Source organism: Macaca fascicularis, chromosome 17 (genome assembly GCF_037993035.2).
Source record: "Macaca fascicularis isolate 582-1 chromosome 17, T2T-MFA8v1.1".
Classification (NCBI taxonomy): domain Eukaryota; kingdom Metazoa; phylum Chordata; class Mammalia; order Primates; family Cercopithecidae; genus Macaca; species Macaca fascicularis.
In genome coordinates, this window is record NC_088391.1 from 2,510,698 (window position 1) to 2,582,786 (window position 72,089).

At 42.3% G+C, this 72,089-nt stretch overlaps 1 protein-coding gene across 1 annotated transcript; it reads left to right on the forward strand.

Annotated features, from left to right (window-relative positions):
- Positions 1-23,979: 23,979 nt before the first annotated feature.
- On the forward strand, positions 23,980-56,486 carry FGF9 (fibroblast growth factor 9). The gene is made up of 3 exons (XM_005585470.3): positions 23,980-25,098; positions 33,927-34,030; positions 53,864-56,486. The coding sequence occupies exons 1-3, from the start codon at positions 24,822-24,824 to the stop codon at positions 54,107-54,109; spliced, it is 627 nt and encodes a 208-aa protein (XP_005585527.1). The 5' UTR covers positions 23,980-24,821; the 3' UTR covers positions 54,110-56,486.
- The last annotated feature ends 15,603 nt before the right edge of the window (positions 56,487-72,089 follow it).

Consider the following 72,089-nt stretch of genomic DNA (forward strand, 5'->3'; position numbering starts at 1 on the left):
AGATTGGGACTTGACACCTGGCTTTATGGCAGAGCTTCTTGAGGGCAGAGATCACGTCCCACATTCTGTTGGATCCCTAGCATCTAGCACGGGGCTGAGCACTTAGTAAGCACTCAGTCCAGGTTTATTGGTCTGAGCTGAATTCTACAAAGTGCCAAGGAAAGCCTCCTCGAGAAGAACTGTAAGACCAAGAACTATGCTAAAGGAGCCGTCATTTGGGGCAGGCCTTTCAGCTCAACTCCATGGCGTATCTTTTGTCTTCTCCAAGCCCCACTCCCTGCAGCTGTGCAAAGAGGGCTGTTCACTTCAGGAGGCAACTGTGCTCCGTTTTTAAGGATGTTCATCATGGCATTGCCTGGAAGACTGAAAAACTGTGGACAATCCAGAAATCCACCAGTAGGAGAAGTTCTTAAATCATGGTATGGTACCTGGATACTGTGGAGAATGAAGTGGCCATTAACGAAGAATGAGACAAGCCTGCAGGTTCTGACTGAGGAGGGTATCCAGGGCATAGTATTAATTTTTAAAAATCATGCTGAATATCAATATGTATGCTTTGTTCCTAGTTAAAGGAACAACCCTATGCATATATGTCGGTACTTCAAAAAAGTTCTGGGAGCATCTGCACCAAGTACTAGTGAGTGCCTTTGAGGGGATGGGAGAGGTTGTTTAATTTTACTTCCCATACTTCTGAGTTGAGTGTTTTAAAACAAGCTTGCATTACTTTTGCAATACCCTATATATTTTGTGTATGTGTGTGTGTGTGTGTGTGTATATACATACAAATATGTATATATTCCTAGATAAGGAGGGTCCCTCAGCCTTATGAAAACTTCCATTTTCGTAGCCAAGAATAAATATATAAATAAATATCTTAAGCATTTATTAAATGTCTAATAAATAAATATTTAGTCATATATATAATTTAAGAAATAAATACTTAAGTATTTATTATTTCTGTCTTTGCTTTTGGCTAGCTAAAGCAGAGCAGTTCTCATGAGGGAGCGGGACCCTCCTTTAGTAGTGGAAAAATCCTGTTTTCTCTGACTGAAAGCCTTCTTATTTGACTGGGCTTGCATTTCTTTTGGTGGAGAGTAAAGAGCAGTGTCCCCAAAGGGCCTCTCTGGGACTGTGTCCAGGGTGGGAGGCTTCAGTTCAGAAAGGCCACTCTCTGTTTAGCATGAAGGTCAGTGATCTCTGTGATTTTCGTTGTCCCCTGAAGTTAGGGTCTTGGCCCTGGGCACCCTAACAGTTGGCTCAGGTACTCACAACTTGGTGATGAGGCTGGCAGAGTGTGCCAGGGGGCCAGTTGCAGCTGGTTTGCAGACTACTGATGGCGTTCTCAAACTGGACTGACACCTGGGGAGCTTTACAAAAATTCATGGAGGTGGGGTCCCCCTGGACTGATTTACTCAATATCTTTGAGGGTGAGGTCTGGCTCTCACAGGATTCCAACACTCAGCCAAGTTTTTGAACCACTAGGTTAAGAAGGAAGCCAGGTCAGAGAATGCAAGTCAATCAGCAAAAATCACAACAGGTGAAACAAGTCCAAGGCTACACTGTGTAGCAGAGTCTCTCCAAATGTGCGTTTCCTGATCACCATTCGGAATCACTTAGGGTATGTATTAAAAATGCAGATGTTTGGCTCCCGCTACCCCCGACCCCGCATAGAGATGTTGAATTGGAATCTCTATGGGGTTGATCTTAGGAACATGCATTGAAACAAGGATCCCATGCGATTTCCAGGTAAAGCTCTGGAATGCTCTGTCCACAGAGAGTGGTTCAGTAGCAGCATCCTCATTTGGCAGTCAGTTAGTATAGGAGGCTGTTTACTGTGGGAAAGAGGGTGTTTGATAAATTATTGAATTAAGCTTAAGAACAATGAATTCATCAACTTTTTCAATAGAGGAAAAAAAAATTAATAACATAAACTATGTTTCTTGATAAACTAATTAATGGCAGGTTGGTAGACATGTTATACATGTGATTGTATTTAAAGTTTTAATAGTTTTACTATAGGCAGTAACAATAACTTTCACTAATTCAGGAAATTAGTATTTTCACCTGTTTTTAAAAAGGACACATTTTCTTCCTCTTACCCTTCCAAAATCATTCAAAACTTTGACACAAAGGCACTTTCAGCAAAGCCAGCAAACTAAAGAAAATTTAAGAAGTTTCTTTTCTTTTTTTTTATTTTTTAAGACGGAGTCTCGCTCTGTTGCCCAGGCTGGAGAGAGCGGCGCAATCTCAGCTCACTGCAAGCTCCGCCTCCCGGGTTCCCGCCATTCTCCTGCCTCAGCCTCCCGAGTAGCTGGGACCACAAGCGCCGCCACCACGCCCGGCTAGTTTTTTGTATTTTTAGTACAGACGGGATTTCACCGTGTTAGCCAGGATGGTCTCGATCTCCTGACCTCGTGATCCGCCCGCTTCGGCCTCCCAAAGTGCTGGGATTACAGGCTTGAGCCACTGGGCCCGGCCAACAAGTTTATTTTCTTTACAGACCTGTTTCTTGAGGAACGAAACTCAAATTTGTGGCAGAACTCCTACTAGGATGGTGCAGACGAGGGTGTCTCAACCTCAGAACTAATAATGTAAAGTCAACTGATTGTAGATGTTGATCGCATCTGCCCAGATAGAGATGAGTGTTCGTTTGACTTTAAGAGAGACGATCCTAGATAATCTGGGGGAGCTTCATCAAATCAGTTGAAAGACCTTAAAAACAGAACCAAGGTTTCCCTGAGGAAGGAGAAATTCCGCCTGTGGACTGCAGGGTTAGCTTCTGTCCCAGAACTGCCAGCCTGAGATTTCGGTAAGCCAATTAATTTCTTGTAAAAAATCTCCCTCCCTCTCCTCCTTTCTTCTCCTTTTCCCCTCTCTCTCTTCCTCCTCAGCCCCAGCCCCCTCCTTCTTCCTCTTTCTCTGTTTCCCTGTTGGCATCCTGACTGATACAGTGACCCTTCGTGCTCACGCTGATTTACAATGGGAGAACCACCACCATTGTTATTATCAAGGGACATAATGAGGACAGGACTTTATCTCATTTATTTTGTTTTCTCCTGGAGGCTGGCGTATGGCTCTCAATAAATGATGGATTGAATGAAATCATTGTTAGCAATAATTGCAAACAGCTCTGGAGCATATAAAACACTATCTTGAATGTTTCTGCTAGGAAGTAGGTAATTTGTTTTAAAAAGGCATTATTTAGCTTTATATATATGTATATACATACATATGTATAAAGTCCGGTGTTTCTGTTCTATTTTGCCCTGTTTTCCAGAGTTTCAGTAATGTGATTCTATTAAATGATTCTGTTACTTAAATAATGAAATACACACATATATACACATATATTTGTATTTCATATATGTGTATTTCATATATATGTATTGAATATATGTATATATGCATTGAATATGTGTGTAAATATATATGTGTATTTCGTTATTTAAGTAATAGAATCACACAGCTAAAAAAATAAAAAATATGAAAATAAAAATAATCACACAGCTGAAACTCTGGAAAACAAAGCAAAAACACCAGTAAATTCATGGTCCTGACATCACTAGTGCCAGTATTTTGGGGTATTTCCTTCAGGTTTCCCTCCTGAACCCCTACCTTATTATGCATTTATTTTTGTATAGTGGTAATCATACTGTACTTACACTTTTCCCCTGCTTTTCCCCCTCGTTATTAGTTGTCATATAATCACTCTTTTGTTTTTTCCTGTTGAGAATATCTTTACTGTTTAGAGAAAATTAGTTTATGCTCATTAATAAGATGTAGCTAGGCTGAGGGGGCAGATCATCTGAGGTCAGGAGTTCGAGACCAGCCTGGCTAATACAGTAAAAACCCCGTCTCTACTAAAAATACAAAAATTAGCCGAGCGTGATGGCGGGCGCCTGTAGTCCCAGCTACTCAGGAGGCTGAGGCAGGAGAATTGCTTGAACCCGGGAGGTGGGGGTTGCAGTGAGCCGAGATCGCAGCATTGCACTCCAGCCTGGGCGACAAGAGCGAAACTCTGCCCTTCCCCCCCCCCACACACACACATACACGACGTAGGCTTATTGAGCTGTTTGGATGCCATACACTGAACTATGCATTTCACATGGTCTATCTCTTTTTACCCTCAAAACAAGTATGTGGTGAGCGTTACTACCATCCCCAGTGTGCAGATGAGGAATTGGTCTTGGAATGATAAAAGAGCTCCCTCAATCTGCTGGATGGGAGAACTTCTGGAGAATACGCTCCTTCTGCCTTGCTGTACTATCTCTTTTTGCTAATTTTACATTGTTTTTTCTTTCTCTTTTTTTTTTTGAGACAGAGTCTCGCTGTGTCGCCCGTGGAGTGCAGCGGCGCCACCTCAGCTCACTGCAAGCTCCGCCTCCCGGGTTCCCGCCATTCTCCTGCCTCAGCCTCCCCAGCAGCTGGGACTAGAGGCGCCGCCACCGCGCCTGGATAATTTTTTTGTATTTTTAGTAGAGATGGGGTGTCACTGTGTTAGGCAGGATGGTCTCGATCTCCTGACCTCGTGATCCACCCGCCTTGGCCTCCCAAAGTGCTGGGATTATAAGCGTGAGCCACTGCGCGGCCCCAGTGTTTTCACATTTAGTTTGTATTTCAATAATTTTTACTGAGGATAAAGCCATGGAGTCTGTAGGCTTGCATTCAGTCACTGGTAATTATACCATTTGAAATCCACATAATCAGGTACATATTTGAAGCCAACATAAAAAGTACTTCAGGGTCATGTAATCCAAGTGGAAGGATGCAAAATAAAGTAAGTGAATGAATACATACATTTTGGCTATTGTTAAGGAAATGTTCAAAGATTAATATTCGGCACCATCGGGGGAGTTCTTATGTTTCAGGTGAGAAGTGATACAAAATACAGATTTATCTCCCTGTTTGGTTCTGCTTAGAAATACTAAGAAATTTTCATTGTCTTTTCACTGTGTGTTCAACATGTTGAAACAAACACGAAAGTCAACAATCCCAAATATGGGTGATAATTAAAATACGTACCTGATCAGATTATAGCACTGCAGAGAAGGAAGGATTACCATTATTGGCATTTTTAAACACAGTTTCACTTCCTTTGTCCTCAAGTAGCTCCTGTGTATTGCAAGAGCGGCCATATTTTCGTACTTTTCTTGGTATCCATGCTATTCAATTATTCTTAAGTAAAGGCTTATATACAACTTGAAATTAACTGTGTGTCTTCTGGTTCTGGCTAGTTCATCAACAAGATTCGCTCTCCTCTCCCCTCTGATTTTTAAAAAAATTGTGCTAGTGCTGGTGGAGAAGTTTTGAGCATTGAGACGTTCTGGCCCTCCTTCAGAGGACAATACCTAAGGGTTGCTAACCACTATGCCAAAGACTAGCTCAGCTGAGTAGCAACTACCCTGCACAATGAAAGGAGCTTTGCTGGATTACAAAAGCTATCTAGAAGATATATAAGGATGTTTTCCATTCCACTTCTTTGAAACATCAGCTTGGTAAGGCTCTCTAGAGAGGTAGTAAGCACAAACACATCCTCTCAGTTCTATGTAATATTGAGAAGCCAGGACAGATGTTAAGAGGTGAGTCTGCACACCAGGATAAGTCATAGAGTTAACATGCCAGAAGGTTCATATAGGGCACAATTTTAGCCTTAGAAAAATTTGGAATGCTATTTTTGATTTCCTGTTCTCTCCAGTCAGCAACCCAGTGGAAAATGCTGCCTGAGGTGATTGTTTCATAAATGTTATGAACTTGCCTTCACCAAGATCTAGGAAAATGATTTGGGAGTAAGTTTAAATCTCAGCTTGAATCTGCATTCATGCAGTCTTATAAACAAACACTAGTAAGTACAACTCTGGGCCGGGCACGGTGGCTCACGCCTGTAATCCCAGCACTTTGGGAGGCCAAGGCAGATGGATCACGAGGTCAGAAGACCGAGACCATCCTGTCTAACACGGTGAAATCCTGTCTCTAATAAAAACACGAAAAATTAGCCGGGCGTAGTGGCGGGCACCTGTTGTCCCAGGTACTCAGGAGGTTGAGGCAGGAGAATGGTGGGAACCCGGGAGGCAGAGCTTGCAGTGAGTGGAGATCGCGCCACTGCACTCCAGCCTGGGCGACAGTGCGAGACTCTGTCTCAAACAAACAAAAAAACAAAAAGCAACTCTGTTGAAGATTTTGGCCTGGTGAATTTCTTCTATTTATGTGTATGTCCTTAAATTAGAGAGAGTGTAGACAAGCTAGGCCTCAGAAGAACCTGGAAAAGCCCTCCTTGCCTTTCACATGGACAGTTGTGCTCAGGTGGTGTGACTTCAGAGACTCCCTGCTGACTCGGATACCCTGGTTTACCTACATCACAGACTTAGTAAAAGGTTTTATTGAGATAGTGAATGTGCAAGACCTTTGAAAACTATAAAACACTATGAAATATAGGGTAGAATACCTGATATAATAATTTTCTCATTTTCAGAAATAAAATATGAGACTACTACTTTTGGATAGATTATAGCTGGTCCTACTGCAGCAACTAGAAAAAACTGGAGAAATTACAAAAATCATATTTTTTAAAACCTCAGAGAGTTGTGGAAGAAACGAGTACTAGATGAGCTAAAATTACAGAGAGGGGTAAACCCTTCCAAGGTAAGCTGATGATTGACAGTTTTCTTTGGCCCGAGGGCCATTTGTTGATTCTGGACACAGGATGAGGATTGGACTTGGTTCAGGCAGAGGGTCCTTGTGAAGGAAAGACAAACCAGCAAAGCTTTAACCAACATGAGACTAGTGTGATGAATTGAAAACCTGGAGTGGTTCAAACTCAGAACTGATTTTCTTCACAAGATATTTGTTGAGTTCTTGGACTTTACAGGATACTGAGGAGTGAGTCTGAAAATGTCTAAAGTAAAATGAAACCTCCCACAGGCTTATGCTCTTAAGAAACAAGAAGCACCTAGAGGGTAGAGCCTGCTTTAAGCACATGACTGTTTTCCCCATTAAGACCTTTGCCAGATGTTGAAATTTTCTGGGGCCAGGAGACTGGTGAGCTTGTCTGAAAACCTCTGAAGGATAGAGATAGATTTCTCACAATCTTTCATGATTGAGGAAACTGATACCCCCCAGACTCTCCATCAAAGGTCTGAGAGGGGTATACCCAAGGGACAGGTTATGAACCAAAGATCTATGAAGTCTTACTAAAACTGTAACCACACCACACCTCAATTCAATTCCTTACTGGATTAAGGTGCACAGCCTCTACCCAGTCTGTCTAAAAGAAGGAAAAAACAAAACACATTCTCTGGTGGAATATAACACAGTTTGGCGGCTCCACTTTTATGCACAATGTCTGGCATACAATTAACAATAGATAGACATCCAAAAGGACAAGAAAATGTGAATGATAATAAAGAGACAAAAAAGACAGCAGAACCAGACCACGTGATAAAACTATTAGAATTAGTAGATAGGAACTTTTAAAATGACGTTCAAGAAAAGAAAGAGAGAGATGGAAACAACAGATGAAAATATGGAAAATTTCACCAGAGAATGAGAATCTATTAAAAATTCAAATGGACAGTTTAGAATTGAAAAAAGCCAATATCTGAAATTAAGAGCTATGTGAATTGGTTTAATAGCAGAAGGGACAGAGTAGAGACTAAGGTTAGTGAATTGGAAGACAGGTCAATAGAAAATACACAAACTGAAGTCCCAACTGAAGCACAGTGAGAAAAACTAATAGAAATAAAAAGGTCCCACATACACCTAATTATAGTCCCAGAAAAAGAGAAGAGAGAAAATAGGGAAGCAATATTAAAAAACATGATTAAAATTTTCCAAATTGAGAGGACATTAATTATAGATTTAAGAAGCTCAGAAAACTCCTAGGAGAGTAAATACAAAGAAATTTTATCTAGGGACAACACATTAAACCTGCTGAAAAATTAAATACTAAAAAAGAAAAATCTTAAAAGCATCCAGAGATAAAAGACACATCACCTGCAAAGTAACAACAATAAGACTTGCAGCTGACATCTCATCCAAAGATACAGAAGTTAAAGACAGTAAGATGACAACTTTAAAATGGTAAAGTAAAATAACTGTCAACCAAGAATTCTATTCCTGGTGAAAATGTCCTTAAAAGGTGAAATGAACACATTTCAGACTAACAAAACTGGAGGGAATTTGTGGCTGGTAGGTCTCACACTAAAAGAAAAACCACAAAGATTTTTTAAATAGAAAAAAAAAATGATTCCAGATGAAAATAGGGAAATTCAGGATGGAATAAAAGCAAGCACAAACATAAGTAAATACAAGCCATAACAAAAGTTGAGATTCAGAACCATGTTTTATATGTAGTATGCATGTCCCAAACAAACTCTATCACAATGTCTTATACAAAGTATATGCTCAGAAAATTTTTTCTGGATATTTTCTCCTATTGTAAAGAAATTCTGATCTAATTATAAAGGCAATTATTTAATGACATGAAATTTTTGTTGGCAGAGGGATAATAGGAGTTAGATGCTCTTCTTTAATAATTTTCTTTTTACCATTTTTCTTTTTTACTCATCCTTCATTATATTTGATATATGACTTCTTCACATTTAAGTCATATCTAATATTATTTTATTCTTAATATTGTATTAGTCCATCTTCATACTGCTATGAAGAAATACCTGAGATTGGATAATTTATAAAGAAAAGGAGGCTTAATGGAGTCACAGTTCCACATGGCTGGAGAGGTGGCCTCACAATCATGGTGGAAGGTGAAGGAGAAGTAAAGGCACATCTTACATGGTGGCAGGCAAGAGAGCATGTGCCAGGGAACTGCCCTTTATAAAACCATCACATCTCATGAGACTTATTCACTATTATGAGAATAGCATGGGAAAAACCTGCGCCCATGATTCAATTACCTCCTGCTGGGTCCCTCCCATAATAAATGAGGATTATGGGAGCTGCAATTCAAGATGAGACTTGGGTGGGGACACAGCCAAACCATATCAATATAATTTATACTTTTATAGTTTTTCAATGCTTCCTATGTCTTATGTGTTAAGGTCATACTTCCTATAAAAATGGTAACTTGGTAATTATTCATTGAATCACAAAAAGCATAGGACTATAAGAAGTAAAGCAGACCAATGCTCCATTAAACTTAGTATCCTCATTAATGAGGATAACAAAGGGAAGAGTTGGAAACAAATGGAGAAGAAGAGAATATAGACAGATAACTCAGTGAGAGTCGGAGTATAAATTAGGTTTAAGTTGGAGAGAAGTAGAAGCAGAGGAACCAGGTGTGTGTGGCAGGTGTTGGGAGGGAGATAGGGTTTTGGAAAAGGATAATTAGTGAGGAAAGGTAAAGACTGTGATTCTAATGAGAGTTACTCAAGTTCCAGGCAGAGGATTTCATAATTGTTATTCAACACTGCTTACTTAGCATTTGTTCTGTTTGAAAAGTGAAGAAACTGCATTGTATAGCCTGTGGATTCTTTCAAGGGAATCGTTATCCATCACAAGCGTTGCTCATCATGCTTAGAATAACACTCAACTCCCGAGCAAGGCTTATATGGCACTACGAGATAAGGTCCATGTCTATCTCCGACTCATTTCACACGACTGGGATCCTCACTTATTCTGCCACTGCTGTTTCTATGCTTCGATCATTTCAAGCTCATTCCTGCCTCATGGCCTTTGTGCTCAGTAATCCCTCCACTGGAATTCCCTTTACAAAGGTTCCCCCCGTTATCCATGGGACATACGTTTCAAGACCCCCAGTGGATGCCTGACCCTGTGGATAGTACCGGACCCTACATATACTACATGTTTTCTGATAACCAAGACGGCTACGAGTGACTAATGGGTGGGGAGTGTATACAGCGTGCATCTGCTGGGCAAAGGGATGACTCATGTCTTGGGCGGAATGGAGCAGGACAGCACAAGAGTTCATCGTGCTACTCAGAATGGTGTGTGCAATTTAAAACTCATGAATTGTTTATTTCTGGATTTTTCCATTTAATGTTTTCAGACTTCAGATGATAGTGGGTGATGGAAACTGCAGAAAGTGAAACCTGGGATAAGGGTGAACGACTGTACTCAAATCTTAGCAAGCCCAGATCCTTTTTGTCATTCAAGTCTCAAGTTAAGTGTCATCTTCTTGGAAAGCCCTAGAAAGCAGAGCTTCAGCCCCTTCCACAGCACTGTTTTCCTAATAGCACTCAGTACTCTGTAGAATTATCCTGTTGACTTGTTTATTGTCTCTTTCTCTCCACAGAATGTAAGCTCCACAACAGCGAGGTCCTTGCCTGTCTTATCATTGTAAATATGTCAGCCAGTAATAATTATTATAACTAATTAAATATATAATCATTATAATTAAATATAATAATAATATGAAGGAAAATAGTGATAGTGGGTGATAGGTGAAGGGTTATTTTACAGTGACCAAAGCAAACCTCTCTGAACAGTCACAATTCCATAGAGAGCTTACTGAAGCCAGGGAACGAGGCATGGACAGTCGAGGGAAAAGCAATCCCCCAGTAGGTCTGCCAGCAGATGGGAACGTGCCAGACCTTGAGAAAAAACGAGGAGACCCATCTTGCAGGAGTAGTGTGAACACGTGAGACGGCGGTAGGAGATGGAATGATGGCGGGAGGTGGAGTCAGCTAGCGAATGCTCTTGTAGGCAATCGGTATGAGGGTAACAGAGCGACGCGACTGGGCTTATGTCGTGTGGCATGTGGGTTTGACGCCTATCCAGGGAGACTGTGAGGAAGTCACTGCAGTAATCCAAAGGGGGAGATGCTGGTGGCTGGAGCCACCATGGGATCAGAGAAGATGGCAGAACATGGTTGGATTTTGGATCTTCTTTGAAAGCAGAACTGTTAGGGTTTGGATGGGTGGCTACGTGGATGCAGTGCTGTTTGCTGAGACAGGGAACACCTGCAGCCCAAGTTTCTGGGGAGACGCAAGTGCTCCAGGTGTGTATTGTTGGGTTTTGCAGGTCTCCTGGAATATGGAGTGGAGATGCCAGGGAAGCAGCTGGGTAAACACTGGAGTAGGGAAGGGCTGGAGAGGTAGTTTGGGAAGCCTCAGTGAGTGGATGGCATGTAAAGCTTCGGGAGTAGATGAAATCTGGGAAGTGAGTACAGGGAAAAGAAGAACTCTGAGAACAGAGCTGTTGGATACTCCAAATGCTGGATATTGAGAAGATGCAGCCAAGGAAACGGAAAAAACGATCTGTGATGGAGGAGGAAAACTTAGAATGTGTTCATCTGCCATAGATGAGAAATGAAACAAAAAGCATATGAAAGCCAAGAGAGTAATTAAGTCTGCCAAATTCTGCTGAGAGGTCAATTGAGTAGGTTGAGAACTGACCGTGGATGTACGTAGTTGGACATTAACTTCAGGAGATCATGGCAGTAACAGTGAAAAGCAATTTGTTTCTACTCATCCTTGGAGAATACTGGGAGCATCCCACCAACTTCAAGAAAGAAGCAAATATATATATATATATAAAATATATAAATATATAAAAATATATATAAATATAAAAATATTTATATATATTTTTGAGACGGAGTCTAGCTCTGTCGCCCAGGCTGGTGCGATCTCAGCTCACTGCAAGCTCTGCCTCCCAGGTTCATGCCATTCTCCTGCCTCAGCCTCCCAAGTAGCTAGGACTACAGGTGTCTGCCACCACGCCCGGCTAATTTTCTGTATTTTTTTAGTAGAGATGGCATTTCACTGCGTTAGCCAGGATGGTCTCGATCTCCTGACCTCATGATCCGCCTGCCTCAGCCTCCCAAAGTGCTGGGATTGCAGGCGTGAGCCACTGTACCTGGCCGAAAGACGCAAATATTAAAGATGTCTTTGCAAAACAGGGAGAAGGTCTTCTCCGCTCACACGTTCATTGGAAGGTAGCTATATAATAGATTAAAAAAACTGTTTTAGCTCATTCTTACGTTCCAGTGGACTAAGTAACAGAGAACCCACGCTGTGGTGTTGAAAGGTCTGGTCTGTGTTAGAATCCTGCCCATTACTTCCTAGCTGTGTGACTTTGGTCAAGCATCTTAACCTCGCAAAGCCCCAGTTTCCTCAACTTTAACTAATAGAGATAACACTGTTGAGCTTGTAGTGTAATGAAGTTAAATGAAATATGTGAAGTTCTTTTCCACAGTGTACGCTTGATAAATATAATTGCTGCTGTTAATATTATTTATGCCCCATATATATTATGAAGGTAGGAAAAGTTAAAATGGGTTATGCTCGAGTGAGACTAAAAGAAGAGTGAAGTGCAATGGAAATGAAGAGGCAGATGAAGAGGAGGTGGCCACATCAGGAAGCTGAGCAGCTTTACTGGCCATAAGGCTGGCCTCGGAGAGGGAGATGGGGCAGTTTGAACCAGCAATGTGATGTAATATGGGGACAGCGGTAAGTGAAGAAAATCCCAGGGCTTTGTCAGCCATCTTTTATGACAGGAGAAATAGAGAGAGGCTGGAAAGTAAAATGACCGGGAAAAAAGCCAGACATGGCTAAGGAAGGACAAGAGTTACAGTGGAAAGCTGGAAAGTAGCAGAACTTGCCAAGCTCCCCGAAGGCCTGATGAGTTTGTCTTTTCACATTTCTGGAGATGTATCCACGCGCACACACCTGGGGTATGTCGGGTGAAAGTGGCCCCTAATTATGACGTTTTCTGCAGTTGCTCACAAGATTTTGCATCAGGCACGGTACTTCCATGCCTTTCAGACAGTAATATGTAATTATAGTGAAAAGTTAAACTCTATTATTTTTTGTAAATAAATAACACATTCAACAAAGTGTATTAGTGAAAATTCCCCCCCCCACCCCTTGTCCCCCAGCTATGCAATTTTCTTTTCCAAAGGGAGCCAGTGCTGTTGTAATTATTTCTTGTATATATTTCTGGAGATATTACTGATATATGTAAATATAAAAGGTTTCTCCTTAGGACACAAATAAGGCATGCCATATACACTGTTCTGCATTGTATTTTTTTTCCTTAATATTCTTTGACAATTTGTGCCTACCAGTATCCAAAAAGCTTCCCTGTTTTTTCTTTTAACAAGCTACATTAGATTCTATTTTATAGGTTTACTGTCATTCACTTAATCAGTCATTCTGGATGGACACACAGCTGTTTGCAATCTTTCACCACTGCATAGTGTCACAGTGTGGAATCATCAGCACATGCATGCATAGACACATATAAGGTAAATTCTAGAAGAGAAATTGCTGAGTCCAAGGGTCCATGTACTTGGAATTTTAACAGAATTTACCAAAGTGCCCCTTCATAAAGACTGTGTCAATTTAATCTCCATTAGTAATATATGAGAATGCCTGATTTCCCAAACTCTAACACACATTGTTTTATATAACTTTTTAATATTTGCCAAATTTACAGGCTAAAAATGGTATACTGACATGATTTTATTTTGCATTTCTTTTATTATGAACAGAGTTAAGCATAGTTGTTAGTGTCTAAGAAACGTTTGCATTTCGTTTTCTATAAACTGATTATTCTATTCTATTGTTGATATATTTTTCTTTCAACACTTTAAATATTTCATTCCACTCTCTTCTTGCTTGCATGGCTTCTGAAGATAAGTCTGATGTAATTCTTACCCTTGTTCTTATATAGGGGTCCACTTTCTGTTGCTATAACAGAACACCTGAGACTGAGTGATTTATAAACAAAATAGGTTTATTTAGCTCATGATTCTGGAGGCTGGGAGGTCCAAGATTGGGCGTCTAGATCTGGTCAGTTTCTGATGAGGGCTTCATGCTGTATAATAACATGGCAGACCACAGGTGCATGCAAAGAGAAAGATGAAGCCAGCTGACCTGCTTTGTAACAAGCTGCTCTTGAATGAACTAATCCAGTCTTTTGAGAACTGCATTAATCCCTTCATGAGGGCAGAGCCCCCATGACTCAAACACCTCTTAACGGCTCCATTACCTCTCAGTACTGTTATGTTGGGAATTTAATTTCAGCATTAATTTTAGAGGGGAAAAACCACATCCATAGTATTCTGCCTCAGACCCCCAAAACTCACATACTTCTCACATGCAAAATACAGTCATTCCATCTCAGTAGTACCATAAATCTTAATGTGTTCCAGCATTAACTCAAAAGTCCAAAGTCTCATCTGAGACTAAGGCAAACTGCTTCCAGCTATGAGCCTGTAAAATCTAAAACAAATTATCTACTTCCAAACTATAATGGTGAGACAGGCATGAGGTAGACATTCCCATTGTAAAAGGAAGAGGTAGGCAGGAAGAAGGGAGTAACAGGCCCCAAGCAAGCCCCAAATCCAGCAGGGAAGACATGAAATTTTTAAAGCTCCAGAATAGTCTTTCACACCATATGTCACCTCTTGGACACATGGGTTGGGGTAAACTCCTGAGGCTTCAGGCAGACTGCTGGGTACAGACTATGTGGCCATTCTCCCAGCGCCTCTAACTATCTCAGGCAGGTGTTGCATGCTGCTGGTGGCTCAACAGTTCTGGGGTCCCAGTGGCAGCCCCACTCCCATGGTTCCACTAGGCATTGACATGGTGGGGACTCTGTGGCAGCTCTACCTCTGAGGCAAGTTTCTGCTGGTCCCATGGGCTTTCTGTGACATCCTTTGAGATCTAGGTGGAAAAAACCATGCCTCCAAAGCTCTTGTATTCTGCACACCTGCAGGGTTAGCACCACATGGACACCACCAAGGCTTATGGTGTGTGCCCTCTTGAGCAGTGGCCTGAATTGCACCTGGGGTCACGTGGGAAGCAAGGACTGCTTCCCTGGGATGTGGGGAACGGGAGTCTGGAGGTGGCCCTAGGCAGCAAGGCTGTTCTGCCCTCAAGGCCCTAAGGTTCTGAGTCTGTGATGAGATGAGGAACCTCCAAGATCTTTATAATGCCTTCAGGACCATTCGTCCATTGTCCTGATGAACAAAACCTGGCTTCTTTCTGTGTGTGCTAATCTCTTTAGCAAACAGTTGCCTGGCTGCATCTTTGTACTGACTTTTTGCTCCCTACATGGCCACACTATGAATTTTCCAAATCTTTCCACTCTGCTTCCCGCTGCTCCTGTAACTCACTGTAAGTGGCCAGAAGTAACCATGCAGTGTCTTGAGCACTTTTCTGCTTAGCTATTTCTTCCACCAGATATTCTAGTTTTCTCTCTTAAATTCCGCCTTCTATAAAGCCCTAGGGCATAAACACAATGCAGCCAAGTTCTCTGCAACTGAATAACAAGGATGCCTTTATTCCAGGGTCCAATACATTGTTCCTCATTTCCATCTGATCCCTCATCAGAATGGTTCTTCCTGTCCATACTTCTATCAGAATTCTGGTCACAACCACTTAAGTAATCTCTAAGAAGTTCCAGACTTTCCCTAGTCGTTGTCTTCTTCTGATCCCTCACTAGAATCTCCCTCAATGCTCTGCTCACAGTATAGGGTCTTTCTAGCTGACTCCTTCAAATTCTAGACACTACCCATTACCTGGTTCTAGAGCTGCTTTCACATTTCCAGGCATTTGTTACAGCATCAACCCCAATGTTGTTACCAATTTTCTGTCTTAGTTCATTTTCTGTTGCTGTAGCAGAATACCACAGACTGAGTACTTTACAAAGGAAAAAGGTTTGTTTAGTTAATAATTTTGGAGGTTGGGCAGCTAAATTTGGTCACCTTCTGGTGTGGGCCACATGCTGCATCATAGATGGTGGAGAAGTGAAGGGGGAGGCGGGTGCATGCAAAGAGAAAGACGAAGTGGGCCAACCCACTTTACAACAACCTACTCTTGAGAGAACTAACCCAGTCCCATGAGAACTGCGTTAATCCCTTTGTGAGGGCGAAGTCCCTGTGACTCACCTCTTAAAGGCCCTATTACCTCTCAATACTGTTGACATTGGCAATTAAATTTCAACATGAGTTTTGGTGGAGACAAACCACATCCAAACCATAGCAATAGTAAAGGTGTCCCCGACTCCCCCCCTCCACCTTAGCTTCTTTCAAGATATTCTATTTTTGACTGTCTGCCGTTTGAATATATGCCCGGGTGTACATTTTTTTGGTATTTATCCTGCTTAGTGGTCACTGAGCTTCCTAGCTGATGGTTTGTAGTCTATAATTACTTTTGAAAAATTCTCTACTATTATTACTTCCAATTTTCTTCCATTTAGTTTTCTTTTCTTTCTGGCATACTCATTAGAATATTTATACTTTTTATGATTATCTCATAGTTCTTTCATATTCTGATCTATTTTTCCAATCTTTAAAAAAGTCTTTGGATTTTAGCTTCAGAAGTTTCTGTTGACATATCTTCAAGCTCCCTAATCATCTAATTACTTCTTCAGCTTTGTCCAGTTTACTGACAATCTCATCAAAGGCATTCTTCATTTCTGTCATAGTCATTTCGATTTCTACCACTTCTTTTAGATTCTTTAGTTTCCATCTCTCTGTTGACCTTACCTATCTATTCTTGCATATTGTCCACTTTTTCCATTAGAGACTTTAGCAAATTAATCATTGTTAAGTTTTCAGTGTGATAATTCCAAAATTTCTGTTCTCATTTTTGAGTCTAGTTCTTGCTTGTTTTGTCTCTTCAGACTGTACTTTTTTGACTTTTAGCATGTCTTGTAATTTTTTGTTGAAAGCTAGACATAATATATTGAATAAAAGTGACTGAGGTAGACAGGCCTTTAGTGTGAGGTTTTATATTTACCAGGCTAGGGGTTAGGCTGTGTTGACTCTTTGCTGTAGCTGTAGGTGTCAGAGGCTAATATGTCCTCTGATGTCCTTGTTTCAGTCTGCCCTGTTGTCTTTGGGATTCCCTAGAGATTCCTGGTGTCTGAGTCCTGCAGTTCTTTTAGTTCTAGTGTAGTGTAGTTTAGTTGTAGTGATGTAGTGATAAGGTTTGGAGGAGATGTGTTCTAGATTACTATGATTAGGGCGCAGTCTGTTAGTGAGCCTGGGCTGGGTATTTCTCTATCTCCACGTTTAAGGCTAGAAGGGGCTGGAGTTGTGTATTTCCCCTTCCCCAGGTTGGTTAGGCTCTGCTCAAATAGTTTTCCTTGAGGGCAGGCCTTGCTAAGAAGAGAGAACCCTGGGCATATTTCGAAATAGTCACTTTTCCCCTCTTCTTGAGGGAAATAGAAGAGGATTTTTCTCAGATCTTCACAGGGAGAACCTGGTAGGGTTCCTGAAGGTAAAACTCAGGAAAGTGTGGGGACTCCTGTAAGAAAATTCATAGGAGAGTTTTTCGATGAATTCTTAACTTTCAAGCTTGTCGCAATGAGCCTCCAGCAATTACAGTTTGAAGTGTTCCTACTGATACTAGCTCCAGCTTTGGGCTCCTCCTCTTCTGTTTCTGCTCTGGTAAGCTGTGATTCTCTGTATCTGCCTGTCTGCCTTTCCAGTTTTCAGGGCAGCAGTTTTCCTATGACCTTAATTCTTGACGGATCTAAGAAGCGTTCTTGATTTTCAGTTTATTCAGCTTCTTCCTTGTATGCATGAGAATGATGACTTCCAAGCACTTAACATGTTGGATCAGACACCAACTTTTCTTATTGATTTGTAGGAGCTTTATATAAAGAGGGTCAGATGAGTGCACATATAAAAATATATATGCACTCACACACGCACAGACACAGATACATACACACATATATATTTGAGATACGGTCTCCCTCTATCACTCAAACTGGAGTGCAGTGGTATGATCACAGCTCATTGCAGCCTTGACCTCCTGGGCTCAAGAAATCCTCCCACCTCAGTCTCCCAAGTGGCTGGGACTACAGGCGTGTGCCATCACACCCAGCTAATTTTTTTAAAAATGTATTATTATTATTATACTTTAAGTTCTAGGGTACATGTGCATAATGTGCAGGTTTGTTACATATGTATACTTGTGCCATGTTGGTGTGCTGCACCCATCCACTCATCAGCACCCATCAACTCGTCATTTACATCAGGTATAACTCCCAATGCAATCCCTCCCCCTTCCCCCCTTCCCATGATAGGCCCCGGTGTGTGATGTTCCCCTTCCCGAGTCCAAGTGATCTCATTGTTCAGTTCCCACCTATGAGTGAGAACATGCGGTGTTTGGTTTTCTGTTCTTGTGATAGTTTGCTAAGAAATGGTTTCCAGCTGCATCCATGTCCCTACAAAGGACACAAACTCATCCTTTTTTATGGCTGCATAGTATTCCATGGTGTATATGTGCCACATTTTCTTAATCCAATCTGTCACTGATGGACATTTGGGTTGATTCCAAGTCTTTGCTATTGTGAATAGTGCCGCAATAAACATATGTGTGCATGTGTCTTTATAGCAGCATGATTTATAATCCTTTGGGTATATACTCAGTAATGGGATGGCTGGGTCATATGGTACATCTAGTTCTAGATCCTTGAGGAATCGCCATACTGTTTTCCATAATGGTTGAACTAGTTTACAATCCCACCAACAGTGTAAAAGTGTTCCTATTTCTCCACATCCTCTCCAGCACCTGTTGTTTCCTGACTTTTTAATGATTACCATTCTAACTGCACACCCAGCTAATTCTTTAAGTTTTTGTAGAGACAGAGTCTTGCTATGTTGCCCAGGCTGGCCTCAAACTCCTGGCCTCAAGTGATCCTCATGCCTCTGCCTCCTAAAGTGTTGGGATTACAGCCATGAGCCATCATGCCAGCTAGCTTTTTATATATTAGAAAAATGAGTCCTTTATATGAGATGCATTTTTCCATTTCATCATTTATCTTTTGAATTCATGTTTTTCTCCCATGCAGTTAAAAAATGTTTTGTGTGTGGTTGCATTTATCAATATTCTTTTAGGCACTTGGATTCTATGATACATTTAAAAAGGCCTTCACAATTCAGATCAGATCAAAAGGAAATTCTTTCATTGCTTCCTTTAGGACTTGTTATAGTTTTATTTTTTACATTTAAAATATTTGCATTTGAGTTTTATCCTCATGTAAAGTATGAAGAATAAATACTACTTGTGTTATTTGTTTATTCTGTTGTTTCAAAACCATTTACTCATAGTTCATTTTTTTCCCCATTAGTTGATGATCATATATAAAATTCTAATATGTATTTGGATCTATCTTTATAATTTCTACTCTGTTCTTGCTTTATCTGTTTATTCATAGGCTAATATAAATAATTCATATGATACTCTGTTCTAATTATTATAGCTTTAAAAATATTTTAAAATATTGTATGACTAGTTACCCCTTAATTTTTCTTGTTAAAAAAATTTCTTGTGAATTTTATTTTTCCATATCACCTGTGGCATCAGTGTATCTAATTTAAACAATATGACATTTTTATTGTTATTGTTTTTAGATTAATTTAGGAAGGATTATATATTTATGAAATATAATTTTTCTATCTAAGAATATGATATGCCTTTCAATTTGTTCAGGACATCTTTTGTATTCCAAGAAATATTTTAAGATATTTCTTGGTCAGGCCAGGTGCGGTGGCTCACGCCTGTAATCCCAGAACTTTAGGAGGCCCAGGCTGGTGGATCACCTGAGGTTAGGAGTTCAAGACCAGCCTGGCCAACACAGCAAAACCCCATCTCTACTAAAAATACAAAAATTAGCCAGGTGTGGTGGCACATGCCTGTAATCCTAGCTACTCGGGAGGTTGAGACAGGAGAATCACTTGAACCCAGGAGGTTCAAGGTTGCAGTGAACCGAGATCGGGCCACTGCACTTCAGCCTGAGTGACAAAGTGAGACTGTGTCTCCAAACAAACAAACAAACAAAAACAAAAAAACATACATATGTATTTCTTGGTCGGGAGCAGTGACTCATGCCTGTAATCCCAGCACTTTGGGAGGCCAAGGTGGGAGGATCTCTTGAGCCCAGGAATTAGAGACCAGCCTGAGCAACATAGTGATACCTCATCTCAAAAATAAATTTTTTTTTTCTTCATATAGATCTTCATATAGATAGGAAGTGACACTTCCTACCCAGCTGCTGCTTCTTGTTAATTCTATCCCTAGTGATCTTATCTCTCTTTTCCTTCCTTCCTTCCTTCACTTTCCTTTCCTTTTTAAAAAACATATTGTAACTGGGGTCTTTTCCTTCCTTCATTTTGTCTTCTAACTAGTTGTTGTTTATATACACTCGGTGTAACTGGTTGTTGATATATACAAGTATATATTACTATCATTTGTTTCTGTGTATTTTGAGAAGACATGCTATTAAAAAATTTAAAAGTATATGCCTGTTATAATTGAGGGCAGTGTTACAAAATGAAGGTCTGACGTCTATGAACTTGACTCCACCATTTATTAGCACCGAGGCAATAGGCATGCTACTTAATTTCTATAAGCCACAGTTTCCTCATCTATAATATGGGATAAAATAATACCTCATAGGACAGTTTTCAATATTAAGAAGATAAAACACAAAAGCACTTAGCAGTGTGTTGGAAACACAGCAGTCAATAAATGGTGGCTGCCAGGGGTCTATCCTCTTACCATGAAACTCAAACCTAGTTCCTGGGATCACACTGGGAAGAGACTTCAGCCTTCCCAAACCACTCCCCTCCATCCCATGCTCCTTACAGCTCCTAAACAAAAGCCTGTAAGTAGAGTGAAGGGTTGTGGGGTGGGGAGGAGGAGAAGGAAGGATACAGATGGAAAGGCAGAGGCCCAGTGACACCTTTATTGTAGAGAAGGAATGAAATGACCCTGTACTGATTTGTATCTGGGGTCCAGGGAAACTGAAGGAAGACAAACTAATGAACAAAGCGGGGAAGGTGGACCTTTTCCAAAGGGCCACTTCCAATTTGCATAGGACTTTATAGCTGACAGGCCAGTTTAACCTACACGAACCAGTCTTCCCAGCAGAGCTGGGACCCGTGAGGAGAGGGCCCGTAGCCACGCAGGGAGTAGGCAGAGGGTCAGACGATGTGTTTCAGATTTGCGGGCTCCCATTCCTGTTCACAGCCCTCTTTACTTCTCTTGTCCTTTATTCCCATTTGGGCTTAAGTACTAAATTGACAACAGAAAAGACAGATGACAAACATGATAGAAAACACAGGGAAGGGGAAGAAGGAAAGTAAGAGGAGTTAAAACGTTTTGAGAAGAGAGAGCCTCAGGGAGCTTTGGGATTAAAATCAATAACAGTGTTTGCTGAATACCCCCATGGGGGTAATCCATGGGGGGACTATATAAGGAATAGTGTAATGATAGCGACTATGTCTTGAGGGTCTATTATGTGCTGCTTGTTTCGTGTGCATTTTTTTTTTTCCTTTTACTCCTAACAACAGTCTTTCCAGGCAGGAGTTATTAACCCAATTAAACCACGTGTCTCTAGAAGGCAAGGCCTCAGTCTTCTTTGAATACTAACATCTATATACTCACTGAAGAAGACTTGTAAAACATACTCATAGTCCTGGACATGAGAGCTCATGGTTTTGCCAGAGCTGTGAAGGAACCTTGAGGATGTCAGCCCTAGCGAGAGGGGTGAGTACAGGAAAAATGTGATGTGGCCAGTGCAAGGAAGCACATTGTTTCTCTTACTATAATAAGAAAAACAACCAGACCAAACCAACCAGCAAAACCAAGCAAGAGAAATCTGATGGGGAAGGCAAAGGGGCGAGGAAGCAGCAAAAGCTTCTTGCAGCTGGAGTTAGGGATGCGGATGAAATGTGGATCAAGCCAACTGCAGTGGGGGAGGCTGCTCAACCTGGGAAAGTGCTCCATCAGCTACTTCGCCCTCTCTCCCGCTGCTGCAACGCTTTTTAAAGCGACAGTCACACGCTGCAGGATTCGGAAGCGGAAATGGTCTTTGCTCATTGGATGACAATCTAAATTCAGACCGAAAGAATGTGGTTGGAGACAGCTGGTGGAGATGGTCCCAGTCTTGTCTTCACTGGAAATGTCCAATGTCCACGTGCTGCTCGTTTCTCTTCTTATGAAGCGTCTCCCTGTCTCTCTCTGGGCCTGTCTCTGTTTCTTCCATCGTTTTTTCCCCCACTAAGTAACCATCCCGGCGCATTGTACCCAACCGGTCGAGGAACGCCCCTGCTGTACCCATCGCTGCTGGCTGCCTGGGAGATTAATGCGAGCGACTCGGGTGGTTTATGAGAAGTGACACTTCCTACCCAGCTTCTTGTATCTGCCGCCGAGCAGTTAACGTTAAAGCCCGCTCTGTACCACCGCGGATGTGACTGCTGCAAATACCACGGGGCAGGGCTCTCATGCTTCAGAAACACGTAAGCAAGACGCACCGAGTCAGCCCCGGACACCCAATGACCCTGGACTGCGGCAAAGGGGGGTGGGAAAGGAAGAGGGGAGGACCACCTCGCTCTTCTCTCCTTCCTCCTCGCCGGGGCCGGAGCACGCCTTCCTCCCCGGAGGGCAGGGGAAGGTCGCTCCAGGTCGCTGGCACCTCCAGCGCCCCCGAAATCTGCAAATTCATCGCTCCGTTTCGTCTTCAGGCGAAGCCCTCCCGTCCGGAGTAGGGCCAACCGCAGTTCTGCATCTCCAGCCTTTAGCTGACTACTAAGGCGGATCCGACTTCTCCCCCATAAAGAGGTTTTGATTCGCTTCCCCACCGCAGGGGTTCAGTCTCTGCTTTAGACTTTGCTTCTCAGTTGCACGCCCCGCAGTCTGGAGCTGCGCTCAAGTCTCGGCAACTTTCACCATCTTGACCCGAGAGTCGGGCCGTTTCTAAGACAATGTGAACAAAGAGGAGCAGGGGGAGGGAAGGGGGGCCCCGCGGGAAGGCTGTGGGCGAGTGTGTGTGTGTGTGTGTATGTATGTGTGTGTTGGGGGGCGCCGCACTCCGCGCCCGCAGCCACTGGAGATCCGGGCGCAGGCAGGCTGTCCGGGTGCAGAGCGCGCCGCCTCCAGTCTCTCGGGCGGGCCCGGCCCGGCAGGGCCCCTGGCGGCCCCCGGAGGCGGGTTTCTTTGTCCCTGACTCCTGCTGGGCGCGAAGGCCTCCGGCGGCTAGCAGAAACCCGAGCCCGCGCAACGGAGCTCAGGCTTCCACGTGCGGCCCCGCGGGGCAGAGCAAGAAGGAGCGGCTGCGGCCCCCGGGCGCCCAGCAAGCATCCAGTGCCCGGCCCTCCCAGCTCCGCGGGGGGCTTCGGACGGTGGAGTGAGACGCTCGCCTTTCGCCTCCCCGAGCCGATGCAGGGCTTGGGCTGGCGCGGCTCGTCCTAAGCAGCGTGGTTTGGGGCGAGAGGAAGCCCACTGGAGCGCTCCCCTCCACCCAGACTCCCGAAGACGCGCGCCCGAGTCGAAGTCGGGGACAGAGAAGGTTCTCTGGCGCCCCCCTGCCGACTGCTTTGCGGCCGTCGGGACCGGAGCAGCGGGGCGGGACCTAAACATAGCCCCAACCCAAAGATGCCCAGCAGAACGCTCCAAACAAAACCGAAACGGTGGCCGCATCTGCGTGTGTGTGTGTGTGTGTGTGTGTGTGTGTGTGTGTGTTTGTGTGTGTGTGTGTGTGACTGGGAAGAGGGGTTGGTCTTACTTGCAACATAGTTTGCGCTTCTGCGTGTGTGGCCAAAGAATGGAAGAGAAACTGCCATGGCCATGCAAGCCCATTAAATCAGCTCCCCTTCCCTCCGACTCTCTCAACTCAGGCATATTCTATAATACAACGCAAGGTTACAGAGCCCACGTGAAAACTAGTTTCCCAGTTTCACTCTGACCCTCCATCAATGTAGCCAGCTAGATTTTAGGTTACCGGCTTCTGTTCTGCAGGAGAACTTTTGAGTCTCGGGAGACTCAGTGTTTCTTCCTCCCGCCTCTCGCAGTGCATCTTTCATTTGCTTTTCTTTGTAAAGCCAGGGCTCCTCGACTGCCTCCCGAGGAAGTCCTGCGCTCTGGCGCGCCGCACCTCGCCTGCCGCAGAGCGGCGCGGGCAGCAGGCCGGGCGCTAGGACCGCGGGGAGCCCGGGCGGCCGCGGCGCTACCTTAAACCCAGCCCAATGCCGCTGCCTGCGCCACTCTGCGCGCCGGCGGGGGCTGCGCAGGAGGAGCGCTCCGCCCGGCTACAACGCTCCGCGAGCCGGCGCGGCAACACCTGTTCGCGGCAGCCTGGGCGGCACGCGAGCTCCCGGACGCGGCTCTCCTCGCTCGCCGCTCGCCACCCGTTCTAAGCCAATGGACATCTGCCGAGCCTCTGGAGAATCCTGGATACTAGCTTTGGACGCCTAAAGTTTCTTCTTCTTTTTGTTTTATTATTATTATCATTTTTTGGAGGGGGGACCGGGAGGGGAGATTTGTCGCCGCCACCAACGTGAGATTTTTTTTTTCCCCTTGAAGGATTCATGCTGATGTCTGCAGAGTCGGTTAGAGAGTAAAAACAGCGCATGCCTTCCTGGAGTCAGGATCCGTAAATTCTGACGTAGCCCGTGCATCTTAAAAATCCCTATAATAACGCCTAGGCATTTAAGTTGCTATGGTCATTCTGATCTCAAACCAAATGGAGAAACTACGGATTTTTTTTCCTTATTACGGTCGGATGGGATGAAGACCTTCCTGCCTGCTAAGAGCTGGGGATCTGTCTATAGAGATACATAGATACGTTTATCAGTATGTCAGTGTGTGAGTATAAAGTGGTGGTTTCTTAGACTATCAGTGGTTTGACCTTGAACCTGTGCCAGTGAAACAGCAGATTACTTTTATTTATGCATTTAATGGATTGAAGAAAAGAACCTTTTTTTTTTTTTCTCTCTCTGCAACTGCAGTAAGGGAGGGGAGTTGGATATACCTCGCCTAATATCTCTTTGGTTGACACCATCATTATTGTTTATTCTTGTGCTCCAAAAGCCGAGTCCTCCGATGGCTCCCTTAGGTGAAGTTGGGAACTATTTCGGTGTGCAGGATGCGGTTCCGTTTGGGAATGTGCCCGTGTTGCCGGTGGACAGCCCGGTTTTGTTAAGTGACCACCTGGGTCAGTCCGAAGCAGGGGGGCTCCCCAGGGGACCCGCAGTCACGGACTTGGATCATTTAAAGGGGATTCTCAGGCGGAGGCAGCTATACTGCAGGACTGGATTTCACTTAGAAATCTTCCCCAATGGTACTATCCAGGGAACCAGGAAAGACCACAGCCGATTTGGTAGGTATACCATTAACCCTTTAGTGTCCATGAGATGGCATGTTGAAATTATAACTACCAAGAAGGTGGTGGCCGGGTGGAGGACGTGGGAAGGGTTCTCCCCTCCTCCCCTCTTTCTCTGTATCTCTCTCTCTGTCTTGCCAGCTCAGAAAAAAAAAAATGCCTCCGGAATTGCAGATCTGCCGCTGGCACTGATGCAAGTATACCCTGAAAGGCCCCCTACTTTTAATTTAAAGGGGGGCATAATTTATGAATATAATACAAGTTTCCAGTTCTTTTGCATCAGATACACGGGTTTAGGAAGTTTCTTTTGAATGGACTGATTGCACGAGTTTAAAGCTGTAATCATTAACTCCTAAGAACTTAATGCAGTTTCTTGAAGGCAGTGGGTATCTTGTACCCAAATTAAGGTGTTTTTTTTTTTTCCTTTCCCGCTTTCCTCTAATAAGTATACTGCTTGAACTGTATATTAAGCGCATTGTTTATTCCCCCCTGTGAGGGTCTGAAAGCCCCATAGGCGAAGGTTGCTGACGGATTGTCCTGTTGAGAGGACTAAAGTCATATTTTAGGCTCCGTGAAAAGCTGGGGCAGAGGCGTGGGGAAAATGACTTGGGAAGAGGCAGGACGCTCAGGGGTTTTTGTCCTTCCAGCTATCGAGTGACAACCTCTGCTTTTAAATTTCCATAGTGTGCAGCCCTGTGTGTCTCCTGCGTGGCTCTCTGGTGTGAGTGTGTGCGCGCGTGCAAACGCTGCGAGCTAATTTTAAAGGGCATTCCGAGGATTTCATTTTTCAGCGGAGGGTATTTGTGACTCAGCACTGAGGGCTGCAGACTCGAGGGCTGGTGGCTCTGCCCACTTTATGCCTGCACACACGTGCTTGCCTGGGCACCCTGAGCCCAACAGCACGAAGTCAACTAACAGTCATAATTGGGTGTACTCTTGAGTTTTTTCCTTACTTAAAAAAAAAAAAAATTAAGCGCCAGTTTGGGCAACTAGACTGTTAGAAGGAGTTAACTTCTGAGTGAACCCACCTGACAACACTTAAACTAGGTCGTAAAAAATAAAGTCCTGTGGTGATTTTTCTTCCTCATGCTTTAGTGCCAGATGTTGAACACAATCTAAACTGTATGTTTAGCTTCGTGCGGCTGCGGATGATGCCAGAAGGTGAGGAGGATTCAGGCCTGGGCTGGGTATGGTCCCAGATCCACGAGGCCCAGGATTTGCTCCTCGTGCTCACCCCTGAGCCTAAGCCCACAGCTGAGCCTAGTAGTGTGAAATTGCTCTGGCTGTCTCCTCTCGCTGCTTAAAAAAAAAGTTATAGCTCTTCGCTTTGCAATTATTCAGTTGAAATATAACTATCCCCTCCCCACCCCAGACGTAAAGGTAGATTCTGGTTGTTGCAAAGAGAAGACTAAACTTTACTAAGTAAAGTGCTGTTTCCATCTGGCCTCTTTAAGGGCTGCCACCCTGCCTAGCGTTCGATACCAGAACAACAGGCAGTGGGCGGCCCTGGGTGGGCGAGCGAGTGTGTCCGGGGCTGCGGCGGCCACCCGCAGGGTGTCGGGGCCGCGCAGGCCGAGGCGAGCGGCGTGGGCGGCCGACCTAGGTGTGCCAGGCTGCCGGAGCTCCAGCCCTCCCGCGCTCGCGGCCGGCAGGTGCCCGCTCGGCCGCCCGGGCCCCGCGGCGCACTTAGCGGCTGCCTGGCCGGCTCCGCGCGGTCCTAAACGCGCTCGCGTTCTGGCTCCCTTTCCGCCCGGCTCGGGTGCACCCTTCAGTGCTGCGGGGACCACGGGGGCCGGGGGGCGGCAGGCAGGGGCTGAAACACTTCTGGCCGCGTTTAGGGAATCCGGTTTTTCATTTTGGCCCAAGTTGAGCCCCTTCGCTTTCTCTTTGTGTGTGAGAGTGGGTCTGGCGGGGCTGACAGCCGCCGCCCCAGGCAGCGCGGTGGTTTGCGGTGTGGGAACAGCTGGAGGCGCGCGCAGCGGCAGGAGAGTTGGTGGCGGGGACAGAGGACGGGCTGGAGGTCGGACCCCTGAGCTCCCCTGTCACATTCCGTGTCCCTCCCCTTCTTCTGAAGCACGCAGCCGGGTTGTGGAGACTTGAAGGGCTCCGTGGTGCCCGGGAGGTGGGTCGGGGGCCCCTGGCCGGAGCCGCAGGGGAAGGAGTGGGGGTGGGGGGACAAAGGGCCGCGGAGGCGGGCGGAGGGGGCGGCGTGCTATTGTTAACCGCTTTCCGAGAGCAGAGCTCGCGAGCTCGCCGATCGCGATCTGGCTTTCCCGCGCCCCCGCCTCGGCTCCGGCTTCACAGCCGGGGGAGCCCGGGGTGCGCGCGGGAGCGCGGCGGGGGCGCACGGCTGCAGGGGCGCCGCGGCAGGCCCGAGCCAGTTTTATTGTGTGGATCAGCCGAGCTTGTCTTTGAGAGACCCTGTTGGAACTCCGGTGCAGCACGGCTGGGCCCTGGTGTGCAGAGATTATGGGATGTTCCAGTTGGGGCTCCTCCACGCACCCCTTCCCTCCATGAGCATTTTTTTTTTTTTTGATGCAGTCACCTTTAGAATAGGACGTTTGCCACACGCAATCGAGTCATTAGAAATCCCGTAACTCTGCCACTGGGGAAAGCGCGGATGCAAGGGCGGGGGCCACGGGGGAGGGCAGGAGAGGCGCGTTCTAGGGTGAACGACGAGGACCGCGGCGGGCTACAGTGGCTCGATAGAAACCGTCAAACAAAAAGCTAGACCCCTCACCCCTAGAGGTCGGAGAAAGGTGTTGCCAAGGAAGTGGCATCTCCACTCCTTAGGCACTCTCGGCACTGTGTTGGTGGGGTGGATGTAGAGGCTGGGGGTAGGGGAGAGGGGGTAGTGTTGGATGAGAGGGGAGCGGAAGCCCCGGTCCAGGTTGGGGACTGGGGGCGACGAGCCGCGAGCTAGCCCGTCGGCCTGGCGTCGGCCGAGGGGGAAGGGCGCCCTGGCGCTCCGCTGTGCCACTCACCCTGGCTGGGATGGAGTTGAGTGGGTGGCTGTGCGCAGTGGGGGTGGGGAAGCAGGGTGAGGCAGGAGGGTTATTTAAGTCTTTCATCCGGTTGCAGTGAGAAGCAGGCCCCCGGGGTGACAGCAATGCCGCGGTCTCCCGCTGCTGCCGCTGCGGCAGGTCCCAATATTAGCAACCTCCGCAGAGCGGTGGTGCGTGTGCCGGGAGCCTCCTACCCTCGCCTTCCCAGCCCCGCCCGGAACGAGGCCGCGGCGGCGCTAGGACCCCGTGGCGCACGCGGGGAAGGCGGAGGGAGGGCACGGGCGCCGGGAGGGGGCGAGGGGGCTGCAGCGCCCCGGCTCTGGCACACCTGGCGCTCCCGCGCGCCGCGGCGGCCTCACCTTCGGCCCTCCTCCTCCTCTGGCAGCAGCCTCCCCTCCGCAGCCCGGCTCCCCTCTGGGGACTTCGTCCTCACACTCAGTTTCTCTAGAAAAGAGTAACTGTAGGTGGGGGGCGGGGTGGGTTTACACCTTGATTAAAATAGAAGGTGCATTTTCTACCTGAAATGAAACAGCAGAAGGAAACCTGCTGGAAAAAGGATTTTTGCCGCCCCCATGCAGCCGCAGGTGACTGCAGCTGCTGGCAAGCTTGGCAGTGACACAGCAGCAGCAGTGCAGAGGACTTGGGGGTGGGGGAGTCTTACTGTTCCAGCAGGAGCTGCGGAGGTGACAACTTAGGTGGGACCTTGAAGGAGCCCTTTGTGGTTCCCCACCCCCCCCGGGGTTGGTGGTGTGGAGATAAGATTGAACAAGGAGAAAAGGAACTCGCAATTGTATCTCTGCAGTAGGCTGGGGAAGCGAGATGTCTTGTTTCATCTGTATATCTACATACCTATATGTATATATAGCTCACTTTTAATTTTAAAGCACTCCAGCCTTGCTAGATGGGCAAAAAAGTGAGCAGAAAATCATTTGGGGAAAAAGTAATGTAAAATAATAAAAACATGAACGCTGGGCCTGATATGCTATTTAGCTTGCTTGGGAAGCCTAAGTGTGTTCCCTTTTTGGCGGGGGTTAGGTGGCTCTGAAAGGCCGGTCTTCAGGATCTCAGATGAGCGCCCAAACTGGGGCTTCTATTCAAAGGGGGGTCAGGTGAAAGTTTTACTAGAGGGAAGAAATATGATAGTATGATTTTTTTTTTTTTAACGGGTGTTTCAAACTTATTTCCTGGGTTTTGAACTTTAATTCTGTTCTATGTATCTGACTCTTCAATGTCTCAGGAAAACACTGGGTGTTTAAGGAGATGGTTTTAGGATTGCTTCAGGTTCTGGAAAAATTGGTGGAGTTATAACTCCCATTCGGTTAGTCATTTCCTATGTAAACTCTGAGATGTGCTCAAGTTGCTACAGATCCGAATTTACCCCGGTGCAGGATCTGAGATGGTTGATCTGGCAGCCCTGGTTTGAGCTTCTCTGGGTGAGCAGGAAGCTCTTCAGGGAAGAGGCTTAATCATGAGCGTTCTGCAGCCTCATGCCCTGCCCCTCTCCACAGTCTGCATATACTTGCGTGGCCTGAAGAGTGCACTTCTGTAATGCGTCGGGGGCTCTTAGGTCAGAGGACCATGTCATGAGGGCCAGAGTGGAGCAGCTCTGACTGCCTTGCTCTCCCACTGCTGGCCTCGCGTGGCCTTGGAGGTGAGGCCCAGCACAGATGGGCTGTAGGGGGCGGTGCCAGCTTTTGATAATGGTGCATGTGAACAGAACTGGGGCAGCCCATCAGCTCTGGGGATAGTCACTAACAGTGAGTCTGGAGCAACGGGCAAGGTCTGGTGTGGTGATTTTCCTGAAATAGTCCAGGCATTGACCTGGTCTCTCATGGACCATGGATGATCTCACACCTCATCAAATCCAGTGGGGTCCCAATGAGCTTGTCCTCATTTGGAACTGCTGACTGCTGTGGAAGACAATAAAGAAATGACAGTAGTCACCGACTCTGTGCTTCCCATGTCACCCTATCACTACCCATTATTGTGGGCCTTCTGAGCTAAGGATGTCAAGGCTGTGTCTGCCCAAAATGAGGGACAGGCTGCCATGGTACACGTGTGTGCCATAGTTCTAATTTTAGGCACAATCTCATCATTCCCTCCCTCCCTCCTCCCCTCTTCCTTCCTTCCTTTTCTTTGCTCATTCCTTCTTTCCGTTTCTCTCTCCTTGATCATTAAACATTCAGAGGTCTCTGCACGGACTTCTGGCTATTACTGATCCAGCCCCCCTGTGCTGCCCAGTCATGTGAGCAGGTAACATGTGGAGCAGGTTGTACTCAGGGAGTGTAGTTGGAAGCACTTGCCTGGCACCAGCTCCACCCCAGAGAGAGGTGAATGGACCTGGTTGAGTTTATAGAATTTATTGTGAACAGGAGGGTAACAGGAATGATGAGGTTTCTGGTCTGGTTGGGCTGGGATCCTTTTGCGAGGTTGCCAGATCTTCCTGACCTTACAACAGTGGAATTCTTTGCGTGGGGGAGAATGAATGTGACCCCTACGTTCAGGTAGTCTACTTGTCCTTGCATCACTGAGGTGACCACATAAAAAGCTGGGCTATTCTTTTGAGGTCTCTATTTTTAAGAAACTGCAGAGAAATGGGTGGTGGTTTGAGGTGATGAAATCTTTTCCACCAGGGGTCACTAGGTAGTTCCTTCTCACTTGGATAGCTTTTTGGAGACTTATCTCAGGTATTTATTTTCTTGGGAAGCTTCTGACTTGCCTTCAGAAACCCAGATGAGCTGCCCGTCTTTGGACTGCCCATACCCTGAACAGTTACCTCTCACTGCGTTCGCCACACTCTTGTTATATTTATCTGTTTACGTGTCCTTCTTCCCAACAGATGGTGAGCAAAAATTTGAGAGTAATAGGACCTAGGCTATATCTGGTTCATCTTTATATACTCAATAAATGGCATGGTGCTTGGCTTATCATAATCCCTCAATAATAGCTTCTTGAATGAAAAAATGAACGAATATGAATTACAGCTGTCTTGTCAATGCCAGAAAAAGAAACTAGATAGATATCTTAATATCTTCATTTCCAAATTATATGATAATACTTTCAGAACTCAACTATATGAAAATGTTACAGAAATCACAGAAACATTAAAAAAGGTAAAACCAAATGTAAGATGTGCATAATAGTTAAGGAAATAGGTTTTGGAGTCCAATTGCTTGGGGGCTAATTATTAACCTCCTTAAACCTCAATTTCCCCATTTGTACACTGGGGATTAGAATATTGTAATGCCTAGAGTTGTTCTGAGGATTAAATGAGAGAAGGCCTCTCATTCGGCATAGACTAAATGCTCGAGGATTTTCGCTATTACAGTTATCACTGCTGCTGTTGTTACTTTTTTTTTCTTGATGTTCTGCAGACCAGCCAGTGAAATGGTTTTGTGAAATCATACACCTTACTCTTTGTTGGACCTGATGGGCAACATTGGCTAATACTCATTATTAGTTCTCAGCTACTCCATGTGTGGAGAAAACAAAGATCATCACATGCCTCCTTAGAAGCTGCAAATATCCTTTAGTTTTATGATTAAACCTTTCCTTATTGATCTGGTAAATTAAATCGTTCAGACCTCAAAAGGGACCAGATGTTTCTGCATTTCATCTTACGATGAAAATTGGACATTAACTCCTTACACTAATTTCAGGATATGTATGACCCACATTTTGGTGTGCTTTCAGGTAACTAAGAAGATATTCACATACCTTTGACTGCTAATAGTAATAAAATGCCACAATTTTAATTATTTTTGACTCAGAAGAATTAGAAGTAGTACAATGAAATAAAATGCATCAAAAAGGGAGCGATTCGTGAGAAATGAATCTCATGGAAATACTGCTTTATTTATATTCCCATGTGCTTTGTGAGTAGGGAAGGCTAGTAATAAACTGGCTTCTTTTGGATGTATCTTCCATCAGAGTCATAGATTATCAGATTCAAAACACGATTTGTAATTTTACTTTATTTTTTTATATACTATTTAACATCCTATTAAAATAATTAAATTTGAATCTTTAGATATTCTGTAAACTGTAAGCACAAGATAAATTTGTTACATTTTGTCCTTAAAAAAGAATTAGGAATACCCCTTTAGAAGAAATAGCTCTTCTTTTTACTTCACCTTGGAATAGTTTCCTCTTGAGTTAATCCTTTATTAGATTTATGCTGTTCATGTCTTCTTTTGATTGCAGCACCAGTGTATTTTGAGAGAGTTGCAAAATTAATTGTTGAAAATTCATGTAAGTGCTTTTTTATTAGTCACATGAGACTGACTATAGCACATTGTTACCGTAAGTTTTTTTCTGAACTCTTAAATGTAAGTAAAATTTTTAATATTTGAAAGTATTTTTAAAATAACTCAGTATTTGATATGCATTAATGTAAGGTCTACATAAAATGTAGCACTTTAGTTTACAATAAAAAGGAAAAAAATTGCTGAGTACAAATAATATTAGCAGTGTCTGGCTGGGCGTGGTGGCTCATGCCTGTAATCCCAGCACTTTGGGAGGCAGAGGCGGGTGGATCACGAGGTCAGGAGATCAAGACCATCCTGGCTAACATGGTGAAACCCCATCTCTACTAAAAAATACACAAAAAAGAAAAAGCTGGGCGTGGTGGCTGTCACCTGTACTCCCAGCTACTCGGGAGGCTGAGGCAGGAGAATGGCGTGAACCCGGGAGGTGGAGCTTGCAGTGAGCCGAGATTGTGCCACTGCACTCCAGCCTGGGCGACAGAGCGAGACTCCATCTCAAAAAAAAAAAAAAAAAAAAAAAAATAGCAGTGTCCTAAATATACTGTGGGCTAATCATCTTATAACCACAATATAGTTAGAGAAATTGAAGCTGCTGTTGTGTGGCCATAAAATTCTGGATTTATGCCCAGCTTAGGTGTTATTCTTAGTGAGGTAAGCAAGGGGAAAGAAGGAAGTAAAAGAAGATCATTGTGTTGATTTGATTTTGGGATACAGCATTCCATGCCTACTTTAAATCAAGAGCAGTATTATCTCTTCAGAATATTATTATTTTAATTGCTTAACTATCTATTCGAGGTTTAGATAAGCATAGCAGAAACCAATACTTTGTTTAAGCAAAAATATTTGGGATGTATGTGGGTATTTTTAGTTTTCTAGATAGAGTTAAAAAAAAGCTACACAATACAGAGCTGGATAATTTTCTGTATAAACCAGTCAAAGCTTTAGTTAGCACCTCATTCTCCTTGAGAGACAGACCATTCTCTAAACAGAATACTTTCTTTTTTTTTTGCTACTTAAACAGGTATTTATTTCTCCCAGTTCTAAAGGCTGGGAAGTCCAAGAGCAAGATACTCACACACAGATACTTAACTTCATGTTTATAAAGTGGAAGTAGATTGTCTTTTTTAAAAAAAGTATTCTGTTTAGCGAATGGTCTTACGTCTCTCAAAATAAGAGAATCACAGATACTTAACTTCATGTTTACAAAGTGGATGTAGATTGTCTTTCTCTTAAATTCTACTCTTTTAAGTTAATTAGATTATGTACACACTGGTTTTTCTGTCCTATTACTTCTTGGCATATCTATGTAGATACTAGCTTTTTAATTTTTAAAATGTTGGTAAGTATTTTTGTATCATTATAAGATAGAATTTAGTTGGAAATCAATTCTTTTACACAGTGATTTTAAAAGAGAAGACACTTTTTTAACTAGCATGGGGTTGTCCAAGTGGGGAGGTGGGCTCAGTGTCCTCTCCAAAACCTCAGGGATGCTGGGACTCTTAAGGACATGCTGTGTGCTCTGACCTGTCCTCTGTCTTCTACCCTTTGTTTACAGGCATTCTGGAATTTATCAGTATAGCGGTGGGCCTGGTCAGCATTCGAGGCGTGGACAGTGGACTCTACCTCGGGATGAATGAGAAGGGGGAGTTGTACGGATCAGTAAGTACTGGAGGGGCTTCATCCAGCTTTATGCTCCATGTTTGATTTGAACAGCTGTCTTTTCTCTGGATTAAAAAGGGCCAGAAATGAAACTGAGTCTGTTTGGAAGGCAAGTGTAAGTTTTTACTTTTTGAGGAAAGCCATTTTATTTTTATTAATAGATAAACAGCTCTGCATCTTCACTAGACCAAAGTTGCTAAGAAAATGCTTTATTTATATGCCAAACCGTCTTAATTATCAAGTAAATAAAAAAATTTACAAGTGTGAAAAATCCCATCTCCTTGTATTGAATGAGAGTTATTTTTGAAATGAATTGAAATGATCTCCTCCTCAGCTTTGCCAAGCATTGTAATTAAAACTAGAAATAGACCATGCAGTGAATCTAAACTCTCTCTGAGCTACATCCAAGATTTTCATTGTGCAGAGAAGAAGGGAGATGGAAATTATTGTCAGATATTTTTTGTATATGAATAGGAATATTACAATATTGTAATTATTTGCAAATGTTATGAATTTCTTTTTTTCCCCACTCTCCATCCCCACTGGGTTGTAAGGTCCTCAGGGGAGACAGTGAAGAAGTATTTATTGTGCCCTGCCAGGTGCCAGGCAGGCACTGTTCTAGGTGCTGAGGTGTGAATGAGACAAAGTCTGCTCTTCCACTCTGTGGGGGGGACTAACTTTCCATCATGGTATCGCTTTACTCCTGTTAAGGCAGTACCTAAAACACAGTGCATGGTATGCAGCAGGGACTTAATACATTTTTGCTTAATGTGTAAGTATGAAGAATATATACTAACTTGTATTCAACATTCAAACTTGTAATGAAATTAATCTTTAGTGTTTCTCTCTTTTTCTCTTTTCTTTTCTTCCTTTCCTTCCTTCTTTTCCTTTTCTTTTCCTTTTTCTTTTCCTTTTCCTTTTCCTTTCCTTTTGTTCTGAGATAGGGTATCGCTGTTGCCCAGGCTGGAGTGCAGTGGTGTAATCATTGCTCACTGCAGCCTGGAGCTCCTGGGCTCAGAAGCTCCTCCTGCCTCAGCCTCCTGTGTAGCTGGGACTGTGGGTGTGCATCACCACATGTGGTTAACGAAAATTTTTTTTTTTTGTAGAGACAAGGTCTTGCTATGTTGCTCAGGCTGGTCTTGAACTCCTGGCCTCAAGTGATCCTCTTGCTCTGGTCTCCCAAAGTAATTTATTATTGCAATTACTGGTGGTCAAATGAGAATTTAATCCATATTTTTTGAAATATGAGAACTTTAGTTTATAAAAAGTTGAAAATGAACAGAAGCTTAGAATGAGAAAAGTTTTGGAGTTCTCAATACACAGAAATGAAGGGCAAAAATGTTTCTAGATATAATTTTCTACCATTAGGCTTGTAAAAAATACGTATATATAGATACACACATACATATATATAAAATGCTAAAATGTATTTGTAAGTGTAGGGTTGGCTTTAGCTTTTTAAACACAGTGGATGATTTAGGCAAAATTATGAACTCCCTACACAACTTTTGTGAATACCTTTACGTGTGAAGAAAGATGAGATACAAGATAAAGGAAACTTTTACATTAACAAAATAGAAAATGATGTTCCTTTTTGTAACACCTTTAGTTTTTTTTTTTTTTTTTTTTCGCTTTTAGGTGTGTAATGTGGGTTTGAGTGGGTCACAGTTGAACTCAATAAAATGCTTTTTGTGTGTGTGTAAAAGAGACGTTCTGACTTTTGGTGTGTAGACAGAACTTTATCGCAGTGGCCTCCAAACTTCTTTGATCACGTATCCCCACCAAAAAAGATTTTTTTGAATATGCATCTCAACATATGCATTTCAAATAAATATACTTAGAGTATGCATCTCAAATATGAAATTATTTTAAAATTGTATATATCAAAGTATAGTTTATATATGTTATTTTATAAGCGATAACAGCAAAGAAAACAATTTTAAAGAATAGAATGAATGAGGAAACCTAAATAGGGGCCCTGCTATTTGTTCCCTGCTCCAAGGATCACCTTGCACATCCCTCTGAATTCTTCCCAGTTGAGAGCTGACCAGTGTTTCAGATGAAATCACCAGCATGATTCAGACTCCTGTGGTTTATTGGTTGACAAGGAAAGCATGTCTAATTTTGTGTTCAGCAAAGCTGCTGGTAGGATTGTTGCCCGGGCTGAGTCTCATCTCTCCTTCTGGATGATTTAAATGGTTTCTTACTCATGCCTTCCTGCCTGGCACACCCCAGTTCCTAGCACAGTGCCTGGGGCAGCGTGAAAGGGACACTGAGTGTAGACCCACGGAGTGCAGGTGACAATACTGCGGGAAGCGGCAGCCGGGTAGACAGCTGGAGAGCACCATCTTTCCCCTTTTCTGGGAAGCCCAGCTGTCTTCCTAGGTTTTCTGTGACTCCTGGCTGCCTCACCTTGGGCTTTTTGAGCACACACACAGTGCGTGGGCAGAAGTAGACTTGACACCAGTACCGTACAACCGCACAGCTCGCCGGCAGTCCAGTCACGGAGTCCCCGCCAGGCAAAGGGCAATGAAAGAAAGAAAGGGTAAAATGACTCTTCTTCTGTGTGTGCTTGAGAAGCGCACACCTTCTCACGTGAAGAGAGCCCGGGATGGAAACTGCTCCGAGGAAAGGTGGCTGCGAGAGACACTTTCCCGTATGACGCTTTCCTTGCGGAAACATCTTCGGCTGCTTCGCTGCATCCCTAGTCTTGTGTCTCCATTCTCCACGCTGATGCCAGACGTACCTTCGAAACCCAGACAGGAGTGTCAGTTGTGCACAGAGATCCCTTCAAATACTTGCTTTTGAAGGATAGTGCCCACATTCTTTAACGTGGCATCCAGTGCTTAGGATGAGCCGCTGCTTGGATCTGCTTTGCCGGGAGCACCCCGTGTGCCTCTTTCCCTGTGCAACTGGAGTCTGTCTGTCTGCTGTTTTCCAAACACATCATGCAGTCTGATTTGTATTTGTGGTCCAGTGAATTTCTCTCTCAGATGAAAGCTCTTGCCTTCTCCACCTGAAGCAGCAGACTCTATTTAAGATTCAATGGAAATATGACTTCTTCTGCAAAACCTTCATTACACCCCCAATTCTAATCCTGTTTATCTAGTTAGCATTTCTTGTGTTTTCCTTTGGGCCCTGGGAATGCTTTGTTCCCGTTATCACATAAGTCACAGTACAGTTTGCAGTGTGGTCAATTGTGTTCCTCTATTCCCTAATGTATCTAAAGGCCATGGACCACATTCTTTTCTTTTTTTTTTTTTTAAGGTTTCCTAACACACAGCAATGGCTCTTGTACACAGTAGGTGCTCGATGAGCGCTCATTGGCTTGAACTGAATTAAAAATTATGATTATTTCTGTCCCTCATTGGGTGCACTGATGTGGCCTCGTAGTATCTCCCTTGTATAGTTACTGTGTATTTAGGTCTCCAGTTGAAGGAGGAATCACCCTCTTCCATTTCTATGCGTAATTGGCCTGCGTCTGCCTGTGTTGTCTCTGGTGTGTGTGGCCCGAGGGGGATGAGGCTGAGGCTGGAGGAAAGATAGTGTCAGGAGCGTGGTTAACTCTCCTGTATCTGCTACGAAGTAGGCACCAGGCCCTCTTTCTCCTCTTCGGTAAGATGAAGAGCTGGAGTTAGACATCTGGAATGTCTCTTCCCAGTCTGGACGGATCCCAAGAATTCTGGAGTTTGAATATCTCAGGCTTCTTTCTCAAGTCTTCTCTGTCTGACCCGTGATGTTCTCTGTGCACACAAAGTGTTTGTGCAGTGAGACCTTTTTGCCTCTTTTGTAGGCAGCTGGGAGGGAGGCTTCTGGGCGGGAGGTTATTTCCCTTTGGTCTGTTCCTCCTGCAGGTGAGGGGGAGGGCGAGAGTGAAAGTCTTGTTCCTCAGGGGCTGGAATCTCATATTTCCCATTGGGTTTGCGGTTATCCTGCCTCGTGCGGCAGTGAGAATGAGGAGTGACTAAAATATCTCATTTTCATTGTGATGAGATTGAGAGAAGGAAAGAAACGAGCAATGGTTGTGTTACTAAATACACTAACATTTGGAGCCTCCAGGAATCTATCTCTGTGAAGTTGCATGAAGCTCAGTAAACTAAATTGGAGATTTTCTTTTTTTTTTTTCTAAACAGTTAGAAACTGATCTCATTATGAAAGAAGGTAAATAGGAGATTTGGAGAAATCACTTTTATAAAGTAAATGTGTAAATGTGAAATTCATTTAAAGTATATTTTCCTATTTAGGGATTAATTTTCTCTTTTCGTCTATGTAGTTTTTGTTTGCTTGTTTTTGTCTCCAGGTTTACCTTGAGAGTCGATCTAAAAGGTCAGAGGTAAATGGGTTAATACTTCGTCAGAAAAATATACAGGATTCTGATATCCTATTAGAATGTGGAAATAAGAAAAACTATATTGCTAATGGGTATAATGATTTGATTAGAAGGAGAACATGAATAATTTTAACTTGGGGATGGTGTTTGATTATTATATGCATGTGTAATTTGTCCGTGTATCCATTCATGTATTTGTTTATTTCACATTTATAGCTATGATTCCTCCAGCACTGTGATGAGTGCAAAACAATGAAACAGGTAGCTATACTTGTAAATAATTCAGGGCAGTGTGACATCTGCCATAGTAGAGGAATGGACAGATGTTTTGGCATCCCAGAGGAGTGTTTAAATAACTGCTTGGGGAGGTTGAGTGGTAGCATTTAAAATGGGTCTTGAGGGATAAATAGGAGCCTCAGAAAAGGAAGGGCAGGCAAGTTAAGTCACATGACCCTTCAAATGTGACAATTAAAATATGCTGCCAGGTTGAAATTTCGAGAGGATATTAGATTACACACACACCACACTTGGCCAGGGGATTAGAGTATTCATTGACATTGGTCACTTTTGTTCTTATCAAAAAGATTAGAGGCGTGGCTCTGATAGTGACTTTTAGAGTCTTAATCTAAACTGTTTGAGTATGATAAAAATACTTTTAAAAAGTTTTTTTTTATTTTATGAGATGGAGTCTCACTCTGTCACCCAGGTTGGAGTGTGGTGGCATGATCTCAGCTCACTGCAATCTCTGCCTCCTGGGTGCAAGGGGTCCTCCTGTCTCAGCCTCCTGAGTAGCTGGAATTACAGTGCGCAGCACCACCACGCCTGGCTAATTTTTGTATTTTTAGTAGAGGCGGGGTTTCACCATGTTGACCAGGCTGATCTTGAACCCCTGACATCAAGTGATCTGCCTGCCTCACCCTTCCAAAGTGTTGGGATTACAGGCATGAACCACCATGCCCAGCTTTCAAGATGCTTTAAAACATCAAGAATAATTGACCATAATAAATGCCTCCTTAAAAAAGAATGCCATGAAAAAATTAACCTCCTTCAAGAAGCTTGCATTTAACAAAAGGAATTGGCCTTTTCATTGAAAAAGATAGCTGGCACAGGTACTGGCACTGCAAGGATGTTGGAACATACGGCATGGAGTCTGTAAAAGTGACACTGGAGGATGGCGCAGAGATGGGGGAGGTGCCAACATTTCTGGTTTGTATCCCTTTGTAGCACTTACATTATTTTGCCCAGAATTGTAATTCCTGCTGGCCTCTTTGTTAGATGAAGGTTTTTGGAGTCAGAGTCTTTGGCTTTGTAATTTTTCTATTTCTTGAAGGCCAGGCAGGGCAATTTATGTGCAGTTGGCACATGGTAAATGTTTGTTGACCCAATTATTCACTCCGTCATGAACACGCGCATGCGGTGTCTACTGTACATGAGCATGAAATAGTGATAGCACTGATACAGGGTTATGAACTTGTAGAGCCCAGGTGTTTCCACAGGAATTAGTCAGCTACCGAAACTGAAAATGAGAGAGGTTAAGTGACTTGCTCAAAGGCCCAAAACTTGTAGATGCAGAGTGAGGACCAGCCTCAGACTGACTGCCTCAGACCAGTGCTTTGCAGCCATTCCTAGCCTCATCCTGACAGGTGCTTCTTAAAGCAGGTGTTTACTAGTGGGTTTGGTTATGTTTCCAAGGACACAACAGGGCCTTGGTTTATATGGCTCCGTGTAATCAGTAACCAAGGTGTGATGGGTTTCAACTCTGTTTCCAAAGCACAGAAAGTTTCTTTTAGTAAATACCTCATTTGGGGCAGTTTTTTCCGCTGGGCAGACATATATGAGTCAAAGAAGTTTCCTGCTTGGTGTTCCATATTGTGGGGTAGGTGGGAGGAACCTTGTAGGTCCCTCTGTCCCAGGGTTGAGGGACATATCCACCTCTTTAAAAGGAGACAATGAAGTATATCTCATATCCTTATAATCCTATGTTGACTTAGATTATTTTTGTCATGTTATTTGAATATGTGCACACATGAAACTAGATAACTAGATGGGAATTCCTTATGCCTCTTTGAAAACTGTAATTCAAAACATTTATATGCCAAAATTCAAGTTGAACGGCAAGATCAGTAAAATGCACGCTGACACAGTGGATTTCACATGGAGGAAGATGCTCCGTGACTGAGACGAAGATGCTGCCTCACTGTAAATCCAGCCTTGGCGCTTGGTGCAGCTTCCTGTGAACTCAGGGCACCTGTCTGCAGAGCACCTCAGGATGACTTGTTCCCCTGCCCTACTTCTTCCTATGTGAGTTCCCGGGACAACAAATGATCTCATGTGATCTTCACGTGTCTCAGACACACCACCAATGTACTCAGTGTGCCTTTTCTTTTTCCTATTGGTCCCGATGGTGAAAGTATTGTAGCACTGTGTACCACTGGCAGTAATTTTAAACCCCAGTCCATTCTTGGGGGGCAGTTATGTAGTTGTGGGATGGCCATCGGTGGGCTCCTGGATACCCTTAAAACAATTCTAGTACTTTTTCATTGACATGGAAAGGCAACGTGAAAACATTCTTGGAGAGAACTTGTGGCCCCGCAGATTACGCCCTTTGCCTTCTAGGTATCTGCGGTGCCAGTGTTGAAGAACACTGTATAGGCATGAAGCTCTGGGCAGGGTCAGAGTTGGGGACGGAGGCCAACCCGTGCAATTCATCAGAGACCTCCTCGTCTCGTGCAATTCATCAGAGACCTCCTCGTCTCCGTCAGGTGCTCTGCAGGAGCAATTTGGAGCCACTTTTGAACAAGGAGAATAACCTTATGTGTTCGTGGAACGGGATACCACACCACATGGCAAGGACCACTCAGCTTCTGATTTGTCACTGTAGTGGTTCAGTTCCGATTGCTTTGATGGGAGACGTTCAGACATGTCCTGTACAAAGAATGCAATTCACATAAAGGAGATGAATAGGTTCATTTCCTTAGTCACCTACCTGATAACAGGCATGCTCTGGAGTTGGGTGGTTTTCAACAGATATTTTGAGTAATTGAGCATTGCCTTATGCTGTCTTTCATATGTGCATGACCAATTTTCAAAGAATTGAATAATAATTCTTAGATGATATGGAGGGCAGCTTCTGCTGTGTGACTGAGTCCGTGTATCGTCCTGGTTTTAGAGATGAGGAGGTGAGATTTTAGTGGCTTAATGACTTGTTGAAGGTCACATAGATGATGACAAGTCAGGATTTGAATGTAGGTAAATTAGTAAATCTTGTCTGATATGTTAAGAGTGGCCATGCATTTTTGTGAATAAAAATATATTTACTAGAATTAATCACATGAATATTTTTAACTGGAATTAACTGTATAGTGGAGCAGGGTTTTAACATTTCTTACACAGATGTGATTTTGGAGGATTTTTTTTTTTTTTTCCAGTAGCCTGGTTTTAACTTAGTGGTTCATTTGTTTCCTTAGCATCTATATTGCTGGCCATTAGTTAGTGGACAATCATCTTTTAAAATAATGTACCTGTTTGACTTTAGTTATGGTGTTGAGCATGGTAGCTCCATTTACGAATTGTCTAAGGCATACTGAAGATATCCCGAGCTAGTATAGAACACAGGTCTGGAGATTTTCCGGGTTTGGGGAAGGGTTGTTTTCAATTCTTAATTGCCCAGCAGAGGCATTTCCTGTCTGGGATGGGAATTGGAGGAACGTTGCTGTGGGTCCTCAGGAACATGCTCGGGAATCCCAGAGCAGAGTTTTCCTGATGACCAGGTGCAGCTTTCGTACATGAGCCCAATGCCCCTCTTTCCCACCCTGGGTTTTACTCTCTTCCCTGCTTCACACTGCTGCGTTTTCTGAAGTCCCTCTGCCTCTGTCCCTGCCAGAGAAGCCGATAGCCTGAGAGAGTCGTTTTGGGAAGCCCTGAGTCAGACGCCTATTAAAGCTGCCCCGTTTGGTAAAGCAGAGCTCTGTGAAGGCAGGGACTTGGTGACTGTGGTTCCCGTGGTCCTGCCAGTAGTTAAAATCGAGTCTTGCATGCACTTGGCACCTAATGAATATTGCATAAATGAATGTATTGTCGGTGGGATCCCAAATCACCTTTTTAAAATTTTTTTTCCCTACAAAAAATGGACTAGGCAGACCCTAGTTGATAAAGTACTTGATTCGTGAATAGGTATTTGAGAGCTGGAGGAGTTGACATGTAGACCTGTGGTTCCTGATTTTGAGTATAAGGTTCCTTTTTTGATAAAAAGTATTAGGGAGCCCCACATGCTAGTAACTGCACTTCTAAGTGTCTTATGATTGAAAGGATGTATTATGACAGCAACTCCTCTGAATTCATAAACACTTTCAAATGAATTCCTCACTGAGCAGTCTGTGTGAGGGTCTTCCGTGTCTGTGGCGTGCTGACGGTGCTGACTCCTGCTTCCCCTCATCCTGAGCCTTGAGGCACACTGGAGAAGTCTGATCAGGTTGTAAGTTAGGGTCTGCAAGGATAACCGGGTGACAGTAGCTTCAGGGACAGCAGAGGCAGAAGCTCAATGTCTCCAAGGTCTTCTTGCTTCTTCCACCTCCTGGCCTCCTAAATCCTGGCACTCCTTCCTCTCGCCTCTCCCACATCACTCCTGTTTTCAGAATAGGTTGTTCATCGCATGGAACCCTGGAGAACCCCTCAACCAGAGCCTCAGTGTCATGGACAGTTCCTGAATTGAAGAGCTTCCTGCTTCTCTCCAGGGCAGCGCAGTCTCCCTGTGTTCCCTGAGTTAATGCTGTTGCACAGCCTGATGCAGAATAGGGCTCAAATTGGAAGCGCGCTCTAATCAGTCACTCATTCGCACACTCGCTCACACACGCACTCCTCCATGCACACATACATGCCTACATGCTCATGTGCACATTCACTCTTCTGTTCACACACATACTCCCATGCTTACTCACTCATGTGCTCACACTCACACATTCTTCTTTTCACAGTTCACTCACACACTGACTTGCTCACTCTTCCATTCGCAGGCATATGTGCTTACACATTCACACACTCGCTCACACCCACTCACACACTAGCATTCACCTACAACACACACACCCTCATACTCATGCACTACCTCACGACCCCTTCTTTCTTGTTCTTTCCCAAAATCAACAAGTCTTATTGATTACCTACTAATAATGCATGCTGAGTGCTTTGGTAGGTGCTGGAAATACGTTGATCCTCATTGTTCACAGATTCTGGTTTTTTGAATTTGCCTACTTAGTAAAACTTGCTTGTAACCCCCAAATCAATATTTGTCTGACTTTCATGGTTATTTATGGACATGGGCAAAAAACGTGAGTAGCGTCCATGCACACGCTCCCAGCTGAGGTTGAAGAAGACACTGTTCTCCTTGTCTCAGCTCTGCTGGAAGCAAAGGGTCCTTTTCGGGATCTGTTTAGTGCCATGTGTCACGTTTTGTGCCTTTTATTGGTGATTTTGCTGTAGAAAACATTCTTAGTGTGGTGCTGAAGTGCGGTCGAGTGTTGCTAAGTGCAAGAAGGCTGCGATGCGGCTTAAGGAGCAAATACGTGTGTTAGAGAAGCCATTCGTTGTGAGTTTGATGTTAATTAATCAGCAACAGATATTAAATGAGGTATCGTTCAACAGAAACACACATAAAACAAGGTTATGTATCTGTTGGCTGACAAAAATGTTATGACCAGAGGCTCACGGGAACCCAACTTTGTGTTTCCCCCAGGAGCAATGGTTCAGTATTGTAGGAGAGTTTATAGAACTTAACTACCTCAAGTAAAGAGAATCAGCTGTACCTACAAATGCAAATGTACTTCCTCGTGTGGGTGATCTTAGAACTTATTCAGGAAGAACTTGCCACTTCGTTGAGGGAGTCAGACATGTAAACCAAGAATTATAATGTGGTGTGATGAATGTTATCATAGAATTATAAACAAAAGGGGCTTGGAGAGCTCGCAGGAGGGAGCTTAATTCTAGGAGTAGGAGAGAATGTCAGGATTATTCACAGAGGAGATGGAGACAAACAGGCAGGTGTTCTCAGTAGAGAAAGCTTTTCAGCCAAGAAGGCACCTTTGCTACAGGGTTTAGAAACGTGGAAGCTTCTGGATGTCCCCGGATTCTGTGGTCTTTCCTCTGTCCCTGCCTCATCTGTCTCATCTTGTCTCTGCTTCTGTTTATCCTAGTTGCTACCAGAGGCATCTTCGCTGACATTTCGAGAGTCCTCCCCTGTCAGTATCAACAGCCCCTCTGGGGCTGTTGTCCAGCGTCCTGGCCCGAGAGATGCCCTCCCTCCTTACAAAGCGGAGTGGGAACCACTGTCCTGGGCCAGCTTTGGCAGCGGCCTGGTCGCCTCACCCCTTCTGAATCCCCCTCACCATGGACTGACTTGAACTTGCACAGAAACATCATTTGTCAGCCTGCTGGCCTGGTGTGCCTCAGTGGCACTGTGACAACCGGCCGAGAAAAATGTCCGCATCCCTGATACCCCGTTGCAGAGGGCTTCCCCCGAGGACTAAAAGGTTATGGTGCTAAGTGTGAGAACCACGCTCAGAGCTGTCTTTCTTCATGCTGTCTGTAAATGCTTACAATCCTGACACTGGCTGATTCCCTTTGCATCTTTTTTTTCTTGGTAATTCTTCATTGCAATCTCTGTTGAAGTTTGCTGCTTCTATGTCATGAGGTGCCCCAAGCTCAATGCAGTATTCTAAGAACAGACTTGCCAGTGTCATACCAAAGACATCCTTGTCCCCATGGTGTGTGGCGTGATTGTTTTGCTGTAGCCCCGAATTATTTTTGCCTGTTTAGCTGCCATGTTGCGTTGTGCGTTCGCACAGAATCAGCTGTCCGCTCTCAGCTTTAGGTTCTCCGGCTCTCTTCCTTTCTTTCCCCCTCCCCACTTTGCTTCCTCCCTTTCTGTTTCCCTGAAACCGTCTTTCATTTTCCATATGAATTTCTGTGTTTCAGATACTTTTCTTCTGGTTGTGTTGACTTGGCTTGTATTCTTTTTCCTTTTTTCTCTGTGTCTTTCAAGCTGATTTTCATTCTGCAGTGTTGTGATGGGAGACTCTAGTCTATACTTGCATGCTGACCAGTTGCAACTTGGAGATGAAGCATGGTTAGTGGAAACGCAGGCCCCGGAATCACCACTTTGTCGCTCACTGACCCTGTAGCCGTGGGCAATCTTCTCACTGTTTCTGAGCTGAGGCTGTAGAACGGGCTAATGATAGACACTTCATAGCTGGGCTGTGAGGATTAGAGAAGATGACGCCTACAAAGTGGCCCATGTAGTGCTTGGCTTTTGTGTCTGCTCAGCATCGGCTCGTGCTCCCAAGTGTGTGGTAGTGACGGAAATGCTGCACTCGGGCGAGAGACACACTGACACTGTTTCTTGCGAGTTTGAATTCTGAAATTAAGACCCATGACATGGCCTCCGAAGATAAATAAAAAATTTCCTTCAGGTCAAAACATGACATTCCTCAAATTATATGTTAAAATGTCCACAATAAAGCCTTATTTACCAAGATTAATTTTACATACTTTATTCTCATATGCTGCTCATGATTATTTTATCTGCTCAATTAAAGAAATTTATGAGGGGTTTGTTTATTTGTGATTATACTTATTATTTTTTAAATGGTGAACTCACAGGCTGCCATAGCACCCAAAATGCTGTCATCAAAGACGGTCTCTTAGGGTTAAGGCACAATTTTTAAAACGGTGCATGTCAGCATATTCATTTGGTGTCTTGGAGGAATGGAATGACCATATGGTCAGGTCATCTTATCCTTGAGAGAATTAGACATAGCCTACCACAGTGTTGAGGAGGGGAAGGGCCATTTCTATTGATCTATCAAAAGGTGGAGTCAGCATAAGGATTGATTTCCGGAGAAATCAGGGCTGACGTGAGTATACTGGGGGCTAGGAGTTGGGGCCCAAGGAGTGGGGAGGGTGCCAGGGACGGCGTCATCTCCCTTGCATTCTTGCTTAGGACTTCTCTGTGGGTATCGGGTGGACATGGTGGTGCTGAGGGGACATGGGCATCCGCTGTGGGTGTCTGAGAAATTCAAGAGCCACATAGAAATATATAGTGTCCAGGGATCCCTGGCATCATTGATCTTCAGGGTGTGTCTTCTCTGCCTGATGCTCATGTCCAGCTGCTCCCCCAGATTTGAGTGTCCTATGACGTTGCTAACTTTTTGTTTTCTTAAGGGATTTGGCTTTTTTTCCCAGTAGGTTCTCTTTGGGCAGTTCATGGTGTAGGGTTTATTGGTCAAGCAGACAGCTCATGAATGAGCCCTGTCTGTTGAGGCCAACGTTGGGAAGAGGATGTGGCAGGCCCCACAGTGCAAGGAAGTAGCGATGCCTTGGAGAACTGTATCCTCCCAGTGGTCTCCCAGGGAAGAGAAGGAGAGCCCCTCGGGCCAAAGTGGCTGTCTTCTTCCCTGTCCTTTCCTCCTTGAAACAGCAATCTCATTCTCTGCCAGCTTCTGGAAGCATGAACTCAGTCTGTGCTTTCCATCCTCTGCCCCCTCCCTGCTGCAGTGGGCAGTGATGCAGCCCATTTCTTTCGGTTTCTTTCCCTGTTTTCCAACTGCACCGGACTCTCTTTTTTCATTTCCTGTTCAATACGTCCTTCCAGAGTTACTGTGGATAACTTCGCTTTCCACAGTTTGATGTTTCCAAGACTGAATCACTAGAATCTTAGACTTACAGGGACCTTAGACATCGTAGTCCAATTTCTTCATTTTCACAGAGGAGAAAATGGAGCCCTGGGAATGTTAATCAGCTCACCCACAGTCTCCGGATTGGGTGTCTGTGTCGCTGGAAGGTCAGCGTGCCTCTGCTAGGGACACTCTGTGCGTCTTTTAGGTTTTCAAAATCTGTCTTTGAGCTTATGCTGTCGTTGTATTTGTTAATCTTTCATTTTCTGTCATTTTATTTCTACAGATCATGTGCTGAATTTAGTCTGCTTTCTCTATCGTAGAAAGTCTGGTACATTAAAAAAAAATTCTGCCTCCTCCAGTATCTCCCATGATTATCATGGGAACAAAGTAGATGCAGTCAATTGTCTTTGTAGAATGTCTTTCTTGAATCCTTATTTCCGTAATTTTACCTCTCAGCCTTTTAGCTTTCCATTTCTCCTCCGTTGTCTGCCAGTCTGATCCTTCAAGGGCATTCAACTCTCAGCTTGTACTGAGTAATATTTAATTTGAAGTATTTTCAGCTTTTGTGTGTCTTCGATGTGCATTTTAAGTGATCATTGAATTATATTACTACTCTTACCAGATACTAGTCTATAGGGGAAAAATGTTACATGTGATTTTTTTTTTTTTCAACTTGGTGTTGTAAGGTGTTAAATTTGATGAATTTTTCCTGTAGGTTTGTTTATGGAATGATTAAATGTACATTGGCTAAACATTAACACAAGCAAAAATGCTTCTCAAAGTAAATATTACACTTTGAAAATTTGAATTCTGTTATTCCCTGAGCAAGACTTTCTTTCCTCTGTGGGAATACCCCTCTGAACATGTGTTAAAAGTTTATGAGCTAATATGATTTGCTAAACAAACATTCATTTTTATAGGCAGCTTCCAAGGAAGGCCTCTCAGTCGTCTAGTTTGTTCTGTGGTATATTTGGCAGGTTCTGTCCTTGGCAGCAGACTAGGTACCACATGGTTGGTGAGCATGCAGCACTGAAGATGTGTGTGTGCGTGCGTGTGTGTGTGTTTGTGTGTATGTGACTAGATTCAGCCTGGGACCCCTATCATTGAGTTCCCAAATACTGATGTAAGCAGCTTCTGGGAAAGGGTTTTTTCTGTTTTCCTTTTGTATCTTAGGTGGAGGAGGAGGGGAGAGAATTTAGGAATTCTTAGTTTCCTATATACTTTGATGAGACAAAATGCAAAATGACCTGCCGACTTGATTCATTTTGTGTATGTGGACCAGACACAACTGATTCAATTGTTCCCACAATTCTGGTGGCAATTTTGACAGCCAGGAATGTGGATATAAAAGCAGGCCCATCTGGAATACTGGGGAATTTAGAGGTTTTGGAAAACTGGCTTAAAGTGAGCCATATTGGGTTGGGTCTGGGTCGGAGCTTCTCGTGAAATAAATAGTGTCCTCTTGCCTGGTGTCTGTGTGTTTGTTGCTTTCTGTCTAGTTGGGGACTTCTCCCATGAGAGAAGAGTGAAGAGACCTGGCTGCTGCTTAATAGTCCTTTAGTCATTATATTTAATCACCCTGATCCTTGCAACAACTCCCCTTAAGGCTTTACTGCTAGATTATTAACGAAGAAGAGTACATCTGTACGAGTAATTGTGGTTAAGGGAGGTTTAAAATATCCTGACTGTAATGAACAGTAGATATGAGAATGAATGATTACATTGAAGTCATTAACTTATGAAATGTTTGGGACCTCTGCAGTGAAGTCACTGTCTGTACAGTTACTGATCCTAAGTTGATGTGTTGTAGTAGTTTACAGCATAGCAGCAAGTAGTCTAAGCAGCCCGTTGAGTAGAATAAATGCAACCATGTGGACAAAACGACACCATAGGTTTATTAATATGGAAATTATGTTTTAAAATAACAGCATGGCATAAGTCTATACGTTTTCAATCACTCTTACTAAGTCTTGACTTTTGAACCAACTCTGGCTTCATGTTTTAAGTGGGCATAGATACGAATTGAGCATCATGTTGCCCATGTGGATTACACATTTTCAAATTGTCTCATATTTTTAAATAGTGTCTGTATAAGTTTATGTCTTATAACATTCCTAAGCATTCTCTGGGCTGTACTATAATTTTCACATTATTATCTCATACTTTGGTTTTAATAGGATTGGTAAAAGTTTTGAAGTTTTAATTTCAGTTTTTCCCACCGCTTGGAATTTGATGATATAAAATGAAAAGAGGTTTCCATAGTTGCTAACATTCACCAGATTTTGTTCCAAAGCATGGACTTTAGTAGACTTTTGAATTAAATCCACATTCTCCACCCAAGCCTAGTGATATAATCCAACAGTTCAAAGATAGGTATGCCATAAACAGCTATAGTTAAATAATCTAAAAAAAAATTAAAACATGGAAATACAATAAAACAAGAATTGATCACTTTATAGTGGAATACTCTATAAACTGTCTGCATTAGAAACATGTGGTGAGTTTTAAAACATCTGAGTTCTATAATTCTAGAGTGTATAGTTTATTTGAAGGCAGACACGCCCTCCCCCACCCCTTCCCTTCATCCGCACATCTATATAAGAATACAGGTTAATATTTTTTGCTATCCAAATTTGCATTCATTTACTTATTTTTTATTTAGAAAAATGATTGTGGAGTATAAATACATAACATAAATATTTTCACCTCAACTAAATATTGTATCACTAAGTACTGAAGTATGATCGTAAAGAGATTATTTCTGTAGATCTTGCTACTCATTCTAAAACAAAAATCACACATTGGCATAATCCCCAATAAAAGGAAGAAATTATTTAAAAGCATATGTATGATTTAGACGAGTAACACAGTCTTTATAACTTTTCATGATAATTTTAATTTTTAAGGGATCTAAGCTGATCTGTGTGGCATAATTGGTGTAATTGCAGGAACTTAAATGTACCAGTGGTTTTGCAATGTCATGTTTGCACAATCTCATTTAACTTGTTGACTGAAGTTGTATAACCCTCGTGTGTATGAGACAATTGGAATTGGACTCAGCCATCACAAAAAATGCTGGCTGTAGATTATACTGTTTTTCTTTTGTTTGATTTTTAGAGATAGGTTCTCTCTGTTGCCCAGGCTATAGTGCAGTGTCACAATCACAGTTCACTGCAGCCTTATCTCAAGTGACCCTCCTGCCTCAGCCTCCTGTGTAGCTTGGACTACAGGTGTGCACCACCATGCCCAGATAATTTTTTGTTTTGTAGAGATAGGGGCTCACTGTGTTTCCCAGGCTGGTTTGAACCCCTGGCCTCAAGTGATATTTCTGCCTGGGCCTTCCAAAGTGCTGGGGTTACAGGCATGAGCTGCTGTGTCTGGCTAATTATACTGTTTTAAATTGAATAATTCGCTTTATTTTCTAAGTTACGTGTGTGTGTGTGAACGATGCTCTAATAGCCTGCTAGGAAAATAGGGCAGTGTTAACTGGCAGTGAAAAGGTCAGTTCAATTTCTTAGCATATTTACTTTTTTAAAAGGGGGGTTTCCATATTCTTTAAAAAAGTAATAAAATGAGAATCTTTTCTTAAGCACTGAAAACAATTTCATGTTTCATTCTTAGATAGTGATACCTCTACCACTGTGGAATTTTGTTCATGATTGCTATTCTCTTGCCCTCTCCACTTATTCCTCCTGCAGATAAATAGAATTACTCAAAAATTACATTTGGAAATAGAGAGACACATAGGACTCTTTTTACTCTGCTTAGTGAAAAGTGAAAAGTGGAAGGGCCTGGTCCCAAGAGTGTGGTGGCTGTGCTAGGTAGGGCTCCTGGAAACTTCTTGGTCTGGTGGCTTCATTACATAATAACAAGATCCTGTGGCACAGACCAGGTGCAAATTGCTTCACATCTGGGCCTTGCTGTCCCATGTATTTAACTGGAAAAGTTGCATTTGCTGTTTTCTAAGGTTTATTCAGGTTCTAAGATGTTGAGATGTTATTGTGATATTAACAACACGGTTGTTGCCTGGGAGCTTCCTCGGTGTTCAGCACTGCTCTCTGGTTGGATCTCTGTCACAGCTCTGCCTCAAGACACTTATTACTAACCTGTTTTAAAGGTGAGGTTACTGAGACTTGGAGAGGTGAGAGAACCAGTTGTAAAGCCTTGCAGCTAGTGACGGTGAAGCTGGGATAGGAGCAGGCTTCTCACTCCAAAGTCAGGCTTTCCTGTCACATAAACTCATTATCTTCTGCTGGGATTTTTGTGTATCTGTTTCTGATCCAAGAAAAACCACTGTGCTGTGGGTATGAGATGTATGCAGAGGAAGTACATGCTGGCACCTCACTCGTGGCTCAGAAAGGAGGAGGAAGTGTTCTACATTTAAAATAAAGTTCAATTTCATAGTATTTGTAGGTGATGTGATTTCCTGCTGCAAAAAAAGAAAGGTTACTTTGAATTCCTTTTTCTTGTCCCTTGTAGAACTAAAGGCTCATCCAATCCCATCTTTTGGTCTATTTTATTAATGATAAAATAAAGGCACATATTTGTTTAGAAATTTCACTTAATTACAGCAAACCGAAACCAGCTATTTTTAGCCAGGAATGATCTTGCCTGTGAGGAGACTATCATGCAAATGGAAGTAAGGACTAAAATAGCCATCAATGTCTTTAACACACTTAAACTTTTATCAGTTTCAATAGAGACGAGAGGGAAGTCACATTCAGCCCCATCTCCCCAGCGTAGGAGGAGGTTGAGTTTCCCCAGAAGAGCACCCCTCTAGGCCGTGTGCAGAGGAGGGTGCAGGAGTGCCTCTCTCCCGTGCACCCCTCCTGTGGGGTGGAGCTGCTTCTCCTGGCCACCCTCAGATGAGAGTAGTCCAGTTTGGGGTGGGGTTTGGTTTCTACGATTGATTCTGTCCCTGTGAACCCAGCACCAGAGGTCTAAAGTTTTCCCATCCTTTTTGTCCTTGCCTGATGCATTGTTTTTCCTTTCTGCTTCCCCCCATTTCAGCTCACTTAGCACAACTTGACCAGTGAGATAGTATTTTGCTGAAAAAACCTACTCAGTGCTTCCAGACACGTAGAAGAGCACCTATCAGGAAGTGCCAGCTCTCACAACCTCTTGAGTGTGGTTTAAGCCTTTGGATTAGAGAAGAGACCTAGAAAAGGTGGCCTCACGATGGGCTATTGATTGGTTTTGTCAAATTCTCTTCCTTTGTCCTCTCCTTTGCTCTCCTGACTTACTCTGCAAGGAGTTGGGAATGATGCATTCTACCCAACTGATACCTGTGAATTCACTGTATTAAACTGTGTCCTTAACTACATACATGGAAAGAGAACATCTGTATTTTCGTGATGTATAAAGTTTACTGTCTGTCCCGTGGGTCTGCATGACAGAAACGGATGCCCTTATCTGTATTTGCTTATTTGTTTTCTTATTTATATAAGGCGCCAGGTAGGTAAGAGAAAAGAAACTATTTCTAACAAGTTATTTTCATGTTTACTGTTTTAAACACTAAAGAGACTGATTTTAAAAGTTTCAGTTGAACAGTGAGAAGAGCGAAAAGGCCAGTAAGTCCAGTCACCCTTATTTTTCTAGGGGCCAGCTTCGATGCACACATTTTTGCCTGGGGCGTGTTCACGGCTTTGGGATGTGGGGTATGTGTGTGTGTGTGTGTGTATGTGTGTGTGTGAGTGTGTTATTTTTGTTGTTACTGCCCATGAGTCTTGCAACCCCAGGAGCCCTCGGTTGTGGGGTTCAACTGGACCCCAGCTTTCATAACGCTCAAGAAGAGAAGGTGCCGTCCATCTGGGGAGAGGCAGAACCTTTCTGATCTGGATCAGTGTACGTTTCTTCTTGGTATCTGTGAACCTGAGAATGTAGCTTTTTTAGTTAAGGGTCTCTTCTTCTATCTAAATTCAAGGGAAAGGAAGGCCAGGATATTTGCTTTTACTTTGGGTTCAGGAAAACTCACTCAGTCACGATAGAGGCATTATGTTTTAAAATGTAGACTGAGAATTAGGATTCTGCATTAGAATTCTCCCAGGGGCCTGTTACCAATGCATATTTTGAGAATTGCTGAATCAGAGTTTTAAAGGTTTGGGGTTCAGAAATCTGCATCTTGAAAAGGCATCTCAGGTGATTCTGCTGCACACTGAATGAAGTTTAAAAACCACTCAGAGAGAGTAGTAAGTAAATGCTGCTGCTAAAAAGGGCAGAAAATATCTGACCTCACTGGTCATGTTGCTAATGTTGATCTCTGCAGCAGGTACTTTATAAAATATATACTGGTGTTAAAGCCGTTATCTGAGCCTTGCCACGGGCATAGGCTCTCCCTCTCAGTGTGGTCACCACATAGCTGCTCTAGGAAAAATGGGAACAACGTATCACATTAGGTGTTCCTTGCATTTGACTCATTCAAATGATTGTATATGCAACAGTTTAACTAGAAAATGTTGAGACTCTTGCGCTTTAGTCATTATGAGTTAGAGATTAGAATGTAGTTACATTTGTAGGGTTAGGCAGTTTTTGCAAAATGCATTAAAGTGGGTAAAATGGGCTAAAACATCAGTATTTTCTCATGGGGGTTATATTGTGTAGCAACGGAATGTTACTTTTAATACAGAATGTAGCTAATTTTGCAACATTTATCTTTTAAAAAAATTTTTAATTTTAATTTTTAGTTCTGGGGTACATGGGCAGGATGTGCAGGTTTGTTAATAGGTAAACGTGTGCCAAGGGGGTTTGCTGCACCTGTCAATCCATCACCTAGGTATTAAGCCCAGCGTCCATTAGCTATTTTTCCTGACGTTCTCCCTCTTTTTCTTTTTACAGGAAAAACTAACCCAAGAGTGTGTATTCAGAGAACAGTTCGAAGAAAACTGGTACAATACGTACTCATCAAACCTATATAAGCACGTGGACACTGGAAGGCGATACTATGTTGCATTAAATAAAGATGGGACTCCGAGAGAAGGGACTAGGACTAAACGGCACCAGAAATTCACACATTTTTTACCTAGACCAGTGGACCCGGACAAAGTACCTGAACTGTATAAGGATATTCTAAGCCAAAGTTGACAAAGACATTTTCTTCACTTGAGCCCTTAAAAAGTAACCACTATAAAGGTTTCACGCGGTGGGTTCTTATTGATTAGCTGTGCCATCACATCACTCCACTGTTGCCAAACTTTGTCGCATGCATAATGTATGATGGAGGCTTGGATGGGAACATGCTGATTTTGTTCTGCACTTAAAGGCTCCTCCTCCTGGAGGGCTGCCTAGGGCCACTTGCTTGATTTATCATGGGAGAAGAGGAGAGAGAGAGAGACTGAGTGCTAGGAGTGTGTGTGTGTGTGTGTGTGTGTGTGTGTGTAGTGGGAGATGCGGGCGGAGCGAGAGCGAAAGGACTGCGGCCTGATGCATGCTGGAAATAGACACGCTTTTACATTTCTGATCAGTTGTACTTCATCCTGTATCAGCACAGCTGCCATACTCCGACTCATCAGGATTCTGGCTGGTGGCCTGCGCGAGGGTGCGGTCTTTCTTAGAAGACTTTCAGTTAATTCTCACTGGTATCATCCCAGTGAACTTAAAGCAAAGACCTCTTAGTTAAAAAAAAAAAGAAAAAAAAAAAAAAAGAAAAGAAAAAGAAAAAAAAAAGTTAAATTTATTTATAGAAATTCCAAAGGCAACATTTTATTTATTTTATATATTTATTTATTATATAGAGTTTATTTTTAATGAAACATGTACAGGCCAGATAGGCATTTTGGAAGCTTTAGGCTCTGTAAGCATTAAATGGCAAAGTCTGCTATGAACCTGTGGTAAATTCATGCAAGTAGATATAATGGTGCATGGATATGAGAAACTCTGATGACCCTAATGTACTAAAGGCGACAATCTCTTTTGTGCCCATATTATTGTAAACTTATGCACATCGCTCATGACACTGAGTATTCACTCTTCAGACTGCTTGTTTCATAGCTTATCCCAGAGGATTAAAGATAAACTGGGTCTCAAACTTCGATTCTGTGTCTGCAATATTTCCTCTCTCATAAGTGACTCCACTGTTGTAGCTTCATGGTTGGAAAATATGAGGGTTGGTATATGTCTTATTTGTTCAAATCTATCGCAGAATATACCAAAGCTAAATAATAACTATGCTTTTATTTTAGCCGATCTCCAGAATGACAGTATTAACATCAAACATTGCATTGATTTAGAATTCTCAAAAAAGGAAAAAAAAGTATGTAGCACAGACTATTTTTTTTAAGACGTAAGAATCAGATTAACGGGATCATACTTATAAACATGTTTTGGTTCCCTTGGCTATCAAATATGAAATTATAGAAGGATCATAGGGGTCATTGTAACATCTTTTAGAGAAAATGGCTTTCAGTGTGAACTGTCCTAATTACGTGGTAATAGCACCCTTAGTAAAACTTGCAAAATGAAACTAATAAATCGTTATCAATAATGACAATGAGGGGGAAAGTATTACACTTGTTGACTGTGTTTTGTTTTTTAAAATGGTCTCCACAAGCGCTCAATTTTTTTAGCGGGGGTGTTACTATATAGAATATCTTTTACAAGGCTTTTATAACGTTTTATGCTGAAAAGCATAAGAATACGTATTTCTTTAGTAGCAATAATTTTGGAACTTGCCCTTGGGCAAGCGATGCTATTTCTTACTATATACTAAGGAGAAAAGAGCCAAATTCTTAAAGCAATATTTTAAGAAAAAAGGAAATTTATAACAAATTCTCATCTACATATGACACTTTCTAGCCAGGTGTGTTGAGAAGTGGAAAGTGACAGTTTAAACATGTGTTGGGATTTATGGAACTAATTTTAAAATTTACTATTCAAACTTTGTTTTTTTCTGATGCACATTCTCTATGAAAAATAAAAGTGTGTCACTGGTGAGTGACAGCTGTTACGAGCTAGAAGCGCGTGACTTACTGTTGTGACGATGTCTTGCCTTTCTGTGGTCCAAGTTGGAGTACATGGCAATGCCCGCCTGCTGATGTGCATTACGGAAAATCTAAGTCTAATATTTGGAATTAAGAGATATTTTAGGGGGAGGGGACAGAAGCAATGTAAAATAGTTGATTTATGATAAAGCTCAGAATGTCCTCTTCGTTTATTTTCTTGTTTTTTTTTTTCCTTTCTAAACAGAAACTGCATTTAATTCCAAAAAGTAGTTATTCTTATTTATTATTTAACCCTTTGCTGCTGCTAAAATGTGCACATATTCAGGCTTTAGTTTTTCCAAAAGGCATTTTTTTTCTTTTTTTGGCTGAAAAATATTAAACATTTGACCACAGGGAAGAATCAAGTTTCTAGGATATCATAGGTATACTATGTAGCACTGAAAAAATTGATTTTAGGCGACAGCCAAAAGTAGTCTTAAAAGTAGCATGAGACCTTAGATAATCGACCTAAAAGAAAGAAATTTGTGAAAAAGACTAAAATCTTCATGCATTCCTAGAAAATGCTACTTTAATGTCTACTTTTGGAGTTAATTTTGTTTTGGTACTTTTTTTTTTTTAAGACAAGCAAAATGTTATATGCTTTTGGCAATTGATACAATAAACTGTAATGGTCTGTAAATAAATAAATATTGACTCATGCGATTTATGTAAATAGTCGAACCGGGAGAGTGGATGGCTCAGGGTTTTGACGTGGGCATTGTCTGTTGGGCGGTAGAGTGAGTCATCCTCAGCTCACGGGTTTGCATCCAGTTCTTGTCTTAAGAGACCCAAAACCCAGTGAATGGCAGCCCTGAGCCACTGTGGAATGGGGCTTCTGGTTTCACAAACAGATGCTTCGATAGCCAAACCACTGTCTTGTTGGTGCCAACACTTGCACCATGGTCAAAGACTTACCGAGCATGGCCCGAACAACTTTCCCATCTGTCATGCGAATGTCCCCAAGCAGTGGTGAAGGACATGCCAGGTCAGTGTTGGGGAACATGCCCTGCCAGGTCCTGTTTTGTAGATACACAAATGGCTTCCTTCTGGTGTTTTTATTCTATCTCATCTCGTTAACACTACAACCTTGTGTTAGTTACTTGATAATCTGTAATTGTATGTAAATACATACAGGATTATGTAATTTGTGTAAATACATAATTACAGAGTTTTGAAAACTGGTATTTTTTACTTGATGTCCATTTTGGAGCTGCTTCAGATTCTGTGCCTGCGTGAGCCAGTGGAATTTAAAAAGCATATTCTCCTTGCTCTTACAGCTGGGCTGTGTGTTGAGGGGTTGAGGGTTATGGGGGATGGAGGGGAAGGAACAAACATATCCAGATGTCTTATCTCTGTAAGTGTTCAATGAAGAAGCAAGTAATGTTCTGGGATGAAGATTTATGAACTTGGAGCAAGCGAAGCTAAGTGTGTGTGCACATTTACGTGGATGGGTGAATGGACAAAGGCATATTGTTTGAGGTCAGATTCTGTTTGCTGCCTCACTTGACCTTGAAATGTGCCAAATTTAGACCCACTGTTTGTGGTCACTTGCACGAAAAAGCAATGAAATGGTGGGGGTGGGGGAGTATGCCAGATGAATTAGAAAGAAACATTAGCCACCAAGGCCTTCTCAGATGTACGTGTGTATACATGTGGCCTACATGCTCTATGACACCCACATGTATCCATAGACATTTCACATTTTAAAATTTATGTTTTATTCTTAAAAGTGGAATGGGGAGGAACTATAACAATACATCGTGTTGACTTCTTTAGTACACAGTCCAGAATTCAGGCCTTCAGGTTTGTAGGATGGACCCTGGCCACAGAATGTTTGGTGACAAATGTGTGAATAAATGGCACAAAGTGTGATTTGTGCTTTTTACTTGCCGCATGCTTCTATCGTTTCCCTGAGGTCTTTAGAAAAAATTTTTTGATGTACCCTTCATTAGAGAGGAACATGCAGAAATAAGAAATAGACACTTCTATACTTTTCTTTTGGAAGAAATTGAAAACGAATATTCTTAATGTGTATTCTCCACCAGCTTAGTCACCGGGTTGCTAGACAGACTCTTAAGTCAGCCAGTTATGAGGCCTCTTTGCCGTTTGGGTTAATGGGAAAAGAACATTCTTCCTTAAAATTCTCATTATTCTCCAACCATATTCCAGGTTATATATTGGAAAATATTTTAAAAATTTAATTTTAATTTAAAAATTTGTAGGCATAGGCCAGGTGCGGTGGCTCACGCCTGTAATCCCAGCACTTTGGGAGGCCAAGGCAGGCGGATCACAAGGTCAGGAGATCGAGACCATACTGGCTAACACGGTGAAACCCCATCTCTACTAAAAATACAAAAAATTAGCTGGGCGTGGTGGTGGCACCTGTTGTCCCAGCTACTTGGGAGGCTGAGGCAGGAGAATGGCGTGAACCCGGGAGGCAGAGCTTGCAGTGAGCCAAGATCACACCAGTGCACTCCAGCCTGGGTGATAGAGCGAGACTCCGCCTCAGAAAAAAAAAAGCAAAAAAAAAAAAAAAAAAAAAACTGTGGGCATAACTGGACATCTGAATAGCCTTTGGCAAACTGTGCTCTTGCTATTTTTTTTTTTTTCCTGTCCCTTTCTGAACATCCTTCTAGCTCTGCTGTTTTGGTTGTTATTCCCATTGATATTAGTAGACTTAGGAAAATCTGGAATTAAAAGGAGTTAAAAGAAAAAGTTGTGTATGAGAGCATTCAGAACTGAACGACCGGTGCTGCCCTCCTCACTCTGGGGAAGGGCATTACTGACAATGTTCAAGGCCCAGCTTGGAGAAACTTATTTTTGGGAGCACTCAGCGCAGGCTTCTTCCTTACCATTTTGTGGGATGTTGCAAAACGTTCTCTAAGTTTCTCCTAGCTGTTGCCTCTCGCTCCTAGTGTATGCACAGGCACAGGGTTGCAGCCTGGTGAAATTTCTGTTTCTTACCACTTACTAATAAGAGGGCTCTTCCTGGCCTGTGAAGATACTAGAATTACAACTCCTGTTCAGAGCGCAGCACTACTCCAGGTGTCCCCTTGCTCTGTGGTTGACCACACTCATCCTCCCTCTTTCCTGCCTGCTTATTTCTCTTCTCAGTCCCTTCCCTCCTTCCTTAATTTCATTATGTGGAGCTGGAGTCAGGTTGAAGAAGACAGACTTGTCACTGGTGGTACACACACAGTTTAGATAAATAGACATCATGGTGCGTTGTGATGAATACTGGGATAAGGAAGGTAGTGGGGGCTGTGGAAAGTAAGTTGCATGCAATCCGGACTTATGAGGGTCCAGGGATGTGATGTTTACAGTGAAATGCAAAGAACGAGAAGGGCAATGGAAAAGAGAGCTATAGATTCTCTGGCGTTCTATGTGTGTCCAGAAAGTGCTGTGTCCCTGGTGAATTTGGGCTCATTCTATCTTTGGTGTTCCCCAGATAACCATGGCTGAGCCTGAAGTAAAAGGGACGTAAAAAGCCTGAGGTAAAAAGTGCTGGCTGATGGGCCAGCTTTGGTCTTGCAGGGTTTCCTAAGCCTTGTGTGGGGGTGTTGGCTCATGGAGACAATCAGAACACAGTCATTGCGTCAGATCAGCTCTGTTGCCTTGGGCTCACCTGTGGCCTCCTTCAGAATGCTGTTGTGTTGTTCTTGGTTTCTTTCCAGAGAAAGGTTATCCTACTCATTTTTGTTTTAATTTAATTTAATTTTTTGAGGCAGGGTCTCACTCTGTTACCCAGGCTGGAGTGCAGTGGCACGATCTCTACTCACTGCAGTTTCCATCTCCCAGGCTCAAGCGATTCTCCCACCTCAGCATCCTGAGTAGCTGGGATTACAGGCACGCGCCACCACACTTGGCTAATTTTTTGTGTTTTTAGTAGAGATGGGGTTTCACCGTGTTGGCCAGGCTGGTCTCAAACTCCTCGGCTCAAGCGATCTGGCTGCCTCAGCCTCCCAAAGTGCTGGGATCACAAACATGTGCCACGGCGCCCCGCCATGTTTTTATTAACGTTACTTATTTTAATTATCTCTCTCACATTTACCTCATGTCACAGGCAAAATCTGCAGTATAAAAATCATTAAAATATAGGAAAATAAGAGAGGCAAAAATATCATCTTTAAAATATCTGGTTCATTCTTTCAGTAAATGTGTATTGAGTAACTGCTGTATGATATGAAACAGGGCTGGGGATATCGTAGTACCAAATAAGACAACATTCTGATCTTGTTACATAAATACCGTGCTGGATTCTATGTCACTGAATCTGTAGACACGTGGTACCTGCTCAAGAAACTGTGGAACTGGGATGCCCACGTCCAGAGGAAATGAGGACGCCTCGGCAATTTTTCATGAACTTTGCTCTTCTTCAACTATGTATTTAATATACCTTAATGTGTAAGAACTCAGTTTGAAGCAGCCCTATTCAAGTTCTATTGGTTTAAGTAGGATGGCATTGAAAGATGTCCTCAAATTTGATGATACAGATTGTTTCAGTAAATGAGCGACTGCTTGGCAAAAAATGAGTTTCTTTTGAAATAAACAGAATGTAGGCCAGTCTGTTCTCTGACCTCCCCTTCTTGGGAAAATTCAAGGGGAAAGGCAATGGAATTCCAAGTTTTTCAGTTGTAGATTTGCGCTGTCTTTTAAGGGTATGAGAGCTTAGTGAAGATGTCACCTAGTGGGGCTAAACGGACTGATGGAGCTTGGAAAATGCTTCCTCTCCTCCCATTGAACTCATCTCATTGAAATATCAATGGCCATCTAATATATAGTCATAGGTTTAATGCCAGAGAGATGAAATTGTACATCTTGGTTAGAGAGATGAAACCTTTCATTTTGCTCATCTTCATCGAATGACAAATCTGTAATTAATCTGTCTCTGGATTCCTTGTGGCTTGCTTTGATTTCCTTTCCTAGTTGTGAGGGTGCCATGGATTCCTACTCTCTTGGGTCTCCCTCTCCCTATCCCATGTTTAAAGTGTAGACATGTTTAGGTTCATATTACAGAATAAGTAGAACTGACAGAGCGTGATGGATGGTCTTTAGAATTGTCTCTGAAGTGTCTTACGATCTTAAATTTGGCTTAGGAAATAATAGTGAATTGAATCAGAGCAGTATTTAAAGCAGGGCATCTTGGCAAGCAAAGAAACTCTCCATTCTTCAGGAGATACTTCATGACTGACACTGGTTGAGTAAAGCCTAAATATTTCCACGATGCTGCCATTCACCTAGCATCTGAAGTGCCATCTGGAGATAGATGAGGGTTATGAATGACTCTTGGTAAGTGGGCACAAAATTAGAAATCAGGCCATTTCTTCTGATTATTTGCTTCAAAGAAGCAACTTAAAATTTTGTAGTGACTCTAATGTGCCTAATGTATGTTTCCTCTTTCTTCCTCTTGGCATATTTCCTATGCAAACAGGCTGAATTCTACTATTTTCATCTCAGAGCATTCATTTTCTTCCAGATGCAAAATGCTTATTTCTTTTAAAATATAGATTATTGGGTGAAAGAGTTGTATTAACAATGCTTTTTGTTGAAGTGGATAAATTCACTTGCCTGAAAATATGGTCCAGTCACCTCTAGTCCCTATCCATCAGCCCAAAAGCAGATTTCTGTGTTTTGGCCCCATTCTGTATTCCATGTGGTCCTAAATGTCTTTCAAAAGTATCAGTACCTTGAAATGGCCAAATTGCATCTGAAACGAGTTATGTCCTAATGAACTGATTTTAATAGAAACTTGGGTTGTATACATTTTTTCAAATATCAAAAGGTCAGCTTATAGGAGAATTAAAATACAAATAGCAAATATTGTAGTATGAATAATAAAGGTTATTTTTGTAGTCATGAATCCTATTTGGTGCCTTTTTAAACAACAACAGCAACAACAAACCTTTAAAAACTGGCCAACAGTTGAGGTTTAGTTTTAGGTAAACCCACGATTTTTTCAACATGTCTGTAATTCCCATATAGCTTAGAACCTGACCAAAATTCAAGTGAAGGGAACTTGTCATTGAAACTTATTAATATATTCAGCAAGCAATTATTGATAAATACTATGTTCTAAGATTATTAAAGTAAAAACATTAAAATCTGTTTTCATGTACAATATGGATATATATTGATCCATATGGTTTTTGCATGCCTCTTGCAGAAGTGAGGTAAACTAATTTTTATGAGCATTTTTTTATTGTCTTCCTTATGGAGAATATCTCTTCTTGGTGGGGAAAGGGACTGGGATATGACTTAAAGTAGACACCATGTCTTTAAAGTAAGTACTTTAAATAACAGACCTAGATCATTTGGAAATATTTTGTTTCTCATTCAACTGGGTGTTTAAAAATTTTCCCCAAATAATTCCTTCTTGGTTTGATTTTGAATTGTGCTTCTGAAAAATAAAACATACATAAAGTCAATATGCGGTAATTTAGCATACCTTTTGGCATGTTTTATAATGATTAGTTCTACATTTTTAGTTCAGAACAGTAGTTAAGATTCAAAATTCCTATGTGACTATGTGACTGTTTTTATCTCAGAAACATGTGACAGCTTGTCATGAGGCTATCTTATTTGGGAACCACACCCAGTGGTTCTGAGCACGCTCAAGGAACTATATTAAGGAGCATGTGGCAAATGTATGAACAATTATAAATATATTTGATTAGCTGCTACTCTCTAGAAAGGGGCCGTGTACTGATTAGTGCATGAGTTTCAGGAAACTACTAAAGGACAGGGAAAGAACCACCCTAAAATATGAGAGGCAACAGTGCTTGGCACTTACAAAGGGCCAGGAATAGTGCTTGTTCCTACAGCCAGATAGAAAACTTCAAGATTCACAGAGTCCTGGGTAGAGTACAGAGAAGAGTTTTGCCTTGGTTATGGAGAACAATTAGTCCTAAACACTTTTCCAGCCCCACCTAACATATTTTAAAAGCAACACCAAAAAGGATAAAACTATATTCCAGAAGCTCATCCCAGAGCAAATCTCAATATGTTTAGAAATAAAAAAATCCAGCACCCAAGAAGATAAACAATGCCTGGCATCCAACCAAAAGCCAACAGACATGCAAAGAGGCAGGAAAACGTAACTCATACTAAGGAGAAAAAGAATCAATCAATTCAACTTGACTGAATAGGCCATTCTTGTATGGCTATAAAGAAATACCTAAGACTGGATAACTTATGAAGACAAGAGGCTTATTTGGCTCACAGTTCTGCAGCCTATACAGAAAGCATGGTGCTGGCCTCTGGCCTCTGGTGAGGCCTCAGGAAGCTGCCAGTCATGGTGGAAGGTGAAGGGGGATTGGGTGTCTCACATGGTGAGAGTGGGAGCAAGAGAGAGAAAGTGGGGAGGGGAAGTGCTACACACTTTTAAACAACCAGATCTCATGAGAACTTGCTATCACAAGGCCAGCACCAAGCCATTAGGGATTCACCCCCATAACCCAAACCCCTCCCACCAGGCCTCATCTCCAACTTTGGGGATTACAATTCAACATCAGATTGTGGGGGACAAACCAAACTATATTACCTAGAAATAGAAAGATGTTAGAATAAGTAGAAAAATACATGGAAACAGTTTTTGTAATTGTGTTCTACATTTTCAAAGACAGACATGGAAGATACAAGAACAGATTAAAATTTGACTTATAGAGATGAAAACTACAATGTGTGAGGTGAAAAATACACTACAGTGTATTTTGAAAATGGCAATTTAGACAAATTTAGGCAAAAGAAAAGATAAATTCTCTTGCAATTACAGCAAAAGAGACTAAAATGAAAAGCAGAGAAAAGATAATTTAAAAATATTGAACCATGGGACAGCTTCAAGTAGCTCAAAATGTGTGTAATGGGAGTCTCCAAAACAGAGGAAACAGAGAAGAGGAGAAAAACATATTTGGATAAATAATGGTCAGAACATTTCTAAATTTGATAAAAACTGTAGACATACAGATCTGAGATGCCCAATAAACCTCATGTATAAGGAAAATGAAAAACAGAAAACCAACTATACCAATGCACATAATAATCAAATTGCTGACCACCGTTGATAAGACAAAATCTGAAAAGCAGCCCTTTAAAAAACACTGCTTACAGAGGAACAAAGTTAAGGATGAGAGATGATTTATTATCAGAGACAATATAAGCAAGAAAACAGAGTAATATCTTTAGTATCTTTATTAAAGGAGTAGTGTCTTAAAAGTACTAAAAGAACAAAGCTGTCAAAATTCTATATAATATAGAATTATATACCTAGCAACAATATATTTCAAAATCAAAAGTGAAAATTTTTTCTGACATACAAAAACTGAAAGAATTCATCAGCTGACCCTGACATACTGTAAGAAATGTTAAAATTGTAAATGTTGGCCGGGCACCGTGGCTCACACCTGTAATCCCAGCACTTTGGGAGGCCGAGGTGGGCGGATCACAAGGTCAGGAGATCGAGACCATCCTGGCTAACACAGTGAAACCCTGTCTCTTCTAAAAATACAAAAAATTAGCCGGGCGTGGTGGCGGTGCCTGCAGTCCCAGCTACTCGGGAGGCTGAGGCAGGAGAATGCTGTGAACTTGGGAGGTGGAGCTTGCAGTGAGCTGAGATCACGCCACTGCACTCCAGCCTGGGTGACAGAGTGAGACTCCATCTCAAAAAAAAAAAAAAAAATTGTTGATGTTAAAAATGTTAAAATGTTAAAATCCTTCAGGAAGAAGGATAAAGATACCACATGAAAATACGGATCTATACAAAGGAATGAGGAACACCAGAAATAACTTCACATGTATTTACGTGAAAAATACATAATATTTTTTCTTTTTATTCAAATCATTTAAAAAGATAATCGACTGTTTAAAAATAACAATGTGATGTGAAATTTATTGCATATGTAAAAGTAAAATAGATGACAGCAATAGTACAAACCTGGGAGGGTGTAAATGAAAACTTATTATTGTAAGGTTCTCATATTATACCTGAGATGGTATATTACAGTAAGTTAAAAGATGTGTGGTGTCAATCCTAAATCAATCACTAAAATAATAAAGAGTTATAACAAGATGATATAGTTAAACCTACCTGTACTAATAATCACATTAAGTGTAAATAGCCTAAGCACCCAAAGGCAGAGATTGTCAGATTTGAAAAAGCAAGACCCAACTGTATGCCACCTACAAGATAGACATGTTAAATATCAAGACACAGATAGGATAAAAGTAAAAGAATGAAAAAATATACACCATGCTAACAATAATTAAAAGAAAGCAGGAGTGGCTATGTTAATACCAGATAAGATTATTTCACAGAAGAGAATATTATCAGGGATAAATAAGATCATGTCAAAATAATAAAGGGGTCAATTAATCAATAAAACATAAAAATCCAAAACGTTGTGTACCTAATAAACAGAGCTTTAATGTACATGAAGCAACATGTGATAAAACCTCAAGGAGAAATAGACATCACAATTATAACTTCAGATTTCAATAACCTTCTTCCAATAATTGATAGAACAAGTAACAACACATTATTAAGAATATAGAATGTTTATACAATACTATCAAACAATATGATCTAATGGATATTTATAGAACACTCCATCCAACAATAGTGTATTACATAGTGTTTTCAAGCACACAAGGAACATTTACCAAGGTATTCTGAGCCATAAAACATATCTCTTGTAAATTTCTTTAAGTTCTTTGTAGATTCTGGATATTAGCCCTTTGTCAGATAGGTAGATTGTAACAGTTTTCTCCCATTGTGTAGGTTGCCTGTTCACTCTGATGTTAGTTTCTTTTGCTGTGCAGAAGCTCTTTAGTTTAATTAGATCCCATTTGTCAATTTTGGCTTTTGTTGCCATTGCTTTTGGTGTTTTAGTCATGAAGTCCTTGCCCATGCCTATGTCCTGAATGGATGAGTTCATGTCCTTTGTAGGGACATGGATGAAGCTGGAAACCACCATTCTGAACAAACTATCGCAAGGACAAAAACCAAACACCGCATATTCTCACTCATAGGCGGGAATTGAACAACAAGAACACTTGGACACAGGAAGGGGAACATCACACACCTGGGCCTGTCGTGGGGTGGGGGAAGGGGGGAGGGATAGCATTCGGAGATATACCTAATGTAAATGATGAGGTAATGGGTGCAGCACACCAACATGGCACATATATACATATGTAACAAACCTGCATGTTGTGCACACGTACCCTAGAACTTAAAGTATAATTAAAACAAAACAAAACAAAAACAAAAAACAAAAACACATATCTCAATACATTTAAAAGAATCCACAGCAGTATGTTCTCTGGCAATGGAATTCAGTTACTGGACAGATCTGTGGGTAATCCCCAAATACTGGAAACTAAATGGTATCCTTTTACCCAAGGTTCAAAGAAGAAATCAACAGTGAAATTATAAAGTAATTTGAATTGAATAAAAATTAAACTACAATATATCAAAAATTCTAGACCACTGCTAAAGTAAAGACCAATATCCCTCATGAATATGGATCCAGACTTTCCAGTAAAAGAAAGTTTCTTTCTATTACTAATTTATTACAGACACGGTGTCTCACTCCTATCATCCCAGCACTTTGGGAGACCAAGGCGAGAGGATCACTTGAGGTCAGGAGATTGAGATCAGCCTGGCCAATATAGTGAAACCCCGTCTCTACTAAAAATACAAAAATTAACCAGGTGTGGTGGCAGGCGCCTGTAATCCCAACTACTTGGGAGGCTGAAGCAGAGAATCATTTGAACCCAGGAGGTGGAGGTAACTGTGAGCTGAGATCACACCACTGTGCTCCAGTCTGGGTGACAGAGAGAGACCCTGTCTCAAAAAAAAAAAAAAAAGAAAGAAAGAAAGAAAGAAACTTTCTCAACCTGATAAATGGTGTCTATGAGAAACCTACAGTGAACATCATACTTATGAAAGAATGAGTGCTTTACTGCAAAACTCAGGGAGATGACAGACATGTGTACTTTTATCACTCTTACCAGCATTTGTACTGGAGATCTAGACAGTGTGATAAGGCAAGATAAAGAAATAAAAGACATCCAGATGATAAACTAAGAAGAAAAACTGTCTTGTTTTTTTGCAGATGGCATGATCTTGTATGTAGAAAATTTGATAGAATCTACAGAGTTGCTACTGGAATCAAAAAGTGAGTTTAGCAAGGCTTCTGGAGCAAGAACAATCAATTGTACAAAAAACAACTGCATTTCTACATACTATCAATAAACAATTGGATATTGAAATAAAAGTACCATTTAATAGGATAAGAATGAAATAGAGATGAGAAATGACAAGAGATGTTCAAGGCCAATTATACTGCAAACTACAAAACATGGCTGAGATAAATTGAAGAAGGTCTAATAAGTGGAGAGATATATCATGTTTATATGTTGTTGTCATGTCAATTTCCTTAAAATAGATCTATATCTCTAAGGTAATTCCAGTCAAAATCTCACAGGCAATTTTTTTTTTTTTTTTTTTTAGTTTAAGAAATTAACAAGCTGCTTCTAAAATTCATATAGAAGTGTGGAGGATCTAGAATAGATGAAACAGCTCTGAAAAGGAACAAAGTTGGAGGATTGACACTATGTAAATTCAACATTGTATATAAAGCTGCGGTAATTAAGACAGTGTGATGTTTGTAAATTATGTATCTGATAAGAACTTATATCCAGACTGTAGAAAGAACTCTCAAAACTCAAGAAAATAAACAACTCAGGTGAAAAGAAATGGCCAAATATTTGAACAGACAGTTCAGCAAAGAATATATGAATGGCAAGCAAGCAGATGGAAAGATGCTCAACATCATTGCTCATTAGGGAAATGCAAAATAAAACCACAGTCATACAACACACATATTAAAAGGCCTAAAATTTTTAAAAATGGACTTTACTATGTGTCAGTGAGGATTTGGAGGAACTGGAACTCTCATACACATCTGGCAGGAATGTAAAATTGTACAATCTTTTTGGAAAACATTTTGCCAGTTTCTTAAAAAGTTAAACATATGCCTACCACACGATCCAGTCATTCAACTCCTTGTTTGTACCCAATAGAACTAAAAGCATATGTTCATACAAAAACATGCAGCTTTATTTGTAATAGCCAAAAACTGGACAAAACACTACAGGCGAATGAATAAATAAACTACACTATATCTATACTGTGAAATACTGCTCAGCAGTAATACAGAATTAATTTCTGCATCACACCACAGCACTGATATATCTCAAAATAGTTGTGCTGGAGGAGAGATGCTAGAGAAAAAACAGTACATATTGTACATTTCTATGCACATATAATTCTAGAAAATTAAAGCTAGTATAGAGTTCTAGAAAGATCATTAGTTACCTGGAGATGACAGGGACAGGCAGGGGTGGGAGAAGGGATCACCGACAGACATGGGAAAATTTTTGGGGGTGATAGGTGTTAACAATCTTGATTTACCAGGTGTATGAGTATGTCAACCTTGTCAAAATATATACTTGTGTGCGGACTATTGTATGCCAATTGTACCATGGCAACACATTTTAAACATATGATATGAAATGATCACAAACCATAGTGACCTTCCAGAGCTGTCATGCAGTTTAAATGAGATAAGGGATGCTGGTGTGATCCTGGCATGTCAGGGAGTCCAAATATAAGTCAGCCCCCTTTCCTCACAACTATAGACTGATGTTTTCACATCAAGGATGTGCTCCTCAAGTTGCTAAATAGCAGAGATAGAAAAAATTCAGAGGAAAGGAGACAATATCAGGATATTTTCTCTTGACTGCCACTTTCTAAAATTCACCTCTAAGGAGTTGAGTGATCTGCCAGAGACAGGTGGATGAATCTGGGGGCAAGGGAGAGCATTACAGAGGGTGAAGGTTCAAACAGACCTCCACCTGGGTTCTACCGAACCTGCGTACCGGAAACTCTAGCCTTCTGATACAAAGAGACTTGACTTACAATATACAGTAAAGGAGATGTAGATGTAAATTAAAAAAGGAGAACATCATGTCATGTATGTAACGTCATATGGAATATCTTTTTGACATGCCTTGGAATGATTAGCTCTATATTTTTAGTTCAGAACAGCAGTTAAGTTGCAAAATTCCTGTTTAGCTGTTTTTATTGCAGAAACACGTGACTGTCAGGAGGCTAAATTAGGAACCACACCCAATGGTTCTGAGCACACTCAAGAAACTATATTAAGGGCCACATGACAAATGTATGAACACATTACAAATCCGCTTGATCAGTTACTGCTCTCTATTAGAGGATGAGCATTTGAAACAAACGCCAGAGTTCAGACATATGCTGTGAAGTTCACGAGAGATGAGGGAAAAATTAATATGATGATGACTGAATTACCCATCCTTAGGGCTATAGGACTTTATATTCAAAATATGACACAAAGAAAGGTCAAGACTGTAGGATGATGGATGAATGGTCTGAAAACAAGTTATGTGTAAGAGAGGAGATCCAATCAAAGCCTTATTTTTGCTTTCTACAACTGGACATGAAACCTTTTTGTTAGGAGGGCAGTAAATAAATCAGCTGTGGTTTGTCTTAATGGAAATTGGGCCTTTTTTAATTTTAATTTTAATTTTTTGCTTTTCATTATGTAGCATTGTGCCCAACACTAACGGGGAATCTTCTGGACTTAAAAATTACACATTCTGACTGTGATGCTTAACTATTAATAGTTATAAAGGAGAATCGAGCCCTTTAAAATATTGATCATTTGTGTTGGTACAAATTCAGACTTGGGTAACAATAGTTTATAAATAATATTTATTTGAATTTTCATGGGATGCTGACTGATGACGATCAGTGAGACATCAATATTTTAAGGATAGTGGAGGTAACATTATAGTGTCATTCTTCAACATCTGTTAAACACCATTCTCCACCAGGTGGTTGAGCAGTGTTTAAAAGCATGGAGACTGTAATCAGGTCACTTAGATTTGAATCTCATCTTCACCATTTCTTCTAACTTTGTGACCTGGGACAAAATTACTTACCTCTTTGTGCCTTAGTTTAGTCCTCTATCCCTGCCTCTGTAGGGACTGTCAGGATTAAATGAAAGTCTGTGAAGCATTTTGAATAGTGTCTGGAACGTAGTAAGCACTTCTCAGATATTGGTTGTCCTTATATACCTCACACTGGAATCTTTAAAGTAACATAAGAAGGAGCTGTGATTATCCCTGTTTTATGGGTAACAACCTAGGTAGTTCATATTATATCTGTGCTTGGACCTACGCTTTCTGACTTGGTCTTAGCTTTCTTCTCTATACTATATTATAGCACCTGTGGCATGCTGCCCACTAAGACTTCTACTTCCAAAAAGTCCCACCTAGCATTTTTCTTGCATTGTAACGGCCTTTGGGGTGCCCCTCCTGCCTCTGCTCTGGCAATTCAAATGTGGAGTCCATGATGTTCTTTGCAAGCCGTGGTGCCTCTTGGAATGCAAAGCTGTGGGCAGGCACGATCTCACTTACCTTCACCACATTCCAGAGAGGTGATGCAGTGGCCCTGTGCGAGCCTCCTTTATTTCCAAATTGAAAACAAATGGAAGTTTGAGAAATGATGTGACTTGATTTGGTTTGGTTGCCACTGGGAGTGAGATACAGTCCACCTTGGAAGCCCGCTCGTCCAGTTCTCACATATGTCTCCCAGTAACATGCCATCTCCCTTCTGTTGTGTCTTCTAAATCCCACTATTCCCTCCTCCATGCTGAGGAGATTGGGCCACATAGGTAGTCAGGGGATCCAGAGGCAGCACTGGCTTGGGCCAAACTCGTCATTGAACATGAGGGCAGAAGACCTCAGACTGTACTGTAAGGTGGGGTCTTTTTTTTCCCAACTGGTGGGTAGCCAGGCCCATGAAACACATCTGACCTTGAGACTTAGCTTTGACCTTGCAGCCTAGTGGCTGGTGGCATGATGGAGGTACAAGAGAGACAAGACCTTAGTTCCCTGAATGTCTTCATGGAAAAGAGAAATTCACAAGGACATATTTGAAAACATCGAAGCAGAGTAGAAAAGGGCTGGGGTGGGAGGATTGGGAAGATATCGATTAAAGGACACAACAGTTTGGCTTGATAGGAGAAATAAGTCCAAGACATCTATTGTACATCATGATGACGATAGTTAAAAATAATGTATTGTACAGTTATATATTGCTATGAGAGTAGAGAGTAAGTGTTCTCACCATGAAATAAATGTGAGGTAATACCTATGTTCACTAGCTTGATTTAGTCATTTGCAGTATTAGTATACGCATTTGTAATATACACATTTTTCTTCTTTTTTTGAGACAGAGTCTCACTTTGTCACCCAGGCTGGAGTGCAGTGGCACAATCTCGGCTCACCGCTACCTCTGCCTCCCGAGTTCAAGTGATTCTCCTGCCTCAGCCTCACAAGTAGCTGGGATTACAGCACATGCCACTGCACCCGGCTAATTTTTGTATTTTTAGTAGAGATGGGGTTTCACCATGTTGGCCAGGATGGTCTTGAGCTCCTGACCTCAAGTGATCCACCTGTGTCGGTCTCCCAAAGTACCAGGATTACAGGCGTGAGCCACTGCGCTCAGCCTATATATACATTTTTCAAAACATCATGTTTTACAACATACATACAATTTTATTCATCAATTAAAAAGTAAATAAAGGAAAAAACCCACAAGGACATATTATTTGAGACTATAATATTGGTTCTCTTTGTTTTACCTTAGCCTTAACCTTGGCTTTATGCTGGGTCTTTCGCAATGAAGTTTTGTCCACTTTAAGTGAGTAACAAACCCCAAAGACAAAAACAAAAAATAGCTCATAAACGGTGCTGCTCATCTACATTCACTGAGTGAGAATAATTTGTCTCATAGAAAATGACTTTGCAGCCTTGGGTAAATCATTGTTTGTTTTTCTCTCTAGAACTGCACATTTGAATAAAACCAGCTTGTCAGTGACCCTTTGCTGGGTATACTGTTACGTGTTGCCTCCTGTTTGGAATTTGGGTGTTTGTTCTAAGGATCATGCCTGCATTTTATAAATGACTTTTAAAAACACTTCAGA

Coding starts and splice junctions, on each gene's coding strand:
- FGF9 (XM_005585470.3), top strand. CDS start 24,822: ATGGCTCCCTTAGGTGAAGTTGGGAACTATTTCGGTGTGCAGGATGCG. Junction 25,099..33,926: donor GAAAGACCACAGCCGATTTG/GTAGGTATACCA, acceptor CTTTGTTTACAG/GCATTCTGGAATTTATCAGT. Junction 34,031..53,863: donor AGGGGGAGTTGTACGGATCA/GTAAGTACTGGA, acceptor TTCTTTTTACAG/GAAAAACTAACCCAAGAGTG.